Source organism: Lathyrus oleraceus, chromosome 6 (assembly GCF_024323335.1).
Source record: "Lathyrus oleraceus cultivar Zhongwan6 chromosome 6, CAAS_Psat_ZW6_1.0, whole genome shotgun sequence".
Taxonomy (NCBI): Eukaryota; Viridiplantae; Streptophyta; class Magnoliopsida; order Fabales; family Fabaceae; genus Lathyrus; species Lathyrus oleraceus.
This window is the reverse complement of record NC_066584.1, coordinates 398,841,647-398,913,735: the sequence shown is the minus strand read 5'-3', so window position 1 is coordinate 398,913,735 and position 72,089 is coordinate 398,841,647. Positions and strand designations below refer to the sequence as shown.

Sequence of the window (72,089 nt, the reverse complement as noted above, 5' to 3'; positions counted from 1 at the left end):
TTTAAGACTTGATAACTTCTTATCCATGATCCATGAGCTGTGATCATCAATCTATATACATAATAGTCTTAATGCTTTAATGTTATCCCACTTCACAATAAAGCTTGACTACAAATACTTTAAGAATATCGTCCTTATGTTTAATGGGATCTCATGATTAAGTCACACTTGATACATTGAATGGACTAGCTATTCTTGGGACTTTATTAAACAAACATAATAAAGAAAAATCCTTTTATTATTAATAAATAATTCGATACAAGTACCAAAAGTATTGGCCTCTAGGGCTTACACCAACATTTAGGTTCGTAAGAACATGTATTAGCCTTAATCGACAGTGTTAAATTTTGGATTTTTGGAGGTTCTGATTGAAAACTGCATTTGTTTGAAGCATCATGCATCATATATCTCGGAGTTAGGTTAGGAATTCAGTCTGGTGTTTAGGAATTTTGTTCGGTGTTTTAGGATTTTAGTAAATTAACTCTAAATCTGGTGATGGTACCACATGTATAGGAGTAGAGTTTATTCTTATATATGTCTCTTGATATTGTGTAAATGTGATTTATTGTTAATGATGTACTTGTATGTTAAATGACATCCTTGTTGTTATTATATTGTCACACGGTGAACTGACTTTAGTGTGTTTTTTAATCGCAATGTCGCGGTTAGCAAGAGTCGCCACCGACTTTTCTTTTATCCCATAAGGAAAGGAGGAAAAGAACAGGAAAGACCTTAATTTAGATTCTTAGGTTCGGGAGGTACATTATACAAAGGGAAGGTGTTAGCACCCTTTGCATCCATGGTTATCCATGGGCTCTTAATTGCTCAATCATTTATGTCTTTTTCTCGTTTAAAAAAAAGTGTTTGAAAAATGTGTAGAAAGTGTTTTGAAAAGGAGAATTTAACTTTGTAATGATTCTTGTATGAATGTATACAAAGTGGTTATCTCGTTTAGTTTTGAAAGTTGTTCAGAAAAATATAACTCGGCAATGATCCTAGTGCGGATGTATGTCAGGTGGTGATTTTCTAAAAAGATGTTTGGAAATGTGTGAGGTGTGAAAAGTATTTTAGGTTATGAATGAGCAATTAAGGGTTATACCTATCCGAGGTCTTTCCGGGCATTTCCTATCCTTATGAGGGTAAAACTGTCCTTACTATTGAGAAGTAAGTAGTTTTATCCTTTGGATGTGAAAGGGTCATCGTAGGGTCATCGATTGGTCATTGAAGGCAACAGTTGTGAGGATACCTTAGCATTCGAAGGGACTATCATCATTTAACCGTAGGCTACACCGAAGGGTCATCGAGGGACAAAGGCAACATTCGAGGGACTATGATGATTTAACCGAAAGGCCTTTGCTAAGTGTATCCCCATATTCGCGGGACATGACCATAATACCGTAATCGTGGGGTAACAAAGAGAGGTCCAAGATCACTTATTTAAAGACAAAGTTTTACAATTAATTATATAGTCGTAATTGATTAGGTAGTTAGGTCCACATTAAAGTCGATGAAATCAATACATTAAAATCAGCTAGATAATTTAGGATGTATCTCCACATTAAAATTAAGTAATTCAGAATCCATCTCCATAAGGGTATCCCACAAATAAGGTGGGATACCTAGCCGGCCGTTTCCTCGGGAATATGTAAGCCTTTTCACAATTCAGCACACGGGTTAGAGCATCGAGATAAAGTACAATTGAAAATTGCACCACAAAATAAACACAACAGTCATAAAGTCAGGCCAAATAGAGCAGAATTATAATGAAGCTTGATTAGACAAACATAAGGCAGAACAGAAAAGAAACAAAACAACCACTGTCTCGTTCGCTCCTGCTTCGCCTAGCGAAGGCTTAGCGAGTGCTCGCTACAAGCTCGCTTAGCGATGTGCTAGCGAGCGGCTGCTGGTTTTGAATTTGATAGCAGCATGGTCTCCGGAACCCTGAACTTTGTGGCATTGAATTACAGGAATAGCATGGACAAACATTCAGGATATTCAAGCATATTTAAATTCGCATGTGAAATCAAATTACATATCCGAAAATTTAATCATGATGCTTTATGTATGTGGAGATTATCGATTAAAAGCATAAAACATTAGAGATACGCAAACCTGTTTGCAACCGAGCTGCGATGTTGAAGGGACTGACCACTCTTGGTATCGGATGGAATTGGGCGGCGGTAGCTTCGGAGCGGAGGAGCGGAGGAGCGGCCTTCAGGGTTTCTTTACTCGGAACTCTCTAAGGTAGCTGTCATACCCCAATTTTGACCCTGAATCGCTGATTCAACACATTAATCATAGCTATTGCATGTCTACATAGCACGCCATGCATTCCATACCGCATAATGCCTAAAATATCAGTCGAAATAATTTTTTGGAAATTTACAGACAAAACCGATTGAATTAATCGAAGGATGTGCGTCAAATCAGCGAGCGAAAATTTTTAAAATCAAGCTTCTAGACATCAGTTCTATTAATCTACGTTTCGCGTAGTTTAATTTGGTTTGCTCGATTGATTTTTCAGCTAATTTTTCAGCCATTTTTGATCAGCTCAAGCCTGTTTAATCGGTCAAAATTTATTTCAAAATTAAAAGAAACGTTGTATTTTTCCAATAAGTTTATTTTACACTGATTATTTTGGCACATTCAGTTTAATTTTTCGAGCGATTTTGCACCTGATTTTTATTTAGGTTAAATCCATTTATTTTCATTATTGTGTCAAAAAAAAAAATCAAAAAAATTAAATAGGTATAATCATGCTCTCATTTTAATTTTATCATGTTTATATAAAAATGTGAAATTTATTTTATTTAAGTGATTTAAATTGATTTAAGATTCTAGAAGGATATTCTAGGCATTTTAATTTGGTTAACAATGTTGTGTTTCTTTGGTTCAATCATAGCCTTTAATTCAAGTTAATCAGTGATCCCAATTGAAAGACACATAGATCCCTATCCTCAATTATCCTCCTCAGCCAATAACCCTTTGACACATCACCAGAAAAAAAAACAACAAAAAAAATTAAAGAAACACATAATAAAAAAAGCAATAGATGCTTAGGAGACATAAAGGGGCAGTCTCAACGTCTCTTTGGACTCTCTCAGGAAGAGAGATCTTTTTCTGAAAAAGACAAAAAAAAGAAAATAAGAATAAAAGTGAAACAATCGTTCCTCTTCTCGGGAGACAGAAGACCTAGCCGCCACTCTCCCCAAAACTCTCACTCTCCTAAGCTTCCGCATTTCATCGTCTCCGCTCACAAACCCTCCACAATCTCACCTTCATTTTTTTTCCTCAGCTTCTTCAACCTTAAACCCACTACGCGACCTCCATCATCGCTTCCAAACATCACCTTCACAAAACCCCTAAACCGTAACCCTTACTCCGCCGTCAACCATCTTCGACCCTTAAATCACCCTCCATCCGCCTTCAAAATCGCGATCCACCTTCAACCTCAAAAACCCATCTGAAACCCATTCCGACCTCGCATCACCAACCTCGCCTCCTTACGCCGTCAGCCGCAAAGCCGGTCTCCAAACATCCGCCGAGTCATGGGGAACCGGTCATGCTGTCCCCCGTATTCCTCGTGTCGCTGGTGGTGGTACTCACCGTGCCAGTCAGGCTGCTTTCGGTAACATGTGTCGTGGTGGTCGCATGTTCGCTCCTACCAAGATCTGGCGCAAATGGCATCGAAAGGTCAATGTAAACCAGAAACGTTATGCTGTTGTCTCAGCCATCGTTGCATCCGCAGTGCCTTCCCTTGTTCTTGCTCGTGGCCACCGGATCGAGTCAGTCCCGGAGTTTCCTCTCGTCGTCGGTGATTCTGCTGAGGGAGTCGAAAAGACTAAGGAAGCGATCAAGCTTCTGAAACACATTGGAGATTTCCCTGACGCCGAGAAAGCAAAGAACAGACATGGAATCCGTCCAGGAAAAGTTATGCAAGGTTGTTGCTTGTTGCTGTTAAAGTACAAAGACCAGGCGTTCAAGCTTCTGGTATGTGTCTTGGTGCTTCTGTTGGAATGTTGTTTCTTCCGAGTTTGGTTAAGTTTTGAAGGTCCTCGATCTGTTTTTATGGCGGAAGCGTTTTTTAGGATTTGCTTGGTCTTTGCTTTAGTTTGGATATTGCTTCTGGTCCTAAAGCTTTGACTTCGGGAGTTGGGAAATTGCTTTTGCCGGTTAATAAGAAAATGGATAAGAAGGTTTCGGATGTAAATGTGGAAACATAACTTGAAAAATTATGGATAGGTCCTGAAAGTAAGGCAGCAGAAGAGAAAGATTTTTTTTTGACAGCCACCAAGTATCATAACAGAAGACAATATTCAGCTGCTTTTCGAAATACAGGAAAAGGTCGTTGAAACCTGATGATGTTTTGAAGTTTGGTTTGATCTATGCTGGTGCTCAGAAGAACGTAGGTCCCTCTGGTGTAACAGTTATGATTGCTCAAAATGAGTTGATTGGACATGCTCAAAGTTCTACCCCTGTGACGAATTGTCACAAACGCCATCCTCCGCCGTAATGCAACTTAAACAGCAACTCGGTCACTAACACCAACCAAATTGAAGTCTTCATTGTGAGTGCAACATTTTGACCACCCAAATAACCCCGACTTTTCTCTGGCGATAACTCGGCAATTTGGTAACCGTTTTTTTCAAAAACACCATTTTGTTCCAATTCCCTTTTATGCCATCTGTATATTTTGAATTTATGTGTGTGAACCTTAGGGGTTCTTATTAACACGTTACACTTTCAGTTACGGTAATGTTACAACTTGACTTCTGGTTTGGGAATTTTGTGTTTGCTATATTGAATACCAATTGTGTGTTCAAGTTCCTGATTGTTGTTTGAGTTCTTGAACTTCCGGTAGTGGTCATGGCTTTTAATTTGTGAAAACTTTATGCTGCATGTTTAAATTGTTGATGTTGATTATTTGCTGGTGGTTAGGATGATAGCTTCCAAATATCTAGTGAAAAATCGTGGTTGCTTGAAATGTATGGTCAATTGCTGCATAAGTTATCAAAGAGTCTTGCTAACAATTTGTGTTGTTTTCTTTTAGAAAGGATTAATGTGGTAGTAAGAAGAGCTACGAACAGGACCTCATTTTGATCATAAATCAAATATTTTTTTTTTATTTGTAAATTCAATTCATTTTAAAAATACTTATCAAAAATTTATTTATTTATTTATTTTTTTTTTATTTTTTTTTTCAATTCATTTAAAAAAAATACTTATCAAAAATTAAATTATTTTTTTTAATTCAACTCATTTAAAAAATACTTATCAAAAATTAAATTTATTTTTTTCAATTCAATTCATTTTAAAAAATACTTATCACAAATTAAATTATTTTTTTCAATTTTAATTTATTTTAAAAAATTCAATTCATTTTAAAACCATTTCAATTTCAATTTAAATCACGTCTAAATTCAATTCATTTTAAACCATTCCAATTTCAATTTAAATCTTGTCTCAATTTATTAAACTTTGATCAGGTATCAATTGACCTCTCTTAAACCAAATCCAATATTCAAAATCTTTTCTAAAACACGAAGAAAAAGGTTACCTGGATGGAATGTCCAGTCGTAATCCCGAATATTAGGCTCAAGCTGTAAGAGCTTGTAAGCCATAAATATTCGTCTTCTCTTTAACACTCTAATATTCAAATTATTTTCTAAACAAAGCGTGAAGAAAAAGATTACCTGGATGGAATGTCCAGTCGTAATCCCGAATATTAGGCTCAAGCTGTAAGAGCTTGCAAGCCATAAATATTCGTCTTCACTTCCACACTCTAATATTCAAAAATCATTTTCTAAATAAAAGTTGGAAGAAAAAGGTTACCTGGATGGAATGTCCAGTCGTAATCCCGAATATTAGGCACAAGCTGTAAGAGCTTGCAAGCCGTTAATATTCGTCTTCTCTCTAATATTCAAATCTTTTCCTTAATAAAGTTGGAAGAAAAAGATTACCTGGATGGAATGTCCAGTCGTAATCCCGAATATTAGGCTCAAGCTGTAAGAGCTTGCAAGCCATAAATATTCGTCTTCTCTTTAACAGTCCAATATTTCAAAACCTCTTCTTAATAAAGTTGGAAGAAAAAGATTACCTGGAGGGAATATCCAGTCGTAATCCCGAATATTAGGCTCAAGCTGTAAGAGCTTGCAAGCCATAAATATTCGTCTTCCCTCCAAAACCTTCATAAATATTCGAATCATTTTCTTAGCAATATTGGAAAGAAACAGACTGCCTGGGTGGAATGTCCAGACGTAGTCCCGAGTATTAGACCCAAGCTGTAAGAGCTTGTAGGTCACAAGTACTCGTCTTTCAAACTTCAAAATACCTAATTCCTAACTTAATACTTTTTCAATAAAGATGGAAGTGGAACATGGCGTATGCCGTGCACTCCTAATACTAGGATTCGAGATGTATATCTCGCTCATCCAAGTTCTCGCCATCACTCAAAATACATCCAACCAATCAAACTCTTTCTCGCCGCCGTGCGATTAATCAAAAACCCTTTTTTCATAAATGAAAGATATATTGTCTTAAGTGATATAAAACAATGTTTCGGCCACGATTGTTGAGTAGAGATAAATGACGCTTTTCCGAATGTAGATTTATAAATCCGTTCGATGTGTGGTGTGCGTCCACTCCTCATCTGTTTTGGGTAAAACAATGTTTATGTCGATTAATACAATATAGCTTTCGCTAAAATCGACCAACAAACAAACATTTTTCTACCCAGAACTACGTAAGCCTTGATTTCTCTTTTGAGATACGTAGGAGCAGGATTTGTAAATCTTGTCAGGCCCACTAATAAAAAACTTAGGTTTAGTCCTTCGTCAAAAATCCAAAAACATTCCTCCTATCTTCTATTCTTTCATTCCCACCTAATAACTTGAAAAGCCTATCATTTCAAACTAACATTAATGCACACAACTGACCTAATGGTTCCCGTTGAGTACAACGGACGTGAGGGGTGCTAATACCTTCCCCTTGCGTAATCGACTCCCGAACCCTGATTTGGTTGCGACGACCATAATCATTGTCGTTTTGTTTCTTGGGTTTTATCGATATTTCCCCTTTCCTTTTTAGGAATAAATAAAGTTCGGTGGCGACTCTGTTCAGTCCATCATTGCGAGCGTGCGATCGCGCTTCGCTTTGTAGTCGTATCCCCATTTTTTCGAGGTGCGACAGATGGCGACTCTGCTGGGGAAAACACCCAATCCCTAAGTGAGTCAAGCCTAGTTAGGACGTTTGTGTGCCTTTGTTTGTTTAATTTTATGGCTTTTCCCTTATTTATTGCTTTTAATATCTTTATTGTTATATTGATATATGTTGTATATTGGTTCTATTGTGATTGTTGGTACTTGGGTACTCTGATTGCAAACCATGTGGGAAAGACTTTTTACCCGAGTCTCGAGTAAAAACATAAGATAGGACGAGGTTGAGTAGTGCGGGTCCGCGAGATGTATTTCTCGTTGGGTCGGTACGAGAACCTCACTTAGAGTAGATTCTTGAGAGGATGTTGTCGCTCGGCAAGTAAGTTGCCGTAAGCTTCGATATTTTCTTTAGGATCCATGACTCTGGGAACCATTTGTAGAACCTTAGTTCTTTACCCCATTAGGAAAGATGGTTGCGTAGTGTGGGTCTGCGAGATGTATTTCTCGTTAGATCGATGCGAGAACCTCACTTAGAGTAGATTCTTTAGATGGAGTTGATGCCCGACAAGTAAGTTGCCGCAGGTAGCAAACAGTCTAATGGATCCATGACTCTAGGAACTTTTTCAAGAAAAAACCTTAGACCATACCTGGTGAGAACCTATTCTTGGAAAACAATCGGATTCGTCAGTACCTCAGACTTTTGAACCCATGTATGAAAAAAACAAATATGCATGGCTTGCATTGCATTCATTCGCATTCCATTGCATTTGCATCGCATCGTAATGCATGTCATTTTCCAGACAAAATACCAAAAAAAAACTCATCCATCTTTTGTCCGTGAAGCAAAGTGATTCTCGACACGCGTTTAGAATAAAGAACCATGTCTCAAGATATGATGGACGAGCTAAGGAAGAGTCAAGAAGTATTGAAGGAGGAACTTAATCTTTTGAAGAGCCAAATGAGATGGGTCTTAGAAACCCTGCAAGTCTTGTTGAGAAAAGAGGGTCACCCAATATACACTGCTGCAACAAAGAGAGCTACTACTCCGCATCCATCTGGTGTCACCAAGTCAAGGGAAATTCTATGTGGCAACTCCTCATTTACCAGTATATGGACCTCCCTCAAGACGTCATCAGCAACATCCTCTGGCTATTCCTCCTCAAAGTCACCAAAGCCAGGCTCAGAATAAAAATCAGAATCAGAGCAAGAGGAACAAGGATCACAATGACTCGATTCCGGTGCCATATAGCAAGCTCTACCCGCAACTGATCCAAAATGCTTTGGTGACACCTCGAGCTCTCACGCCTGTGTCACCATACCTACCATGGTACAATCCAAATGCAACGTGTGAATTCCATAAAGGGGCATTGGGACATGACCTAGATTCTTGCTGTGCGTTAAAATATTTGGTACGAGGACTGATTAATAAGAAGAGCTTAGTCTTTGAAGAAGATCACCCGAAGATCAAGTGTGAATACCATACTGGAACAATGGGGCACTCCATCGAGGAATGTATGAGTTTTAAGCTCAAGCTGCAAAGATTGATTGACATAAGGTCACCAACACTCAAGGAGGAAGTCTCAAGTACATATACCCTGATCTCTGGGCCAAGTAATGATAAAGGGAAAGGACCCTTGAAACCCCTCAAGGTTTTGTACCACAAGGAAGATGTCAGGGATGTGGCTAATGAGCTATCATTGTTTCCTGGTAAGAGCATTGAGATACCGTCTTGGATTTCCAATGTCACGACCCATACCAATGAAAGAAAAGGAGAAGTAAGTAGTGGATCCAAGAGGGTTGCGTTCGACGATGAGATTGAAAGAAAAGAATTTGAAGATCATCATGTCAAAAAGCTGGTTGATCCCAATCTTCAAGTTTGAAGAAATCAATTCCCTAAAGTTGGCAATCAGTTGGCTGTTTCAACACTTCTTTTGTAGTTTCTTTGCATGTTGGTTGTTATTGCTTTTAAGCATTGTTGTTTTCTTTGAATTGGAAAGATTAATGAAATGTTTATGCATCTTTTGAATTGATCCATTCGTATTCACTCGTTTTTCATTTATGTTAAAAAACAAAAATACTCCTCTCATTCACTTTTGTTTATCAAACTGTTGTGTTAACAAAGATTGGAGGGAGGATGATGAAAACGAAACACCTGAAATTGTTGTGGTATGCTTTTGAGTAAAACCTTGTCGATGATGTAAGGCATTGTTTCAAATCCCCAAACACTGGAGTGATAAGGAGTTAATCCCTAGACAACCACTTTGAGCCTAGAAGTTGGTGTTTATTTCGGATCTAAAACCCTTAATCTTAACCTGGGGCAGGGTAGTTATGTTCAGATAGTTTGATCGTGCATTCGATCTTTCAAAAATCGTCCATATATACATCCTCCAATTAGGTTCAACCACATGTTATCCTTCGCGCACATGTTGAAATGTCGAAGAAGTTGAGAAAAGCTAAAATTAGTGTTGGTTGATCCTTATCCACCAATAATGTGGCAGTCAATACCTTAAAAAAAAAAGATTGAAAAAGCTCGCTAAGTCAAATGCCACCAAAATGACTTGGGCAAAAGTTAGGGCATCCCGATGGACCAAAAGCTTCAAAGAAACGGTCCAGGCAAAATTAGGATTAAAGAAAATCAATCAAAAGAGGTCACCAAAATCCTCAACAAAAAAATAATAAGGTGACTGCCATTTCAAGAAAATTCGTCTTGAATCCTCATCACACCTTCGAACCCTCTTGGAAGTCGAATGCGTGTATTGAATTAACTGAACGTAGGAACTGGAGATCATCAAGAAGAAGGGGTGGGTAAAAATAAATTTTGAGCCTTATATCCTTTTGTTTCAAGAAACCGCGAACCAGACCACGTTATAACCCTTAAAAGACCTAATTGAGGCAGGGTTTATTTTGAAAGCATACTACAACAAGGTTGTGTTAACCTGACTCCAAACGATTTTTGTTAATCATTTGATGACACCAACTTGCGTACTGTGAATGACTTGATCAACGACTCGTTCACTGTATTTCACCCGTTCATATCAATAAATTTTGATTTCAAATTTTTGCATAAACACTGCATTAAAATTACCATTTTTGAATGCACAATCTTATTTGCGAGTCAACACTCAGCATCAAAGAAATTCAATACACAGTTGAGGAACTTGATGGAGTGAAAGAAGTCTAGTCAAGGGCAAATCACTTTGAGCATCAGTTAATTCGAGCTAATCACTCTAAGTGTCCTTAAGGCAAGAGTAATCTGCTTCAAGAATTAGACCGGGGCAAGCCACCTCAGAGCTCAGTAAGTCCAATCACTCCATGGTTCAGTTAGCCAAGAGTAATTTGCTTCAAGACTTAGTCCGGGGCAAGCCACCTCAGAGCTCAATGAGTCCAACTATCCAAAAGACAGACAATCAAGAGTCTACCATTCCAGCATTTGGTTAGTCAAGTTCGGACCGCTGCAAGTTTCAAACACTTGGGGCAAGCCATCTCGAGGTAGTCTCATGGCAATTTGTTTCCAAACTCACTTTCAAAGTGAACATCTCCAAAGTCCCAACAAACTGGGGCAAGATGAGCCACAGAGGGGTAGAACCTCTTTCTTCGTGCTTTCAAACTGCTCAAACAAATTCTGTCATACGTCAACAACTATTGAGTTTAAGACGAGTGCCCGAAAATTATGCTAGCACGATTCATTAATCCTACAAAAGCATCCGTGGTCTAAGCTGTGGCCATCAAACTGGGAAGAATCCTCCTTTGGCAACATCTATCATAAAATATTTGGTTGAGTTCTCGGTGTTGAGGAATCATGAGCTTCCATAAAAAGCCTTTACAAACACCCAGTCTGCCAAGTGTCAGCATTCTCATAGCATGATCATTCATATATCATGCATAAAAGAATACAAATCATGCATGGCCGAAATGTACTTCGTGCTCATTTTGCATTGACCCAGGTCTTGTTGTTGATCCTATATCCTTTGACCTTTGATTCCAGTTTGTATTTGTTGCCCTTAAACCAACATCCGGTTTTCGCAGTCATTTTCAAGTCCAATTGTTGTTGGCAAAATCCGTTAAAAGCTGGTTGTAGTCCATTGCTTACGGTCAGAGTCCAATTGTTGTTATTCCGGGGTCAGGTCATCCTTGAACCTACTCTGAAGATTCTTTGTTCAATCCTATTCAGGTCTTATATGAACCTGTTATTGAACCTTTTTATTCCGGGGTCCGGTCATGCTTGAACCTACTCTGAAGATTCTTTGTTCAATCCTATTCAGGTCTTATATGAACCTGTTATTGAACCTTTTTATTCCGGGGTCCGGTCATGCTTGAACCTACTCTGAAGATTCTTTGTTCAATCCTATTCAGGTCTTATATGAACCTGTCATTGAACCTTTTTATTCCGGGGTCCGGTCATGCTTGAACCTACTCTGAAGATTCTTTGTTCAATCCTATTCAGGTCTTATATGAACCTGTTATTGAACCTTTTTATTCCGGGGTCCGGTCATGCTTGAACCTACTCTGAAGATTCTTTGTTCAATCCTATTCAGGTCTTATATGAACCTGTTATTGAACCTTTTTATTCCGGGGTCCGGTCATGCTTGAACCTACTCTGAAGATTCTTTGTTCAATCCTATTCAGGTCATGTACGAACCTGTCATTGAACCTTTTTATTCCGGGGTCCGGTCATGCTTGAACCTACTCTGAAGATTCTTTGTTCAATCCTATTCAGGTCTTATATGAACCTGTCATTGAACCTTTTTATTCCGGGGTCCGGTCATGCTTGAACCTACTCTGAAGATTCTTTGTTCAATCCTATTCAGGTCATGTACGAACCTGTCATTGAACCTTTTTATTCCGGGGTCCGGTCATGCTTGAACCTACTCTGAAGATTCTTTGTTCAATCCTATTCAGGTCATGTACGAACCTGTCATTGAACCTTTTTATTCCGGGGTCCGGTCATGCTTGAACCTACTCTGAAGATTCTTTGTTCAATCCTATTCAGGTCTTATATGAACCTGTCATTGAACCTTTTTATTCCGGGGTCCGGTCATGCTTGAACCTACTCTGAAGATTCTTTGTTCAATCCTATTCAGGTCATGTACGAACCTGTCATTGAACCTTTTTATTCCGGGGGTCCGGTCATGCTTGAACCTACTCTGAAGATTCTTTGTTCAATCCTATTCAGGTCATGTACGAACCTGTCATTGAACCTTTTTATTCCGGGGTCCGGTCATGCTTGAACCTACTCTGAAGATTCTTTGTTCAATCCTATTCAGGTCTTATATGAACCTGTTATTGAACCTTTTTATTCCGGGGTCCGGTCATGCTTGAACCTACTCTGAAGATTCTTTGTTCAATCCTATTCAGGTCTTATATGAACCTGTTATTGAACCTTTTTATTCCGGGGTCAGGTCATCCTTGAACCTACTCTGAAGATTCTTTGTTCAATCCTATTCAGGTCTTATATGAACCTGTTATTGAACCTTTTTATTCCGGGGTCCGGTCATGCTTGAACCTACTCTGAAGATTCTTTGTTCAATCCTATTCAGGTCTTATATGAACCTGTTATTGAACCTTTTTATTCCGGGGTCCGGTCATGCTTGAACCTACTCTGAAGATTCTTTGTTCAATCCTATTCAGGTCTTATATGAACCTGTCATTGAACCTTTTTATTCCGGGGTCCGGTCATGCTTGAACCTACTCTGAAGATTCTTTGTTCAATCCTATTCAGGTCTTATATGAACCTGTTATTGAACCTTTTTATTCCGGGGTCCGGTCATGCTTGAACCTACTCTGAAGATTCTTTGTTCAATCCTATTCAGGTCTTATATGAACATGTTATTGAACCTTTTTATTCCGGGGTCCGGTCATGCTTGAACCTACTCTGAAGATTCTTTGTTCAATCCTATTCAGGTCTTATATGAACCTGTTATTGAACCTTTTTATTCCGGGGTCCGGTCATGCTTGAACCTACTCTGAAGATTCTTTGTTCAATCCTATTCAGGTCATGTACGAACCTGTCATTGAACCTTTTTATTCCGGGGTCCGGTCATGCTTGAACCTACTCTGAAGATTCTTTGTTCAATCCTATTCAGGTCATGTACGAACCTGTCATTGAACCTTTTTATTCCGGGGTCCGGTCATGCTTGAACCTACTCTGAAGATTCTTTGTTCAATCCTATTCAGGTCATGTACGAACCTGTCATTGAACCTTTTTATTCCGGGGTCCGGTCATGCTTGAACCTACTCTGAAGATTCTTTGTTCAATCCTATTCAGGTCTTATATGAACCTGTCATTGAACCTTTTTATTCCGGGGTCCGGTCATGCTTGAACCTACTCTGAAGATTCTTTGTTCAATCCTATTCAGGTCATGTACGAACCTGTCATTGAACCTTTTTATTCCGGGGTCCGGTCATGCTTGAACCTACTCTGAAGATTCTTTGTTCAATCCTATTCAGGTCATGTACGAACCTGTCATTGAACCTTTTTATTCCGGGGTCCGGTCATGCTTGAACCTACTCTGAAGATTCTTTGTTCAATCCTATTCAGGTCTTATATGAACCTGTCATTGAACCTTTTTATTCCGGGGTCCGGTCATGCTTGAACCTACTCTGAAGATTCTTTGTTCAATCCTATTCAGGTCTTATATGAACCTGTCATTGAACCTTTTTATTCCGGGGTCCGGTCATGCTTGAACCTACTCTGAAGATTCTTTGTTCAATCCTATTCAGGTCATGTACGAACCTGTCATTGAACCTTTTTATTCCGGGGTCCGGGCATACTTGAACCTATACTGAAGTTTTTTTCTCTGTTTGTTCAATACCATTCAGGTCATGTATGAACCTGTTGTTGAACCCTTATTCCGGTGTCAGGTCATACATGAACCTGTTCTGAAGAGTTTTCTCCTTGATTATTCCCCAGCGTTGTCAGGTCTTATATGAACCTGTCATAGCATCTTTTTCTTTATTTGGTTGTATTCTAAGTGCCGTTTATCAAATCTCACGTTGAATACTCCCCAGTGTGTGCCTGATTCTCCAAGCAGGACTGTTTCCCCAGCAAGTTGTTCCTTACCATTTGTCTGTCTTCCTGTGGACCATCAGCATTCCCCACAGTTTGGTCTGTCTAGTAGCGTCTCCTGTTAAGGGTCCACCATATCCCTAGCAGATAAAAAAGATTACAAAAAAAAGAATCATACATCCATGCATATCATATCATGTCATATCATATCATATCACATCATGTCATAGGGATTCAGGATCAAAATCCGGGTCTTCTTAGTATTTAACCATCTCCCACTATGATCATATGAAGAGTGTCCTGCTTCATACTCTCTAGTTGAAGATACTTAAATAGGGGCAACTGTCATACCCCAATTTTGACCCTGAATCGCTGATTCAACACATTAATCATAGCTATTGCATGTCTACATAGCACGCCATGCATTCCATACCGCATAATGCCTAAAATATCAGTCGAAATAATTTTTTGGAAATTTACAGACAAAACCGATTGAATTAATCGAAGGATGTGCGTCAAATCAGCGAGCGAAAATTTTTAAAATCAAGCTTCTAGACATCAGTTCTATTAATCTACGTTTCGCGTAGTTTAATTTGGTTTGCTCGATTGATTTTTCAGCTAATTTTTCAGCCATTTTTGATCAGCTCAAGCCTGTTTAATCGGTCAAAATTTATTTCAAAATTAAAAGAAACGTTGTATTTTTCCAATAAGTTTATTTTACACTGATTATTTTGGCACATTCAGTTTAATTTTTCGAGCGATTTTGCACCTGATTTTTATTTAGGTTAAATCCATTTATTTTCATTATTGTGTCAAAAAAAAAAATCAAAAAAATTAAATAGGTATAATCATGCTCTCATTTTAATTTTATCATGTTTATATAAAAATGTGAAATTTATTTTATTTAAGTGATTTAAATTGATTTAAGATTCTAGAAGGATATTCTAGGCATTTTAATTTGGTTAACAATGTTGTGTTTCTTTGGTTCAATCATAGCCTTTAATTCAAGTTAATCAGTGATCCCAATTGAAAGACACATAGATCCCTATCCTCAATTATCCTCCTCAGCCAATAACCCTTTGACACATCACCAGAAAAAAAAAACAACAAAAAAAATTAAAGAAACACATAATAAAAAAAGCAATAGATGCTTAGGAGACATAAAGGGGCAGTCTCAACGTCTCTTTGGACTCTCTCAGGAAGAGAGATCTTTTTCTGAAAAAGACAAAAAAAAGAAAATAAGAATAAAAGTGAAACAATCGTTCCTCTTCTCGGGAGACAGAAGACCTAGCCGCCACTCTCCCCAAAACTCTCACTCTCCTAAGCTTCCGCATTTCATCGTCTCCGCTCACAAACCCTCCACAATCTCACCTTCATTTTTTTTCCTCAGCTTCTTCAACCTTAAACCCACTACGCGACCTCCATCATCGCTTCCAAACATCACCTTCACAAAACCCCTAAACCGTAACCCTTACTCCGCCGTCAACCATCTTCGACCCTTAAATCACCCTCCATCCGCCTTCAAAATCGCGATCCACCTTCAACCTCAAAAACCCATCTGAAACCCATTCCGACCTCGCATCACCAACCTCGCCTCCTTACGCCGTCAGCCGCAAAGCCGGTCTCCAAACATCCGCCGAGTCATGGGGAACCGGTCATGCTGTCCCCCGTATTCCTCGTGTCGCTGGTGGTGGTACTCACCGTGCCAGTCAGGCTGCTTTCGGTAACATGTGTCGTGGTGGTCGCATGTTCGCTCCTACCAAGATCTGGCGCAAATGGCATCGAAAGGTCAATGTAAACCAGAAACGTTATGCTGTTGTCTCAGCCATCGTTGCATCCGCAGTGCCTTCCCTTGTTCTTGCTCGTGGCCACCGGATCGAGTCAGTCCCGGAGTTTCCTCTCGTCGTCGGTGATTCTGCTGAGGGAGTCGAAAAGACTAAGGAAGCGATCAAGCTTCTGAAACACATTGGAGATTTCCCTGACGCCGAGAAAGCAAAGAACAGACATGGAATCCGTCCAGGAAAAGTTATGCAAGGTTGTTGCTTGTTGCTGTTAAAGTACAAAGACCAGGCGTTCAAGCTTCTGGTATGTGTCTTGGTGCTTCTGTTGGAATGTTGTTTCTTCTTCCGAGTTTGGTTAAGTTTTGAAGGTCCTCGATCTGTTTTTATGGCGGAAGCGTTTTTTAGGATTTGCTTGGTCTTTGCTTTAGTTTGGATATTGCTTCTGGTCCTAAAGCTTTGACTTCGGGAGTTGGGAAATTGCTTTTGCCGGTTAATAAGAAAATGGATAAGAAGGTTTCGGATGTAAATGTGGAAACATAACTTGAAAAATTATGGATAGGTCCTGAAAGTAAGGCAGCAGAAGAGAAAGATTTTTTTTTGACAGCCACCAAGTATCATAACAGAAGACAATATTCAGCTGCTTTTCGAAATACAGGAAAAGGTCGTTGAAACCTGATGATGTTTTGAAGTTTGGTTTGATCTATGCTGGTGCTCAGAAGAACGTAGGTCCCTCTGGTGTAACAGTTATGATTGCTCAAAATGAGTTGATTGGACATGCTCAAAGTTCTACCCCTGTGACGAATTGTCACAAACGCCATCCTCCGCCGTAATGCAACTTAAACAGCAACTCGGTCACTAACACCAACCAAATTGAAGTCTTCATTGTGAGTGCAACATTTTGACCACCCAAATAACCCCGACTTTTCTCTGGCGATAACTCGGCAATTTGGTAACCGTTTTTTTCAAAAACACCATTTTGTTCCAATTCCCTTTTATGCCATCTGTATATTTTGAATTTATGTGTGTGAACCTTAGGGGTTCTTATTAACACGTTACACTTTCAGTTACGGTAATGTTACAACTTGACTTCTGGTTTGGGAATTTTGTGTTTGCTATATTGAATACCAATTGTGTGTTCAAGTTCCTGATTGTTGTTTGAGTTCTTGAACTTCCGGTAGTGGTCATGGCTTTTAATTTGTGAAAACTTTATGCTGCATGTTTAAATTGTTGATGTTGATTATTTGCTGGTGGTTAGGATGATAGCTTCCAAATATCTAGTGAAAAATCGTGGTTGCTTGAAATGTATGGTCAATTGCTGCATAAGTTATCAAAGAGTCTTGCTAACAATTTGTGTTGTTTTCTTTTAGAAAGGATTAATGTGGTAGTAAGAAGAGCTACGAACAGGACCTCATTTTGATCATAAATCAAATATTTTTTTTTTATTTGTAAATTCAATTCATTTTAAAAATACTTATCAAAAATTTATTTATTTATTTATTTTTTTTTAATTTTTTTTTTCAATTCATTTAAAAAAAATACTTATCAAAAATTAAATTATTTTTTTTAATTCAACTCATTTAAAAAATACTTATCAAAAATTAAATTTATTTTTTTCAATTCAATTCATTTTAAAAAATACTTATCACAAATTAAATTATTTTTTTCAATTTTAATTTATTTTAAAAAATTCAATTCATTTTAAAACCATTTCAATTTCAATTTAAATCACGTCTAAATTCAATTCATTTTAAACCATTCCAATTTCAATTTAAATCTTGTCTCAATTTATTAAACTTTGATCAGGTATCAATTGACCTCTCTTAAACCAAATCCAATATTCAAAATCTTTTCTAAAACACGAAGAAAAAGGTTACCTGGATGGAATGTCCAGTCGTAATCCCGAATATTAGGCTCAAGCTGTAAGAGCTTGTAAGCCATAAATATTCGTCTTCTCTTTAACACTCTAATATTCAAATTATTTTCTAAACAAAGCGTGAAGAAAAAGATTACCTGGATGGAATGTCCAGTCGTAATCCCGAATATTAGGCTCAAGCTGTAAGAGCTTGCAAGCCATAAATATTCGTCTTCACTTCCACACTCTAATATTCAAAAATCATTTTCTAAATAAAAGTTGGAAGAAAAAGGTTACCTGGATGGAATGTCCAGTCGTAATCCCGAATATTAGGCACAAGCTGTAAGAGCTTGCAAGCCGTTAATATTCGTCTTCTCTCTAATATTCAAATCTTTTCCTTAATAAAGTTGGAAGAAAAAGATTACCTGGATGGAATGTCCAGTCGTAATCCCGAATATTAGGCTCAAGCTGTAAGAGCTTGCAAGCCATAAATATTCGTCTTCTCTTTAACAGTCCAATATTTCAAAACCTCTTCTTAATAAAGTTGGAAGAAAAAGATTACCTGGAGGGAATATCCAGTCGTAATCCCGAATATTAGGCTCAAGCTGTAAGAGCTTGCAAGCCATAAATATTCGTCTTCCCTCCAAAACCTTCATAAATATTCGAATCATTTTCTTAGCAATATTGGAAAGAAACAGACTGCCTGGGTGGAATGTCCAGACGTAGTCCCGAGTATTAGACCCAAGCTGTAAGAGCTTGTAGGTCACAAGTACTCGTCTTTCAAACTTCAAAATACCTAATTCCTAACTTAATACTTTTTCAATAAAGATGGAAGTGGAACATGGCGTATGCCGTGCACTCCTAATACTAGGATTCGAGATGTATATCTCGCTCATCCAAGTTCTCGCCATCACTCAAAATACATCCAACCAATCAAACTCTTTCTCGCCGCCGTGCGATTAATCAAAACCCTTTTTTCATAAATGAAAGATATATTGTCTTAAGTGATATAAAACAATGTTTCGGCCACGATTGTTGAGTAGAGATAAATGACGCTTTTCCGAATGTAGATTTATAAATCCGTTCGATGTGTGGTGTGCGTCCACTCCTCATCTGTTTTGGGTAAAACAATGTTTATGTCGATTAATACAATATAGCTTTCGCTAAAATCGACCAACAAACAAACATTTTTCTACCCAGAACTACGTAAGCCTTGATTTCTCTTTTGAGATACGTAGGAGCAGGATTTGTAAATCTTGTCAGGCCCACTAATAAAAAACTTAGGTTTAGTCCTTCGTCAAAAATCCAAAAACATTCCTCCTATCTTCTATTCTTTCATTCCCACCTAATAACTTGAAAAGCCTATCATTTCAAACTAACATTAATGCACACAACTGACCTAATGGTTCCCGTTGAGTACAACGGACGTGAGGGGTGCTAATACCTTCCCCTTGCGTAATCGACTCCCGAACCCTGATTTGGTTGCGACGACCATAATCATTGTCGTTTTGTTTCTTGGGTTTTATCGATATTTCCCCTTTCCTTTTTAGGAATAAATAAAGTTCGGTGGCGACTCTGTTCAGTCCATCATTGCGAGCGTGCGATCGCGCTTCGCTTTGTAGTCGTATCCCCATTTTTTCGAGGTGCGACAGTAGCCTCCAGGGTTTCTGTGCCAGGGTTTCTGTCCGTCTTCGTCTGGTTTTCGTCCTCCCTTTTCTGACTGAAGCTTGGCTATTTATAATGCTCTTGTTGTGACCTAATGGGCTCAGAATGAAGCCCAAAATTTTCTGATATTCGCAAGCTTCGCTAGGCGAAGGAGTTGCTCGCCTAGCGAGCAAGCTAGTTTGGGCTTTTACTGGATCTGGTGCTTCGCTGGGGCGAGTGTCATAACGAGGGGTTCGCTAGGCGAAGGAATTGCTCGCCTAGCGAGCGAGCTAGTTTGGGCCTTTTTCTGGAGTGGGTCCGTTGTGAGCTGGCCTTTTGTTCCTTTAAGGTCAGTGCCTTGCAGAATAAGTCGGAGTGCTTCGAGAAATGTTTTGCAAGATTAATGGGCAAATTTTGGGGTATGACAGCTGCCCCTGTTCAATATTCTTGAACCGAGAGAGTGAGGATGGCAAGTATGCCATTCGTGGTCTGGAGGTGGAAGATTATTGAACACTAGAATGCCCCAAAAATTTGCACTTGTCAACTAGTCTTGATGGAGATGGGCTTAAAGATGCCATCCAGGAAGTTTGATGATGAGAGTTTCAGATTGCGTCGTACGTTAGACGATATCTGAAGACATGGGTGTCATACCGGGTCGTACGCTAGACCGTATAGTGAGTCCTCCATTATGTTGTCGACTTCGTTGGGGAGTCAGAGTGTGTTATACGCTGCTGGGGATAAGGGATCAGAATGGATCATACGCTAGACCGTATCCGAATGGCAGAGTGAGTTGTTCATTAGGCGGATGACTTCACTGGGGATGAAAGATTAGAATGGATCGTACGCTAGATCGTATCTGAGTTGCAAGATGAGCCGTCCATTAGGCTGTATCTGAGGATGAAAGGGTCAGAATGGATCGTACGCTAGATCGTGTCTGAGTAGCAGAATGAGTTGTCCATCAGGCCGGTGACTCCGCTGGGGGATGAAATACCAGACTGGATCGTACGCTAGACTGTATCCGAGCTGCAGAATGGGCCGTCCATTAGGCAGTATCTGAGAGGGGTAGTCGTATGCTAGGCTACACGGCAGAATGTACCGTATACTAGGTAGCATCTGAGGAGCTGAAGGTCTAACTGGGTCGTACATTAGACCGTATTTGAGCAGAATGAAGGTCAGAAGGGATCGTACGTTAGATCGCATCTGAATTGAAGGAGTCATATGTTGAGCTGAATCAGAATGAACCGTACGCTAGGCTATATCTGATAGTATTTGTAGATGCTGTATTTGCAATAAATGGCCGGGATGGGCTTAAAGATACCATCCTTAGGAGGATAATTAACCTGAAAAATAAAGTCAGCTTCATGCCATGTCACGATGCATGAGATGCTTTACGCCTGTGAACATGGTATGCATGTGCATGCTATGAAACGGTGTAATGTATATGATGCGGAATGAAATAAATGTGAACATTGTACGCAGGTATGTGAAATGATGTAATGAATGCACTATGCGTCTGAAATGTTCTTCCAGGGGACTCTACTGGGGAAATAAATCTAGTCTGTCGGTCGGAGATATTTGTATTGATGACCCTGTCTCAGCTGGGGTATTTGATTTCTGTCTGATGGTAGAAACATTCGACAGAGCCTGGCTGGGGATAGAAGAGATGACCAATTCGTCTAGTGATGCCCATTTCTTCTGGGAATAACTGGCTTAGCCGGGGAATAGAATTGGCAACAGATCCATTGGAAAGCCTGGTTAGACCTTCTCCTCGATCCTGAAGTCTTATAGTGATTGCTATTTCTATTTTATGCATGCAATTGTTTGTAAATATTGATCATATTCAGATGCATAAATCAATTCGAATTAAATCAATGGACGTTTACGCAAACAAAACAGAAAAGTAAAACGAAATTATCCTCTTGGAAACAAAATTATATTGATTTGAAAGAGGGCCTATAAACAGGCGATTTGTGTACAAGGAGACAGAAATCCTAGTAAGAGGAAATTGTTAGGCAAACAAAGAGAAAGCTATGCAAAAAAAGTCCTATTGATATTAATTCCACTACTGTCATCATGTCTTCAAGCATCTTATCTCCTGCTGTCGGATAGAAGTGATTGGCTTGTTCAGTCCCTTGAACTTGGTGGAAGCTGACAGAGAACGGGGCATAGTCATACGCTTTAATCCCTAATTTTGCCTGGACCGCCCTTTCAGGTTTTCAGTCCACCAGGATACCCTTTTTTGCCCAAGCCGCCTTTTCAGGTTTTCGACTTGCCGGGTGTACATTTTTATATGTTTATCCCTAACTTTTGCCCGAACCTTTTCGGTTCGCCGGGATGCCCTTACTTTTGCCTAGGTACGTCGACCTAGCGGGTCTCTTTTATGCGTAGTATTTTTTAACTATGTCTGCGTTCACAGGATGCGGGAAGTCTTCGCCATCCATTGTAGCAAGCATCATGGCTCCACCAGAGAATACTTTCTTAACTACAAATGGCCCTTCGTATGTGGGAGTCCATTTGCCCCTGGGATCACCTTGTGGTAGAATGATACGCTTGATCACCAAGTTGCCAATTTGATACACCTGTCTCTTGACCTTTTTGTTAAATGCCTGGGTCATGCGCTTCTGATATATCTGCCCATGACAAACAGCCGCAAGTCTCTTCTCATCAATCAAATTTATCTGATCGAGTCGAGTCTGAATCCATTCATCCTCGTCTAAACCTGCCTCTTTCATGATTCTTAGAGAGGGAATCTGAACTTCCACCGGTAAGACGGCTTCCATTCCGTAGACTAAAGAGAAAGGAGTCGCCCCTGTCGAAGTGCGTACTGAAGTGCGATAACCATGAAGAGCAAATGGTAACATCTCATGCCAGTCTTTGTACGTTACTGTCATCTTTTGTATGATCTTCTTGATATTCTTATTAGCAGCCTCCACGGCGCCGTTCATCTTTGGCCGGTACGGAGAAGAGTTATGGTGTTTTATTTTGAACTGCGTGCAGAGTTCAGTAATCATCTTGTTGTTCAAATTAGTGCCATTATCAGTGATAACTCTTTCGGGGATGCCATATCGACAAATGAGACTATTCTTGATGAACCGTGCCACCACATTCTTGGTGACAGAAGCAAATGAGGCTGCCTCTACCCACTTTGTAAAGTAATCAATAGCAACAAGGATGAAACGATGTCCATTAGAAGCAGTAGGTTTAATCTCTCCGATCATATCAATGCCCCACATTGCAAAGGGCCAAGGGGCTGTCAACACGTTTAAAGGCGCAGGAGGCACATGTACTTTATCCGCATAGATCTGGCACTTGTGACAAGTTCTGGAGTGATGGTGGCAATCAGCTTCCATGGTAGACCAATAATACCCTGATATCAAAATCTTCTTGGCCATTGTATGTCCACTAGAGTGAGTCCCAAAAATACCGTCATGCATGTCTTCCATAATCTTTTCTGCTTCCTTTTTATCCATACAACGAAGCAAAGTCGAATCATGATTACGCTTGTATAATATTCCATTACTCAAAAGGAATTTAGCGGAGAACTTCCTCAGGAATTTTCTGTCATTGATGGACGCCCCTTCAGGGTATTCCTGAGCTTCTAAATATCTTTTTACTTCGTGGAACCAAGGTTTCTCTTCTACTTCAGCAGCGTTAAGTTCGTAACAATATGCTGGTTCATCTAATCGTTCAATGGTGATCCTGGGAGCTTCATTGTCCCATCTGACTCTGAACATAGATGACATGGTGGCCAAGGCGTCGGCCAACTGATTCTCCTCTCGTGGAATATGTTCGAATGTAATCTCTTCAAAGTATGGGATTAATGTCAACACCCGCTCTCGATAAGGGATGAGATTCAGATGTTTAGTGTCCCATTCTCCTTTGATATGACTGATTACTAATGCTGAGTCTCCGTACACACTCAAAAACTTGATTCTCAGGTCTATAGCAGCTCTGAGTCCCAAAATACATGCCTCATACTCGGCCATATTGTTGGTACAATCGAAACATAGTCTAGCAGTGAAAGGCGTATGGCAACCCTTGGGAGAAATAATTACAACCCCAACACCATTACCCAATGCATTAGAAGATCCATCAAAAACCATAGTCCATCGGGATCCCGGTTCGGGTCCTTCATCCGGTCCAGGTTCTTCATAATCAGTAACAAGCATGACATCCTCATCTGGGAACTCAAAATTCATAGGTTGGTAATCATCCACTGCTTGATGAGCCAAATGATCAGCTAGCACGCTTCCTTTGATTGCTTTCTGGGTAGTATACTGGATATCATACTCTGTTAAAATCATCTGCCATCTTGCTATTCTTCCGGAGAGGGCAGGTTTCTCAAATATGTATTTGATGGGATCCATCTTAGAAATCAACAAAGTGGTATGATTCAACATATACTGTCTTAGTCGGCGAGCAGCCCAGGCCAAAGCACAGCAAGTTCTCTCGAGCAGTGAGTATCTTGTTTCACAGTCGGTAAACTTTTTGCTAAGGTAGTATATGGCATGCTCTTTTCGACCAGACTCGTCATGTTGCCCCAACACACACCCCATTGAATTTTCTAACACGGTTAAATACATAATTAGAGGTCTTCCTTCAACTGGTGGTATCAGGATCGGAGGCTCCTGGAGATACTTCTTGATTTTGTCAAAAGCTTCTTGACATTCGTCATTCCATATCATCTTTTGATTCTTCATCAGTAGTTTGAAGATGGGTTTGCAGGTAGCAGTTAAATGGGAGATAAACCAGGCGATGTAATTCAAACGTCCCAAGAAACCTCTGACTTCCTTATCTGTACGGGGCACTGGCATTTCTTGGATAGCTCTCGCCTTAGCTGGGTCAACCTCAATTCCTTTACCACTGACAATAAATCCCAAGAGTTTACCAGATCTTACTCCAAAGGTGCATTTGTTCGGGTTCAGTCTCAGCTTGTATTTCTTCAACCTCTCAAACAATTTGTACAAATGATCGAGATGTTCTTCTTCAGTATGAGATATGGCTATCATGTCATCCACATATACTTCTATTTCGTGATGAATCATATCATGGAACAAAACTACCATAGCACGCTGGTATGTTGCTCCTGCATTCTTCAAACCGAATGGCATTACTTTGTAACAGAAAGTGCCCCATTGCGTCACAAACGTAGTTTTCTCCATGTCTTCAGGTGCCATTTTAATCTGGTTATAACCCGAGAATCCATCCATGAAGGAGAATACTTTGTGTTGAGCGGTGTTATCTACCAGAACGTCGATGTGCGGGAGTGGAAAGTCATCTTTGGGACTTGCTTTATTCAAATCTCTGTAATCTACACACATTCGCACCTTGCCATCCTTCTTTGGCACTGGTACCACATTAGCAACCCATTGAGGATAAGAAGTAACAGCCAGAAAACCTGCGTCAAATTGTTTTATAACCTCGGCTTTGATCTTCTCAGACATTTCAGGACGCATGCGGCGAACCTTTTGCTTAACAGGACGACAATCTTCCTTCGTTGGCAAACGATGCACTACTATATCAGTATCCAATCCTGGCATGTCTTCATAAGACCAAGCGAAAATCTCTACATAGTCATGTAACATCTGAATCAATCTTTCTTTAATACTGTTTTCCAAGCCTGCTCCTATTTTGACTTCTCTCTTGTCCACTTCAGTACCCAGGTTTACAATTTCGATTGACTCTTCATGCGGCTGTATAGTCCTTTCTTCTTGCAGTAACAGTCTGGCAAGTTCTCCAGGTACTTCACAATCTTCCTCACTTCCATCCTCGGCTTGGTAGATCGGATTTTCAAAGTCATAATGGACAGTAGTAGAACTATTATCAACAGGATCCAGAGTGGGTATGGATCTGCAATTCGTTACGTGAGTGTGTGTAAGAAAACATAGCTTTTTCGGAAGATGACAGGAAAGATAAAGAGCGCAATATTTGAATGCAAAAAGTCCATTGATTTATTGAATATGAATATGCTTATGAAAATGACAAAACCCTTAACAAATTAGCTATTGTGCCTCGGGCATAGACACAATGCTTTAAGAAGTTCAATTGTAAAAAACTAAAAAATTTGCAACACTAAAATAGACAGTAACAATTACTCCTGACTAAAGGAAATCGGGATAGTGTCTTCAGCCTTCCAATTATTGAGTTCGTCACCAACTGTTGGGAAAATCCAGCTATCCAGGTCGCCATCGCTATCAGCATCTTCTACAGCATTAACCTGATCTTTGACCATCCTTTCAAAGTTAAATCCCAGACCAGACTTGTCAGACTTGTATGGTACGTTGATCAGTTGACCCCAACCAGTACGACCACCGTTTTCAACCACGGCTTGAGCGTCCTTCAGAGAAATCATGGCAGGAGGAGCATGAATAACCTTAGGCACAAGGGGAGCCGGCTTAAGGATAGGACTGGGCGGAGGGACCACTTCAAATGACTGAGAAGGAGTCTCGACGAACTCGCCATCCATCTCGACGTATCTGAAGGCCTGCACACTACTGACAATATACTCTTCTTCTCCACACACAGTGACGATTTTACCCTCTATTGGATACTTCAGCTTTTGATGGAGAGATGAAGCTACAACACTTGCCCCATGGATCCAAGGTCGTCCCAGCAAGCATGAATAGGCAGGACGGATGTTCATCACGTGAAAGGTAGTGTCGAAGACTTGAGGTCCTATATTGATAGGGAGAACCACTTCACCATGGACAATACTCTTCGCACCGTCGTACGCACGCACCACAGTATCACTAGGTTTCAATTCGATGCTCTTACAGTCAAGCTTATCGAGTACAGCTTTCGGTAGCACATTCAAAGAAGAGCCATTATCGATCAACACATGAGCCAGGGTGATCCCCTTACACTCAATAGAGACGTGCAGAGCTTTATTGTGATTCTTTCTTGCTGGTGTCAGATCAGCATCGGAAAAGCCTAAGCCATTGTCAATAGTCAGGTTGGCAACATAGTTTTCGAACTGATCGACAGATGTCTCCTGAGGTACATGGGCAGTCTTCAAGAGTTTTATCAATGCTTTGGCATGAGATTCAGAAGATAACAGCAAGGATAACATCGAAATTTTAGACGGAGTATGCCCCAACTGTTCTACCACATCAAAATCACTCTTACGGATGATTTTCAGCATTTCCTCCATTTCCTGCTTGGCAACATTTTCAGCAGTAACTTCGACCGGTGTCTTTGACTGAGGAGGGTTGACTGGTTCCTCGCCTCGAGTTTCAGGGGCGGGAGGTGAGATTTCTGGAGAGAAGATCCTTCCACTTTGAGTAACTTTACTAGTCCCAACAATGTCATTAGGATTAGCAGAATTACCAACTTGCTTTATGCCACGAATGTAAACATCACCTCCGTAATTCCACGGAATGGCTTTGCTGGAGGAATACGGTACTGGGCCAGGTGCAGTAATGATTAGAGGAGCTACCTTGGGCTCAGCAGTAATCTTCACAGGTGCTCTGGTAGCGGTAATCTTCACTGGAACTTTGGACCTAGCAATCACAGATACTTCTTCAATAGGGTTCTCCGCCTTGGGAATCTTTTCAAAGAGAATTGTACGATCATCTATCAACCGTTGAATACCAATTCTCAACTTCAAGCAATCCTTGGGTCGGGATAGACAGAGATCGCAATTTGCCGTACAACCTGGAAATAAACCAGCTTGCAACAACTTCTTCTTGATGGCCAGGAGAAGAGATGCTAAGTTAGCCACATTAGAAACGTGAGAGTAGTCATCCACAGCATTAACAACCTTGTCATGATTAGGCATAGGTGCAGTGATGACATTAGGAGTCTCCGGAGGCTCAAATTCAATTTCTCCAACTTCGATCATATCCTGAACCTTATTCTTCAATGACCAGCAATCGTTTGTATCATGCCCGGGGCTATCGGAGTGATATGCACACCTGGCATTGGGATTATAACGAGAAGAAGTAGTGTTGGGTTTCATAGGAGGATCTCTGAGGGTGATCAGATTTGCCTTTAGCATTCCCTGCAGTGCCTGTGCCAAGGTCATATTGATCCTGGTAAACTGCCTTCTTGGCTTGTCTTGTTTGGGCTGGAAGTTTTGAGATGGCGGTGCTGCAATCGTAACCGCTCCAATGGTATGGTCACGATTTTTCTTGTTATGACCCTTTTGACCGTACACAGCATTTGATTCATTCCTCCCCTGCTAGGACCTTTTGGTGCTTGCAGAGGTAGCCGCCTGTATCTTTCCACTTCGGATGCCGCTTTCAACACGCTCACCTGTCAATATAAGTTCAGTAAAACCTGATGAAGAACTTCCCAGTAGATGGCTGTAGAATGGGCCAGTCAGTGTGCCCATGAACATGTCCACTAATTCTCGATCAGTCATAGGGGGTTTGACTCTGCCAGCCAAATCTCTCCATTTCTGAGCATATTCCTTGAAGCTTTCTTTGGATCCCATAGTCATATTCTGCAATTGTAGCCGAGTAGGCGCTAGTTCAGAGTTATACTGGTACTGTTTATAGAAAGCTGTTGCTAAATCAGTCCAGGTGCGGATGTCAGAGCTCTCGAGCTGATAATACCATTCCAACTGTGTGCCAGACAGACTCTCTTGGAAGAAATGGATCCATAGCTTCCTATCAGCGGTATATGGCTGAACCTTTCTCACATAAGCTCTCAGATGCATCTGAGGACAAGACGCACCATCGTACTTAGTGAAAGTGGGGATCTTGAATTTGCGAGGAATGGTCACATCGGAGACCAGACCAAAACTTTCGAAATCCAGACCGGGCGCCTTCTGACCCTCCATGGCTAGCATACGTTCTTCCAGCAACTTGTACTTATCATCTCTTGGAGAGTACTGTTCACTTTCATAATCTTCATCGTCATCCTCAGGGTTGGGGAAATCAACATTCTCCTCCTCTGAATCGTTCTCCGTCTCCTCTTCTGGACCATTCGGAATTCCAAACTTGACTCCCGCGGCCTGTCTTTTAAGCCTTCTTCCCGGGTTAATGTAACTCACAGCTTTCTTGTCTTTCTTCCTTTCGAGCAAAAGAGCCTTCAATTCCTCCTGCCCTTTGGATAAGCTCAGCATCATCTCCTGGAATTGAGCATTCTGAGCCTGGAGATCTTTGACAGTTTGTTCGAGGTCCATTTTTCTGTTCAGAGGGAAGACCGTAAGAACATTGATCTTTTAGAATACCTGTTATGCAATGTTATGTTATGCTATGCCATGTATGAAATGTTTTCAAGGACTTTTGGAATTTAACTTTGCGTAAACCACCAAAAAGAGAGGAACTTTTTATTAATAATTTCTTTAATCAATGTTCATTACAAAAAGGAAAAATAAAAATACAATGAAAGCTCAAGTCTCCCAGGGACGGCTACTTTTTGGGCGAAGATATGTATTGAGTCTTCGTTCCTCATTAAGCTGGCTGGTGAGCTCTAACACTTTCTTCCTTTCTGCAACAAACTGAGTCTCAAAAGTATCCCTTTCCTCTCTCAATTGGATCCAGGATCTCTTTAATTCTTCAACATCGGTAGGCATATCAAGATAAGGAATGATCTGAGGAGTACCTCCTTCAACTTCTGGTTCAACAATCAGCGGTCCGACTGCAAGGTACGGCATGATAAGTTCACGAGCTCTTGCGCGTACCCATCTGAGATAAGGTTCCATAGGAATAGAGTTTTTCTGTCCTAAAGTGCCTCTTTTCACCATACCCCAAGCTCGTACAAATCTTTGACGAAGGCCTTGGGAATCGCTGTCATAGTCAAACACAATGCCTTGGATGATTATTTCATGTGGACCATCTCTTCGAGCATAACCAAACTGACGTAGGGCTAAGGCCGGGTTACAAGTGATACCTCCTCTTATTCCTAGGAGTGGCACATTGGGGAACTCGCCACAACGGTCAATGATGGTAACGTTTTCCTTGAACTGAGGACGCCAACAGATGTCTGAATAGGAGAGCGACATTATCCTTTGAGACCATTTCAAATTCTGCTCGTTCTTCAAGACTGATTGAGGAAGGTGCGAAATAAACCACCTAGACAACAACGGTATGCAGCACATGAGAGTCCCTTGCCTTTTCATAGTATGAGTGTGGAGGGAATGCAAAATGTCTCCAAGCACGGTAGGCACAGGGTTATGAGTGAGAAATATCTTAATAACATTCATGTCTATGAATTGGTCTGGATTAGGAAATAACACCAAACCATAGATAAGCAATGCTAGGACATCTTCGAAAGCATGGACATCCATAACGTTTAAGAATTCTCGGGCCTTATTTATCAGAAATTTGGCAAGTAAACCCTTAACTCCACTTCTTGTTACCCAATTGGTTTCAATGTCGGACTTTGCCATGTGTAAAGCTGCGGCAACTTCTTCAGACTTCGGAATCCTTTCTAAACCACTGAAAGGTGTTTGATCAAGGATAGGTATCCCAAGCAGCCTGGAAAATTCTTCTAATGTGGGTACCAACTGATAATCTGGGAAGGTGAAGCAATGATGTTTAGGATCGAAGAACTGGAATAGAACTCTCATCATATCTTCTTTGAAACCAGTAGTAACCAAATTGAGGAGGGAACCATGCTTCTTAATGAACTGAGCATGATCGGGAAGTTCTGACACTAAATCCTTGAGTTGAGGAGAGATTGCCACAAGATTAATCCGGATAGTCTTCCTGGGAGCCATAGCCTTACAAAACAGAGCCAAGTTAAATCCCTAAGTCCTTGAAATGGTTAGTACAATGCCATATGTTATGATGTTATGATGTTATGATGTTATGATGTTATGATGTTAAATAAATAACAAGCACAAACAAGTCACACAACAATCATTCCTAAGTTTTAAGGCTTGCATGAATTCCATAGGTAAGTACCCTCCCCACTGAAGTTTGGTTGGTTCAACCTGTCCTAGAATAGTAACCGGGTTCTAGAAGGATCTCCAATCATTGACCTTCCTTTAAGTCCACTTCAGTGCAACACCAAGTGGTTGACCGAAGTTTCCCCAAAGTCCAATCTCAAAGAGTGTAGTATCGAGTCTCAACCAACCTCAGTCGGAACCGAAGCCAGTTATCTCACTACTTTCTAATGGCTAGGATGAGTCAATTAGGGTTCTAAAGGTCTGGTCAATGCTTTGATGACACCACGCGAATGCCAAATTTTTCCTCAAGTAAACATGAGGAACATCAGGACATCCAAAGCGTCGCATTAACCGTAGCCATCATTTTAACCATTCCAGTATACGCCGGATAGTCGCGATGATCTATTGCTACTTACCTAAGGTACACTAGATCCGGGTGTAGGATCTTTCACTCAAAAATACCCTTAAAAGAAGGAACAATTTGAAAACATAAATGATTTTTTAAGGTGACCTCTCTTTGTCATCACCAGCAGAGTCGCCAGTTCTGTCACACGGTGAACTGACTTTAGTGTGTTTTTTAATCGCAATGTCGCGGTTAGCAAGAGTCGCCACCGACTTTTTTTTTATCCCATAAGGAAAGGCGGAAAAGAACAGGAAAGACCTTAATTTAGATTCTTAGGTTCGGGAGGTACATTATACAAAGGGAAGGTGTTAACACCCTTTGCATCCATGGTTATCCATGGGCTCTTAATTACTCAATCATTTATGTCTTTTTCTCGTTTAAAAAAAAGTGTTTGAAAAATGTGTAGAAAGTGTTTTGAAAAGGAGAGTTTAACTTTGTAATGATTCTTGTATGAATGTATACAAAGTGGTTATCTCGTTTAGTTTTGAAAGTTGTTCAGAAAAATATAACTCGGCAATGATCCTAGTGCGGATGTATGCCAGGTGGTGATTTTCTAAAAAGATGTTTGGAAATGTGTGAGGTGTGAAAAGTATTTTAGGTTATGAATGAGCAATTAAGGGTTATACCTATCCGAGGTCTTTCCGGGCATTTCCTATCCTTATGAGGGTAAAACTGTCCTTACTATTGAGAAGTAAGTAGTTTTATCCTTTGGATGTGAAAGGATCATCGTAGGGTCATCGATTGGTCATTGAAGGCAACAGTTGTGAGGATACCTTAGCATTCGAAGGGACTATCATCATTTAACCGTAGGCTACACCGAAGGGTCATCGAGGGACAAAGGCAACATTCGAGGGACTATGATGATTTAACCGAAAGGCCTTTGCTAAGTGTATCCCCATATTCGCGGGACATGACCATAATACCGTAATCGTGGGGTAACAAAGAGAGGTCCAAGATCACTTATTTAAAGACAAAGTTTTACAATTAATTATATAGTCGTAATTGATTAGGTAGTTAGGTCCACATTAAAGTCGATGAAATCAATACATTAAAATCAGCTAGATAATTTAGGATGTATCTCCACATTAAAATTAAGTAATTCAGAATCCATCTCCATAAGGGTATCCCACAAATAAGGTGGGATACCTAGCCGGCCGTTTCCTCGGGAATATGTAAGCCTTTTCACAATTCAGCACACGGGTTAGAGCATCGAGATAAAGTACAATTGAAAATTGCACCACAAAATAAACACAACAGTCATAAAGTCAGGCCAAATAGAGCAGAATTATAATGAAGCTTGATTAGACAAACATAAGGCAGAACAGAAAAGAAACAAAACAGCCACTGTCTCGTTCGCTCCTGCTTCGCCTAGCGAAGGCTTAGCGAGTGCTCGCTACAAGCTCGCTTAGCGATGTGCTAGCGAGCGGCTGCTGGTTTTGAATTTGATAGCAGCATGGTCTCCGGAACCCTGAACTTTGTGGCATTGAATTACAGGAATAGCATGGACAAACATTCAGGATATTCAAGCATATTTAAATTCGCATGTGAAATCAAATTACATATCCGAAAATTTAATCATGATGCTTTATGTATGTGGAGATTATCGATTAAAAGCATAAAACATTAGAGATACGCAAACCTGTTTGCAACCGAGCTGCGATGTTGAAGGGACTGACCACTCTCGGTATCGGATGGAATTGGGCGGCGGTAGCTTCGGAGCGGAGGAGCGGAGGAGCGGCCTTCAGGGTTTCTTTACTCGGAACTCTCTAAGGTAGCCTCCAGGGTTTCTGTGCCAGGGTTTCTGTCCGTCTTCGTCTGGTTTTCGTCCTCCCTTTTCTGACTGAAGCTTGGCTATTTATAATGCTCTTGTTGTGACCTAATGGGCTCAGAATGAAGCCCAGAATTTTCTGATATTCGCAAGCTTCGCTAGGCGAAGGAGTTGCTCGCCTAGCGAGCAAGCTAGTTTGGGCTTTTACTGGATCTGGTGCTTCGCTGGGGCGAGTGTCATAACGAGGGGTTCGCTAGGCGAAGGAATTGCTCGCCTAGCGAGCGAGCTAGTTTGGGCCTTTTTCTGGAGTGGGTCCGTTGTGAGCTGGCCTTTTGTTCCTTTAAGGTCAGTGCCTTGCAGAATAAGTCGGAGTGCTTCGAGAAATGTTTTGCAAGATTAATGGGCAAATTTTGGGGTATGACATATATCATTTAATTTTATATAATGTATTCTCACCCTTTTTGTTTCTATATTCCTCTATGTGAATCTTTGTGCATGTGGTTCTAAGGTCGAGACTGAGGAGTGATTGTTGCTGGTTGTTTATGGAAGATGGTGCAAATGGGCACTTTGATTGCTTTCTTTGATTTTAGGTTTCTATGAACCTTAAGTCGGTCGGCTATCAATTTATTTTGGAATAATAGCTTTGATATTGTAACATCGGGGTTGATTTTGTTTTGCTATATTCTCTACTTTGTCTTAACCCAAATAATCGTCCCTTATTGATATGTTTTGAATTTCAATTTCAATTTCTATTTTGAAGTAAAAAGTGGACTATTATGTTGGTGTGACACCATTGTCTTAATTTTCTTATATTTCACAATGTTTTTATAAAGAAAAAAAACTTATCATTGGTTGGGTGTTACATAGTTGGTATCAGAGTAGGTCAATTCATCTGGCCTTAGGTTGTAAGAGTTTACTATACCCTGGTGTGTGATATGTGCGTTAACATTTTCGGTACTTTATTCCCTTAACCCCTATTTTCTTTACTATTTATAACTAGTTAACTTTTTATGGCTGGTTGGGCATGAATAAATGGCTGGTAGAAATTATTGCGCAATTGTTGATGTCGTCGAGGCAATGGCTCAAGCTAATCAAGCCTTGTAAAATAATCAGAATGGAGGGGCTGATGAGTTTCACGGGTTGGGAAAATTCCAAAAGAATGACCTACGTACATTCAAAGGAATATATGATCCTGAAGGTGCCCATATTTGGATTCAAGAAATTGAGAAATTTTTCAGGGTTATGGCATGCACCAATTCTCACAAGATGTTGTTTGGACCTTATATGTTATCTGAGGAAGCTAAGTACTGATGGGAGAATACCCGTCAAAGATTAGAGGTTGCTGGTACTTATATTAATTGAGATAATTTTAAGAAAGAGTTTTTGGACAAGTAGTTTCCAGGAGATGTTCGTAACCTTAAGGAGATTGAATTCTTGGAGCTGAAGTAGGGTAAACTGTTTGTGGCTGACTATGCATCCAAGTTTGAAGAGATGTACCAGGTTTTGTCCTTAATATAATGGTGTGGATGTTGAAGGTTCCAAATGTGTGAAATTTTAAAGCGGGTTGCACCTTGAGATTAAGTCGTTTGTTGGATATCAAGAGATTCTCTATTTCTCGGTGTTGGCCAACAAATAAAGGATTTATCATGAAGATAATAGATAAAGATCTACTCACTATAAGAGTGTGAATAAGAATAAATTTTTTAATCATAATCATGGCAAGCCTTATGTAATAAGAAGTGCCAAAGAAAATAAAAAAGTCGCAACCAGGAATGGGAATAGTGGGGGAGGTGTTTCTACTCTTCTAAGGTGTGGAAAATATGAAAGTTAGGTCATCTTGTATCTGAGTGCAAGGATGCAACTCAAACATGTTTTAATTGTAGAGAGCATGGTCACACAAGCACCTATTATCAAAAACTAAAGAAAGAACTAAGTAGCGGTCAGCGTGCTCAAGCCAATGGGAAAGCTTTTGCTCTTAGTGGCGTTGAAGCCTCTGAATCAGATAAACTTATTCAAGGTACACGTTTTATAATGGTATTCCCTTAAATTTTATCATCGATGGGTGCAACGCATTCGTTCATATCACATGATTGTGTAAACATGTTAAATCTAGAAGTGTCCCCTATTAAATCAAATATGGTTATTGATACACTTGCATGTGGTTTTGTAGCCAAGTTGTTAGTCTATCTAAATTGTTCCATGTCCATTTATGGTAGACATTTTGGAGTTACTTAGTTTGATTATCCCTAATTTAACTAGACGTTATTTTGGGAATGAAGTTGTTATCGTTCAACCTCGTTCACATAAATTGTTTTAATAAGATCGTGTTGTTTCCTGAGTCGGAAAGGAGTAAGGATTCGAGATTTATATCTGCTAACTAAGTAGATATATCCTTGAAATAGGATGTTCAAGTTCTCATAGTTCTAGCTTCCTTGAAAGTAGAGAGCGAATCTTCTATCTCTAATCTTCTAGTTGTGCGTGAATTCCCTAATGTCTCCCCCAATGATATTGATGATTTGTCGTCGGGCATAAAGTCTAATTTGCGATAGATTTATTACCTAGTACTAGACCTATATCAATGGCACCGTATAAAATGTATGCAGCGGAATTGAGCGAGCTTAATAAGCGGCTAAAGAAGATATTAGAAAAGAAATTTGCCAGGCCTAATGTATCACCTTGGGGAGTGCCAATGTTGTTCGTTAAAAAGAAATATGGGAGCATGAGATTATGTGTAGATTATCGGTAGTTAAATAAGTTAACTATTAAGAATTGGCATCCTCTTCCAAGGATTGATGATCTTATGGATCAGTTGGTGGGAGCTAGCGTTTTCATAAAGATCTATCTTAGGTCAGGATACCATCAAATTTGGGTGAAGTCGGAAGATATTTTTAAGACTACGTTCAGAACCCGTTATGAACATTATGAGTGTTCGTTTATATCTTTAGGTGTGTCTAATATACCAAGAGTATTCATGGAGTATATGAATAGGAATTTTCACCCTTATTTGGATCAGTTTGTCGTGGTGTTTATAAATGATATTCTGGTACATTCCAAGTTAAATGAAGAGTATGCAGAGCATCTGAGAGCTGTGTTACAGACCTTAAAGGTCAAGAAGTTGAATGTTAAGTTGTCCAAGTGTGAATTTTGGTTAAAAGAGATAAGTTTCCTTTGATATGAAATCTCTAATGGTGGAATATTAGTGGATTCGTCTAAAGTAGATGCATTGTTGCAGTGTGAGACGCCTAAGTTGGTGACCTAGATCAAGAGTTTTCTAGGTTTGGCTGGTTATTATATGAGGTTCATAGAAGGTCTATCAAATTTAGATTTGGCTTTAACTCAATTGACCTAGAAGGGTCAAGCTTATGTATGGGATGTTCAGGGTAAAGAAAGTTTCCAAGAGCTCAAGAAGAGATTGACATCAGCGCTAGTCTTGATTCTACCAAATCCAAGTGAAATGTTTGCGGTATATTATGATGCATCTAAATTGGGATTAGGTGGTGTGATTATGCAGAACAGTCAAGTTATAGCTTATGCTTATAGATAACTCAAGAATCATGAAAGAGATTATCCTACCCATGATTTGGAGTTAGTGGCAATAATTTTTGTGCTTAAAGTTTGGAGGCATTATCTTTATGGGTCGAGATTTAAGGTTTTTCAGTGATCATAAGAGTATTAAGTATTCGTTTAACCAGAAGGAATTGAATATGAGGCAGAGAAGGTGGCTGAAATTTTTGAAGGATTATGACTTTGAGTTGAATTATTACCCGGGTAAAACTAATGTAGTAGCGAATGTGTTAAGTATAAAGTAATCGCATATATAAGCGTTAATGGTCAAAGAGATGGATATAATTGAGCAATTTAGAGATCTAAGTTTGGTGCGTGAGCTAACGCCAAAAATTGTGAAGTTGGGTATGTTGAAATTAACTAGCAATGTACTAGAAGAAATCAAGGAGGGTCAAAATTTGGATTTGCACTTAATAGACCTATTGGTGCTAATCAATCAAGGAAAAAAAGTGGACTTCAAAGTGGGTGACAATGGGATTATGAAGTTTCAGGACTGGGTTTGCGTGCCAGATATACTTGAACTTAAAAAGAGGATTTTGGAAGAAGGTCATATGAGTGGTTTGAATATTCATCTAGGAGCCACGAAGATGTATCAATACCTTAAGATAATATTTTGGTGGCCATGTATGAAGAAGGATGTGGTAGAATTTGTGTACTCTTGCTTGATTTGTCAAAAATCAAAGCTAAAACACCAGAAACCATTTTGATTGATGCAAACTTTGAGTACTTCTGAGTGGAAGTCGGATAGTATCTCCATGGATTATGTAGTGGGTTTTCCTAGAACCTCTAGAGGAGTTGATTCGATTTGGGTTATAGTGGATAGATAGACTAAGTCAACCCATTTTGTTCCGATAAGATCACTTGCCCATTGCAAAAGCTAGTAGAGATTTATATAAGTGATATAGTGATATTACATGGAATTCCCTCTAGGATAGTTTTGGATAGAGATTTGAGGTTCACATCGAGATTTTGGGAAAGTTTGTAAGAAGACATGGGAACCAAGCTAAGATTTAGTTCTGCTTCATTCACAAATAGACGGTAAAACGGAAAGAACTATCTAGTCCTTGGAAGTTATGTTCAGAGCTTGTTTTCTAAAGCAAGGAGGTAGTTCGAATAGTTACTTTCCACTGATTGAGTCCACCTATAATAATAGTTTCCTTTCTAGTATCAGAATGGCACATTTTAAAGCCTTATATAGTAAAAGGTGTAGAACACTCTTATTTTTGTATGAATTCGGTGAAAACATTGTGCTAGAACCTAAAATAGTGCAACAGACTACCGAAAAGGTTAAGATGATTCAAGAAAAGATGAGGGTGTAGTAAAGCACGTAGAAGAGTTATCATGATAAGCAAAGAAAAGCCCTACAATTTTAGGAAGGAGGTCATGTGTTCTTGAGAGTCACTCCGATGACTAAGGTTGGTTGGGTATTGAAGTCTCGAAAGCTCACTCCTCGTTTTATTGGTCCTTATCAAATTCTTAAAAGAGTCAGCAAAGGTTACTACCATGTTGCATTACCCCCATCTCTCTCAAACCTCCATAGTGTCTTCCATGTCTCTCAACTTCGTAAGTATCTTCCTGACCCATCTCATGTGATTCAATTAGATCATGTGCAAATAAGAGATAACCTAACTTATAAAGCATCACCCTTGCAAATTGAAGATCGAGAGGTAAAAAACTTAAGAGGAAAGGAAATTCATTTGGTTAAGGTTATGTGGAGAAGACTCGTTGAGGGTAGCATGACTTGGGAGCTAGAGATCCATATGAAGGAGCCTTATCCAGATTTGTTCATCTCGGGTAAAAAAATTCCAAAACAAAAATTCAATAAGTGTGGAATAACTGTAACACCCCAAATAATTTATTTAGATTTTATTCCTTAAATTCGATTTTTGGTGCGTTTAATGATTTGATATTATTATGTTCTCATTTAGGAAAATATAATATAAATGTTGAATTTATTAGTAAGGAATTATTAAAAATAATCGAAATATGAATGGTTAGAATTATCTCAGAAATTAAGGGTTAGTGGAAAATTAATAAGAATAAAGAGGGAGTTGGAAAATCATAGGTTTGTGGGAAGTCAAGGGATGAAAAAGCTGGAAAAAATCAAGGGAGTTAAATAGAATTATAAATAAATAAGGACTAATTGTTTGAAAAAGGGGAGAGAATGAGAAACGGGAAAAATCCTGCGTATTTTTTTATATATAGAAAAAGAAAGGAGGCAAATCCTAGAAGAAAGTTGTGCAAGGAGAGGGTTCTCTCATCACCAATAACTCAAGAAATTTTTGCATAATCGAGGTAAGGGGGAGATTATTCTATAATCGGTATTTTGTCAATAAGATAACAGGGTTTCCCTTAACCCATGTTAGGTCTATGTTGACTAATGATGAATATGAGATTCCAAGGTTTTAAGCAAAACTTTCCATGTTTGTGATAACTATGTGTGATACTTGTAGTTTAATCTCATGCCATGATATGTAAGTTTTTGTAATCCTGATATGTTGATATTGTGTCGAGGTTATATTGATGATATGATGTTATTGATAATTGATTCTATCAAAGAAATGGATGTTAAACCAATGGTATAAGGTGTTTAACTATAATAGTATATGTTTAAAATTGAATTGGGTTAGGTTTAGGTTGAAGAAATTGGGCTTACGAATGAAATTCATGTGAAAAACAAGTGAAATTGGACTTTGGATGCAATGGTAATTGGTTACTAGCAGTTTGTAACCGGTTACCCGTGAGAAAAATGAGTTTCTATGCTATTTGTTGTGCTTGTAACCAGTTACACATATGTGGTAACCGGTTACCACTGATTGTGTAAGAAAATACAGAATTGGAAATCACATAACTTGAGTTTCGCGACTCCGATTGAGGCGCAATTTGAAGTGTTGAAAAACTAACAAATTGATCTATCTTATGGTAATGTCTCATGAGGTTTTAAATGTGTGAATTATATTATAAAATATTAATTGTGTAGGTGGCATAATATTGGAGACGTAAGTCTAGTGTTTCAATGAATACGTGTAACCTAAGTTGTGAATGTTGTAAGGTATGAGTTACTGCCTTGATAAAGGGTCATGTGAAACAAGTTTTCAAATTTTATGAATTTAGTTCAATATCGTGATAATAGTTATACAGTTAAGTTAGTAAAGTTAGGATGTAAGTCCAACGTTGATGTGATACAAAGGTGTAATGTGATTGATCATGTTAATACCATGAGATTCGATATGAACCGGTGTTGATTATGTTTAGGTTTGACAGAGCCGGTGTTTTAGCCTAATTGACAATGTTATTAGGTTTGCAAGAACCAGTGTTAGCCTTAACCAGCGGTGTTAAATTTTGGGGTTTTTGAGGTTCAAATGGAAGATTGCATTTGTTTGAAGTATCATGCATCATATATTTAGGAGTTAGGTTGGGACTTTGGTCCGGTGTTAGGACTTCGGTCCGGTGTTTTAGATTTTCCATTACTACGAAAAACACATATGACAACGGTTGGAAAAAACATATAATGACGGTTAAACGTCATTTGTTAGGTAGTGTGTGGTTGTAAGTGTGTTATTTGCAACCACTGTCTATTGCCCATTGTAGTAAACTAGAAAGTGTGTTACCTATAACCACAATTGCATTAAACAACTGTTGTGAAATTATTCATAGGTCATGAGTTCGATACCCATCAATGCCATTTTTGGAATTTATTATTCTGGATAGTGCTCTACCTATAACAACGGTTGTATTAAACAACCGTTGTGAAATTATTTGTTTTTTTAAATATATATTTTCTTATTTTACAGAACTCCCAATTTTTTAACCCGAACTTTTCTTAATCGTATCAGACTAGAAACATCAATACACCCATTTGTGAATCGTATCAGACCAAAATTTGTATTACATCAAGGACAAAATTGCATTAAGAGCCAAAGATTGTATATTACATCAAAATCAAAATGACACAAAACAACTTACAATTTCACATCTTTACATCAAATAATAGTATCTTGGTGTCTCGTCTCTTGATGTCTTGACTTTAAATACCTATAATTTCAAATAATAATACTTGTTAGTAAATAACCTTAGAAATTATAACTTACAATAAATTATGAATAAATATTAAAAAATATTTACTTGTTAATTTTCTCATATGCCTTCTTGATGATCGTTACAAATAGCATGCACATCACCTCTATCAACTTCTTCATATGAAGTAGGCACTTGTGTTGCGTAAGAAGGAGTGAAAGGAGTATCAAAATTTTCATCAGTATGAGGAATGTATTTTCCTTGGAGAATAATTGACCATCTTCTCGATAAGTTTGAAGGGTATGTCACATAAAAAAAACTGTTTTGCTTTAGTAGCCGTGATTAATGGTTCGGTTATATAAGTTGTCTTACCAAGGCCAACCCGTGTGAATCCTAACTCATCAATTTATACACCATTATTATTGAGAATCCACTTGCATTTAAATAAAGGAACTTTGGAAATAACATAATCAATCTCCAAAATTTCCTCAATGACACCATAGAACGCTTTAGATGCCAATATAGAATTTTTATCTTTTGAACTAGATAAATACATGGATTCGACCTCAACCATAAATCTATTGTCTTGCATTGTACTATGATCATCTTTTGCTTTTTTATAAAAGGAAAAAGTATAAATGTCGTATGCAATCCAAGTAATCACATTAAATTTTGGCAGGTATGATAACCATTTAATTATCTTGAATGCACTATCATCATTTGAAATCTTTTCATTAAACCGACTTATGAATTTCTTGTTATGCTCTGTCAACAACCACTTGTCACTCATTCAAGAATATTTTTTCTTCATAACTCTTTTTGTGAGTAGCTATGCAAGGTTGACCTTCATTAAGATTACTCAATATATAGAAATGTGCTTCAAGAACTACATCCTGAGCCATTAACTTAACATTTAAAACTTGAGTACCTCTACCTTTATATCTATTAGCATGATGAGACTATAGAATTCATATAGACTTTTTTTTCCGACAAATAGTTTGAACAAAATTCAACAGCTTCTTCTGTGATGTACCTTTCAACGATCAAAGCTTTCAGTCGGTGATGACTCTTTGTATATCCCTTAAATATGTTCATGTATCGCTCTATTCGATACATCCACCTTAAATAAACTGGAATAAAAAAATTTATTTTCCTTACTAGATGAACAAGTAAGTGAACCATATTGTCAAAAAATGATGGAGGAAAATACATCTCCAATTGACACAAGATTATTGTAGCCTCCTCTTCTAATTCATCTAATTTTTTGAAATCAAGAACTTTATTACATATAGCATTTAATAATAAGCACAATCTAGTTATAGTTACTCTTACAATTTTTGGAAGGATGTCATGGATAAACACTAGTAGAAGTTGTTACATCAAGACATGACAATCATGAAACTTTAAGCCAATTAACTTGAGATCTTTCATGATACAAGTTTCTTGATGTTTGATGAGTAACCTTGGGGAGCTTTAATACCATTCAAAAACTCGAAAAACTTTTCTATTCCTTTTTATATATAGTGTGGTAATCCCAAGTCTAAGGTTTCTTGGGTCAAAGCCAAAATCTAGAAACAACTAATCAATTTTCTTCCATTGCAAAAAATGAGCTACATGTCGAATGTTTCCATCATATTTTCTTCCATTTGCATGCCATGTAATATTCTTTGCATCATTTGCATTAGTAAAAAGTCTCTTGAACCTTGAAATTATTGACAAGTACCATAACACTCTAGTAGGAGGGTGCTTCATGCTAACATTATCATTGTCATCACCATTGTTGTTCTTCAACTTGTAGTGCGGCCCACCACATTGCGAACATTGATCCAAATTTTCATACTTTTTCATGTATAATATGCAACCATTAGGATATGCAAGTATTTTGATATACTCCAAACCCATTGGACATAATATCTTTTTGGCCTCATAACAATGATTCAGCAAATTGTTATCTTCTGATAGCATTTGTTTCAACAAAGCAAGCAAATTAGTGAATAGGAAAACCAAAACCTAAAGTATATTCATAGCCACATTTCTTTCTTCATTTGCAATAGAATTATAAGAAGAAAACAAAAACAAAAACATAGCCTCATAACAACAAAAACATCACAGTGCAAGAACATGACACATGACAACATCACACAACCTTATAACAACAAAAACATCATAAAATATGAATAAAAACAAAACACACAGTAATCCAATTGCAAAAAAAAAAAATTCACACAATATAAAGGAAAACCTCACCACAATGCGAGAGAGATACCAAGAAATGAACAATGAGCAATGAATAATGAACAACAGACACAAAAAGATAATGTACTGTACTTCAAAGATGAGGAAGAGACCAAGAAATGATTTATGTTGAAGATTGGACGTTCCAAGAAATGAAGGAAGATGAATATTTCATTATCGTTGTCGTGTGGTTCACCAGAGCATGTTTTCGCATCTCGAAAAAATACGATCCTTCGCGAAGGTGTTCACGCGCTTATGGAAAAAATGATGATTCGAACAGATTCATCACTGAACTTTATTTATTCTAAAAGAGGAAATGGAAAATATCGATAAACCCTTTAAAAGAGAAGATGATTGTGGCAACCAAATTCGGGTTTAGGAGTCGATTACACAAGGGGAATGTATTATCACCCTCACGTCCGTTGTACATAACGGGAATCTTTTAGTTAAATTTGCGATTGAATATTAGCTTACATTAATTATTTTCTTTGAATGATAAAGAGTGCAAAAGGAAAATAAAATGGGTCGCAAAAATGTTTTTATTAGGGTGCTTGACAAGATTGCGGGTTTTGCTCCTACGCATCCTCAGGTATAATGAGGAATTCAAAGTGATGTAGTTCTGGAAAAGACAAAAGATATTTTTGGTGTTTTTGTTATAGTACTTGACGTACGACATTGAATCTCGCTCCTATGTATCTTTAGGTGCGATGGAAAACTCAAAGCTATATAGTTCTTGGTAGTAAATGAGTATTGGTTGATTGATTTTAATGAATGAATGTTTAGCTCACATTCTAGTGGTTTAAACATTTAGCTTGTATGCTCACGCATGAGAGACTTAAGTGTTTGTTTGTTTCGCGGTAGAATGGACTAAACAATGTTCTTTTAAGAAAAGGTTTATAATCGCACGTGGGTGAGAAAAAGACAGGTTTGATGTGATTTACACTCACTAGAAAAGACTTTGGTTTGATGATGATGATGGTGTGACGAAGGATGATAAATCAAACATATTTATCTTAATCGAGTGAGAAGTGATCCAAGAGAGATTCATGAAAGCTGATGACAACAAGAAATTGCACATCATAGAGTAATTGAGGAAGATTTCCTATCCGAAAACCACAAATTTGAAGCCATATTCGGCACCGGTTAAAACGAATGATGCCCCTAAAAAGGTCAAACCGATCGAGAGTGACAATTCTACGAGATGGTCTACTTCTTACTTTGAACATGTTGAGACACATTTTTCATATTCCCCAACTCCTAAATCTAAAAAAATTATTTTCAAGGGTGCTCGCATTAGCAAACCATTCTCCCACCATGGTTACCAAAAACCATCCACATTGAAGATATGCTGCTTTTTATGCACAAATACATTGAACGTATTGTAGATGTTAAATGTGATGGAAACTGTGGTTTTAGAGCTCTTTTAGGTTTGCTTTGTAAAGGAGAGGAGATCCACCTATTTGTCTGCCATCAGCTTATACAAGAACTGATAACACATAAGGAATCATACACATCGTTATATGAGAGAAAAAATACGATGTACTTTTTAATGCTCTTGTTCCTTGTGTTAGTGGTTTGACACCGTTTGAAAAATAGACGTGCTTCCCTGAAATGGGACATCTTATAGCAAGTGCTTATTATAGGGTGTTTATTGATTTGACACGATATGATTTCTCAGAAATATTTTTTTCACTTCGGAGTAGACCACCTCAAAATCCATCTATATGCATCATGTATATTAGGTGGCTTTCAAAAACACAACATTTTGTTCAAGCTTCTTTGAAACTGGGGTGTCCTATACCAAAGACATCATCGAAGTGGATGACACATTTCACAAAAGAGGCTGAAACTTGGCCAAATCATTTTGTGGAAAGGATAAAAGAGTTTACCAAGTTGAGCGACATTGAAAGAGAATCAAATAAGGAAAGGTCAAAGAAGGAACCACCAATAGATATAGATTTAGATGATGACACATGTTTTGATACATTTAGTTTTTATCTAACAATGTAACTCATTTTGTATGTAATATTGTCAATAATGTAATCTCGATACAATTTAAGACATGTATATTCTATATAAATGTTATAGAATTTAGGGGATAATTTTTAGACACTTTTTCTGTCTCAAAATTTGGCCATGCATATATATTGATTTTGTTTGAACACTGCTATATGGGGTGATTTCAGATATGCAACTCCGGGCACATCTCATTTTAATTGTAAAAATAACTAAACAAGGGATTTTACGGATGTGCATCTCCGTAAAAACCCTTATTTTATGAAAAAATAGAGCGTGTCTGGATATGCATATATGAAATATGCTCTAATGATAGAATATTGTTTTTAAGATCCAAATTGATCTAAAACTTGTATAAATATGAGATGTATCATCCCACGTTCTTAAAAAAAAAACACAACACACCAAAATGAATACATTTTCCCATCTTGCCTTTGTGTATTTCAATGGTGCAAAATCTTCGCTTCAATATAGGGTCTCCGGGAATACACCTCTCGTCGATCTAAAATCTAAAATGGATACTCTCCCGTGATATCCAGAAAATCCAAGAATTATCAAACTCGAGTATCGTTCGCACTTTTTTTTAGTTAAGGTGCTCTTGTGAGCCAACACATTTTTGTATTTTATACACTTTTCATTCCTTTCACAATCCAAGACTATAGATGCATATTATATGGTCAAGAATTGGAGATCTTTATCAAGATATGATGATACACATTTTCAACTAAAACAAAAATCATGAATAATCTATATTTCCAACACTTCAAACCTGAGCAAAACTTTTTATAACATGGTAACAACAAATAACAGTAACAGAATGAAAAAGCCACAAAACAAGCGAAAAACTCAACTCAAAATTGGGATAATCAAAACAGATAGAATATTGAAAAGGGTAGAGATACTAGCAAACAAATTTCATCTTCTACGCAAAACTTCATCCACTCAAACTCTTAACAATCTCCGCGAGCGCTGAGTACGTTCCAACCGACGAACACACAACGCCTATTATAATTATCGAAACGCAAAGTCCTGACTGTAAACATACAAAATGAAAGTTGAGTCAACTATAGTTCATCATAACTATACAAGTAGTTTTTAGAATTAGTTCGAGCTATACATGTAATCGCGTGACTTTGCCTCGCAAGATTCTTAGGTAACAAACACATGGTAGTATCAAACTCTGTCAACAAGGTTGATATTAATCAGTAAAATGATAAGATCAATAACTCTATGAGCAATAACAGAAAAAATTAAGAAATCTTACTACAATCATTGTAAGTAAAGATCCAATCAACGACATTACCAAACCTGCAACAGATCATCAGATGCGTCATATTGATAACATATTACAACTATGTCACATTACAGTTCGAATGATTGATTAAGACTTACCGAAAAAGGGAACTGAGAGACCAATAACAAGGGTGGAAAACACAAGGCCGGTTCTGATGAAAATGGAAAACAGGTAAGACTTGGAATGGTTTGATGGTATCAACTCTTCAAGACTCATCGCCACCGGAGACATAGTCAATGCATACGTATCGATGCTAGTTAAGGAAAATGATATTTCATCATCTGCTATGTAAGAATACTCTATCAAGAGAATGAAAAAGAAACGAAATGTATTCACGCGGTGCAGATAAAGGATATTTGGTAAATGGATTAACCACCTGCAGAATAAAGGTAGCAGAAAATAATGTTAGATATATACGGTTTATAAGACAACTAAATGGTTCAGTTCCTAAAGATGTAATTTCTGAAGTATATTCGACCGAGAAAATATCTGCAATAGAATGTAGAATTGTATATTACCGTAGTCCAGACAGCAATCTTGGTTGCAACCAAATCTTGTGGCAGGTTAAGAGTGAATTGAGAGAGTGTATCTTCTCCGAACATTCTGTATCCCATAACAGCGCCTCCAGCATACAGTAAGCTACAAACTCCGAAACTACGATAAAAAATCATACATTGTATTAGATAGATTCAAAACGAGAATTATAAACCATGGCTAAAGATGATCTTTGGTTTACCATGCTACTAGTACTGCAGGGAATTGGTTTGGATTTGCCATGGATGTGTAAATGTTTGGGAACACAGCATGTCCAGAATAACAGTAGCCGTAAAGACCGATAGCAACAGGTAGAGTTGCAAGATTGAGCGTTGTCCCCGAGCGTTGAAAGCCAACGTCTTCAACACCGACCCATAACAAGCACAGAACTACTAAAACGGATGCGATAACTCCACCGGCTATCACAGATAGGAAAATAAGTGGTTATAATAAGGTTGAATATTAACCAAAAATTAAGTGATTATTTGTGCAAAATAAGTGTTACCTGAAATGTAACTAAGAATGCTAAGGTCGCGGAGCCAAACGGTAGGAAGAACAGCCAAGGTGGCAATCACAGCAAAGAGTGTTCTCGGATTCAACTCGATTAAACCTAAATTTAAGTATGCATTTGGAAACAACGAAGCCAAGTTGTCGCCTTCCAAAATTATATACTCAATGCAACAGCCCTGCGTGACAACATAGTTTTTACGAACAAAACTTATGATCCAAGGTATGAGAAAAATTCGTAGATTCCAAATTTTACAAGCTCGAAATTTAAGACTGAAACATAGAAAAAGGTATCATGGATCACGTCTATCTCGTACTAATTGAGCGAAGGAAGATGTACTTACATATAATTCGATGTACAATACTATCTGCAACCACAAAAAAAGGAGAAATCATAGGAAATTGACATTAGACACCACTGCAACCACCAAAGACGAAAGCATAAAGATGAGTATAAAGATCGACTTACTGAAATGGCAATACGTCCGGCAGTACCAAAAGCAGCTTGGCCAATGTCAGGATATGTCTCAAGACCAGGTTCACTGTCCAAGCAAGAACGCAGGAGCAATCCGGTATAAAAGGAAAGAATTCCGAAAATGAACAAGATGGAAAGTCCTACCCATCCACCTTCTTTAGCAGCATAAGGGGTTGAAAGGATCCCTACTCCACAAAGAACATTTATGCCTGCAATTTAGTCCAAAATCCATAAATGGGCATATTGTGAAATCAACATATCTCAAATTGAACAAAATCTGTACTAAAAGAGCAAGAGCTAGCACGGCTCGATAAATTCGTTACCATTAAGCACAGCCTGTCCGAAAGAGCAATGGCCAGAAGGAACTTCATGAGAAACCTTAGAGTCTTTCTTAAGACTAGACGACCTTCTAGCAGAAGGCGGAAGCAAGGTGTGAGAGCTCCGTCTTTGTTGTGGCTCATCTTCTATCTGCTGTTGTATCAGAGGCTTTGCAGCGGAAGGAAGTGATTCTGGAGTGTGCCTCCTTGTTAGAGATGTAGAAAGGAAGGAACTGCTTAATCTTGAAACTGATGAAGTTCCCAGAAATCCAATATTGGGCGACGGTACACTACTGTATAGATCAATTGATTGCCTGCAATATCAATATCAAGAACACAACATAAGTATTCATTTTAAGCACTTGAAGTCCCCGAAATCGGCCACCATAAAACAGTATCGAAAGGTGCTGATACTGATACCATAATTCTCTGTTTTATGTTAAAGAACAAATTTTGGTTAATTCACAAATTCACACCACTACGACTGCAATCAGTGTCACAACATCTGTATCGACCGAAATCGCGAAAGTCTCTACGAGACCGCGACCATTATTTAAAACCTGCTTGAATTGAAACAACTAGTATTATTAACCTGTAACTCTGTGGCCATGAAGGGTTATAAGAACTTGGTTTCCTCTGTGGCGGATTTTCATTCGAGTAATTAGACGAATCAGAAACATTTCCATCGTTAAAATCCTTATCATCTTCTTCTTCACTTTCAATAATAAAACTGTTGTCTGAAACTACTGAGTTATTCATCATCTTCACCAACTATTCACCTTCACACAAAAAAAATCCAAAATTACAACAAAAAAAACACAAAATCTGGATCTGGATTAATTGGTTTATTCAAAATACAAACTGCATAGTTTGAATTTCAAAAGCTAACTCAGAGGTCAGAATAACCTATGACAGAATCTAATCACTTTCACTACAAAACTTTTAAAGAAAAGAACAAAAAACACAACAAAAAAACAACCAAAAAGAACATTAATCAAGAATCAGGAATTTGACAACATGAACGACAGTTATTGTTTTTTTATTTTTTTTTTAAAAACAAAAGAAAGTGAAAACCTATGAAAAAGGAGTGACAGAAAAAAGAACAAGTAAAGTAGGTACACGTACTTTACTTTCTCTCTCTCACAAGACAAACACACTCTACTAGAGACACTGATGTCTCTTATACAGCTTCAAGCTTTTCTACTCTCTCTCTCTAATTTACTTTCTCTGTGAAGATTCACGAAAAACATAACAGAAGGAACTGTTTTAGCAGTTAAATTATTACAATCATGTTATTCGTTGCAGGTGCCTAACATAATCATGGCCGTACATTTATATTGATATAGATTATGAGATAGCCATTGCTATTGCATGTTGCTGGCATGGACCCCCTATAGTTTTGTTTCTACTCATAGGTGGAGATGAGAATTAAACTTATTTAAATTTATCAAACATCACTAGTTAAGCATTTAGTTGTGTTTGTATCTGTGAGTTTGAGTTTTCTTAATGGGACATTGATATTTTAGTTTGTAAAGATGAGGTGAATGATGAAATAAGAATTCAATATTTTTTTTTGACTTTTTTTTCAATGTTAAAAGAAAACATGAATACATGATTACAATATGAAATAATTACAAATAATTGTAAAGTGATTTACTATAATGAAGAGAATATCTTGTGATCAATTATTTGCTGAAAAGGAGAAGCTGATTGAGTAGATTTATAGTGTAAAAATTGAGTGAGTTTGTACATAAAGTATTCTCTTTACTGTATTTAGTTACATATAGAGGATAATTTAGGATATTCCCTTTTATAAAATGGACATGGACAATTTATTTCTAATCAATGGAGACACACAAAAATTAAATTAGTGAATTATTATTTTATTAAGAGTTGGTTAAAGAAAGTTGATGTAATTAGTATAAAATATGGACTAATACCTAACATATTTTTGCTTTTTTTGTGTACTAAATACCTAATATGGACTAAATACCTAAAATTAAATACCTAAAATGAAATCAGGTTACTATTTATTATAGAGATTAATTGTTATGCATTATTAGTGTAAAAAATTTTACACTATCAATACATCACAATCATCCGTTTGGATTATTTTACATGCGATTATAGAAAAAGTCAAATTTCTCTAAAAAAAAAATCAATGATTATGATTAACTGACAGTGTAAAATATCAATTAAACTGTCAATACATCACAATCATCCGTTTGGATTATTTTACATGCGATTATCTTTAAACTGTCAATACATCACAATCATCCGTTAGGATTATTTTACATGCGATTATCTTTACACTGTCAGTAAATTTCAATTAAATTCATTATTATATTATTATTATTCTTAAATAAAGACTCTTTTTAAAATTTAATTTAAATTACTTTTCATTTGCATTAATCATTTTTTAATTATATTGATTCTTTCTTTTACCATCAATAATAAATATTACTTTTTTAGTCATTGTTTTATATATTAGGTTTATATTTAAGGTCAAATAAATTAATTATTTAATAAATTTAAAAATATAATATTTATGTATAATAGGATTGCAGTTATGTAGTAAAAAAAATGTATGACCTATCTGGAGTGGTTGTCGGTTTTAGGTTGTTGGTAGTTGGTTTTTAAAGTTAATTTTAAAACTAAAATTTAAGTTAAAATTTAATTTATTATGTATATTTATGTTTTTAACCATATTTTTCATAAAACTATTTCAAATATGCAATTTTCAACTTAAAAGCTTTATCAAACATTATTTATACTTCTATTTCTTGAGTTTTACATTTTATAAAATAATATATTTAACTGTGTTAATTTTAGTAATAAAATAAATGTTATTTAGTAAAACACTCTTATTAATAAAATCGTTAAAAAAGATAAAATACAATAAATAATACTACTTTTAATTTTTTTTTATAAAATAAAGTTTTTTAGATTATTAAGTAATAATATATATATATATATATATATATATATATATTAATATATATATATATATATATATAATATATATATTATATATAATATATTATATATATATATATATATATATATATATATGTGATACTTTGGTTGTTTATTGAGTTTAAAAGTAAATTATTTCTTGTCAAAATGATAGGAAACGATAAAATATTCATAAAAATAATAATATATATTAGATTAATATTTTTAAGTGACAAATTATTTAAAACAAAAAATGCTGTAAAATAAACATTTATAATAAAATAAAGGGAATGCTTTTTTTTAAGTTTGTAAAGAATGGTCTACAAATTATTTATATCAAAAATAATTTTAGATAATTAAAACAAATAGATCTACAATTTCATTTGAGAGAGTATAAATTATTAATAATTTTAATATTAATAGTAATATCGGTATAATTCTTTGATCCAGAAGTCAATATTATTATTATTATTATTATTATTATTATTATTATTATTATTATTATTATTTATATTTATTTAAATAAGTTATTAATATTTATAAATTAAAAACTTTAAAAAAATAATATATTAGTCAAATTTCATAAATTTGAAAAATAAAATACCATATTAGCATCTCATATATAAACAAGTAGAAGTATTTTTTTTGTCAGATTCATTAAATAACTATCATATCATATATAAGACATTTTAATAAATTTGAAGAAAATATATTTATTTATATTTAAGAGATCATAGTTGTCTTACACAATTTAGAACTTAGTTCAAATTTTAATAAATGAATTCTTAATAAAACAAAACACAATTTTTGAAAGAAAAAAAATATCTTTTATTTTAATTATAAATAACATTTAAATATGAGTTTAAAATACTTCGATAAAAAATTGTGTATGAGCTATTCTATTTATGAAAAACTCTATATTAGTAAAGATTTTTTTTAATAGTCTCTACAATATTACAATATTAATAATGAGATGTTTTAATTAATAAATAACTAAAAATTAAAATTAAAAAATATAATGATACCACTTGTCAATTATAACAATCTGGTAATTCATAAGAATAGAAATACGTAAACATTTAAATATCTGTATTTCAAAAGTATTCTTATGATTATGAGATGCTCAAAAACATTGAGACAATAGTTTAAGAAATTTATTACACTTGTACTAATATTTGTAATAATATTCTTTAACTATAAAATATATATTAGGCTTATAATATTGGTCCCCTTATTTTATAAGATCGATGGATGTTAGGTATTCTGATACTTTTGAATTTAATTTGGTACTGATATTCTTAATTAGTAGAAGACCAATGCATCTGCACGGGTAAAATCATTTATTTATTAAATTATACATTTGAATTGAAATGCTAAAATTATTTTGTACCATGCAAAATATGTTATAAATAAACAAAATCCTCTGTATAGATGTTGCCCTCTATTTATTATAATCCAGGAATAGAATACTAAACAAAGGATAATGCGAAATCCTCTACATTTTTTAAGAAATGTCAACCCTGTTTCACTTTTTTCATTTGTTTGAGAATCTTGAGATGTCATGGCTTTATCGCTGGCCATAATTAAATTGTTATCAAGTTTCCATCAATCTTCACCGTCTTATCAAATGGTTATGTAAAATGAGAACAAAGGATAATTTCTAATATCAAATTTTCTTAACCATCTAATCGCATACTGAGACATCTCCTACCATCTCACAAAATAAAGAGCCACCAACAACCTTGTCTATCATGTAATAGTGTTAAGAGTCACAAATTACCTTTTTCCATTTCCAGTATCAAAACACAAAAACCATTAGAACTTATATATACTGATGTATAGGGTCCACCCCACATCAAGTCTTTAGATGGTTTCTCCTATTATTTACTTCTTGTTGATCACTTCACCAAATATGTATGGCTCTATCCATTAAGAAATAAATTTGATGTCTCTAATGTATTTCCCACATTCAAAAATCTTGCTGAAAACTACTTCAAAGAAAAAATCATTTCATTGCACTCTGATAATGGAGGAGAATTCATCAAACTAAAATCATTTCTCCACACACATGGCATATCTCATTTCACCACATCACCACATACACCTGAACTCAATGCTCCAGCTGAAAGGAGACACAGACATGTAGTTGAAACTGGAAGAGCCTTACTACATATGTCAAATCTACCTCCCGAATACTGGTCCTTTGCGTTCAAGACAGCAGTGTACCTAATCAATAGGTTACCAACTCCTATCCTCAACATGAAATCACCATATCAAGTCTTACACAAGAAAAGCCCAACAACATCACATCTTCATTCCTTTGGATGCCTTTGTTTTCCTTGGCTGCGACCTTATGTCTCAAATAAACTTCAACCCTGATCTCAACCTTGCATATTCTTAGGATATGCAGAATCCCAATACAGTTATTTATGTCTTGACCCAACAAATCACAAAATATACACCTCTAGGCATGTCAAATTTTTTGACCACATTTTTCCATACAACCAACTTGTCAAATCTACACCACCACCATCTCTAAGCATACCCAACATACCACAATCCCCTCATATCATCATACCTATCCTTCAACAACCACCACTTGAGTCACCCGCTATGCCCCATGAAGAAGCGGATCTCTTGGTTTCAAATACAATGTCAGGTAATGATACTCATCCACCTACTCTTGTTACTACACCTCTTGTCACTCCTAATACCTCTACAGCCCCTACTACTGAAACAAACCAAATAATCACAAGGTCGAAAAATAATATATTCAAGCCAAAAAGGATGTATACTGCATCAAAACACCCTCTACCTGAGAATTTGGAACCTTCAAACATCCGTGAGGCAATGAAACATGCCCATTGGCGTCAGGCAATTGCTGATAAATTTGAAGCCTTAATAAGAAATGGCACATTCTCACTTGTACCACCTAAGGCAGGGCAAAACATTGTTGGATGTAGATGGTTATTTCGTATCAAGAGAAATAGTGATGGTTCCATTGCTCGCTACAAGGCACGTCTTGTTGCCAAGGGTTTCACACAATGTCCTGGCATTGACTTCAAGGAGACATTCGCACCAGTTGTTCGCCCACAAACAATTAAGATTATTCTTACCTTAGCAATCTCTCATCAGTGGTCAATGCACCAACTAGATGTGAACAATGCATTCTTACAAGGAGCTCTTACAGAAGAGGTCTTCATGGACCAACCGCCAGGTATGAAAGATGCAACACATCCCAACTATGTTTGTAAACTTCACAAGGCCATCTATGGCCTACGGCAAGCACCAAGAGCATGGCATGATTCTCTGAAGGAGTTTATTATTGCATATGGATTTCAAACAAGCAAAAGTGATCCATCCTTGTTCATTTATCACTCGGGTGATACCAAGGCTTACTTTTTAGTCTATGTAGATGACTTGCTGCTCACTGGTAACAACTCTACATTCCTTCAAAGCTTCATCAAGGCACTATCTCAACGATTTTCGTTGAAAAATATGGGACAACCTCACTACTTTTTGGGTATTAAAATCATACCAACAAGCTCTGGAATTTTTCTTTCTCAACACCGGTACATTCGTGACCTCTTACAAAAGTTTGACATGGAGGGGGCGAAACCATCTCCCACACCACTTTCCTCCACAGCAGTGCTACAACTTCACGATGGTACATCATCCACCGATGCCACGGAGTTTCGTAGAATTATAGGAGGACTTCAGTATCTTAATCTTACTCGTCCAGACTTATCATAGTGCATCAATAAATTGTCCCAATTTATGCATAAACCAACTTCCCTTCACCTACAACACTTAAAACGCATCCTTCGATACATCAAACTAACCATTAATCATGGTCTCATGCTACACAAAACTGCTGCAAACAACTTGTTAGCATACTCTGATGCAGATTGGGGTGGGAACAATGATGATCGCACATCTACCTCAGCTTATATCATTTTCTTCGGAGGCAACCCAATTTCGTGGCTCTCAAGAAAACAAAGAACTGTAGCACGGTCATCTACTGAGGCTGAATATCGTGCAGTTGCTACCGCTACCACTGAGATCATGTGGCTCCAAAACTTACTGCATGAACTAAGAATACCCATACATGACCCTCCACGACTATTGTGTGACAATGTGGGTGCCACATACCTTTGTTCCAATCCTGTACTTCACTCAAGAATGAAACATATATCATTAGATTATCATTTTGTCAGAGAACAGGTTCAAACCAATAAGCTCATCGTAACACATGTGTCTACCAAGGATCAACTGGCAGATTTACTCACTAAACCACTTCCCACAACCAAGTTCACTGAACTCATGTCCAAGATAAAGGTCGTTGATGGAACCTTCATCTTGAGGGGGCGTAATGGACCAATGAAAGAAATAATTTGAATTGGTCATCAAATAATTAAATGAGAGTTATTGGTTATTATTAGCATTTGATCCTGTCAAGTAGTTAACAAATAGTAGCTATAGTTTAGGCATCACTCTAGCTAATTCTATTTAATTATCATCATGTATTATAGCTTTATATACTGATGCAAATCTCTGTAAAATATCATTCTCATATAAGTGAAAAATATACTCTTATAAAATATATGTTTCAACTTTGAAGCTTCATGTAAGTAAGTTGTACCAAAAATTTATGTAGTCATCAATTGGAGAAATAACTATTGATTTTACAGTTCAAGAATATGTGAATATATCAAACGCTGAAATATATATGAATAGATTTTTAGTAGAATATATTGAAGTAGAATTTGAAGCTAGTGCTAACACAATATAATTGTAACATAATACATTGAAGCAAAATGTATTGAAGCAAAAATTGAAGATAGTGTTAACACAATATAATTGTAGCATCCATACACTATTGAAGCCGAATGTTAGTCTAATATAATATTGAAGAAGAATGTGATGCAAACACAATATAATTGTATCATTCATAAACTATTTAAAGATAAAAAAATGAATAGCAAATTCTAATAACAAAGTGAACGGAATAAACTATAATTGTTAATATATAAGTAAAGTAGAATAAGAAATGGAATTTCCCCTATTGGATTGATAATAAGGTTGTTTAAGATAAAGGAAAATAAACCAAAAGAGTTGTAAAATATATGAATTTCTACACAATATTATGAAAAACCTCTTTGAAGACAACATTTGTTGTTTTAGATAAAGGATTTTTGTATTTGTCATGAATCAATATTTTGAGTCCAGCTTTTCTCTTGACTCTTGACATTGCTACATATAGTTGTCCGTGACTGAATACATCATTTGGAAAATATAAACCAACATAATCTAATGATTGGTCTTGAGACTTGTTAATGGTCATTGAGAAAGAAACAACAATGGGAAATTGTCTTCGAATAAGTTTGAATGGCCAAGGAGATTGAGAAGGAGACAAAAACATTCTTGGTATGTAAATAGTATTTCCAATGTGTGTACCTGATATAATTTTGGCATCAATGACGTGCTTTTGTAGTCTAGTAACCGCCAATCTTGTTCCATTGCATATGCCTTCAAATTGATCCAGATTCCGTATCAACATGATGCATGATCCAATTCTTAATTTCACGGAATGATTTGGCAAGCCTGATGTTTTCAAACAGTTAAAAAATTCAGGAGTTAGATGTTCAAAACCATCACTATCATTTGCTTCTGATTTGTCAATGGAGTCACTACTCAAAACCTCCTTAGTGTCACCTATATAGTTGAGTATTTTGATTAAGATTTAAAGGGAAAAATAAGACAATAGAATGGGACAAAAGTAGATAAATAATTTTACCTGAAAGAAGATTTGTGACGTAATCATTGATTTCATCAAATATTTCAATAGTTTAAGCCAAAATAGCTCGACTCTGTAGGTAGGTAGTATCAGTAAAATTTTGAAGGAGATTTGGATAAGTACTTGAAACAATTTTGTCGATTGGGTCCAAATAATCATTTAGTAGGAACTCTGGTGGAATCGGAATTTGAGCATATCCATTATTTGGTTCAAATGTTTTTCCATCACCAACTTGTAAAATCCATTCAGAAAACTTACGAATGTCTTCAACATCGTTTGAAAGTGACTCAATTCCCAAACACATATTTTTGGTTAGTGTCAAAATTTTGCAATGGTCCCAAATGTATGAAGCATTTATTGTACAATGTACAATGTCAGACCTAGTACCTCTTGGAACCACGGGTAGAATTTGTCGGAATTCACCACCAAATATAACAACTTTGGCTCCAAAAATTCTACCGCAAGGCACATCATCAATACCCATGATATCTTTTAAAGACTTGTCAAGAGATTCAAAGCAAAATTTGTTTGCCATGGGTGCCTCATCCCAAATGATTAGTTTTGTTATTTGCAACAACCCAGCAAGGTCCGATTTTTCTCTCGATGTTACAAATAGAAGATTATAGGCATGGGATAGGTATTTTGAATCTAGAATGTGTTGTTCGTCCTCCTGGTAAAATTAGACTTGCAATTCCACTTGAAGCCACATTCAAAACAATGTCGCGGTTTGAACGTAAAGCTGCTGATAGTGTGTTCCACATGAAAGTCCCAGTACCACCAAAACCATATAAAAAAAACACACCTCATTTTTGTTCAGCAACTGCAACCATGATCTCCTTAAGAATGTTGTGTTATTCATCTAATATCACAGGAAATTCAGAAAAAAGAAAATAATAAGTAAAAATAAAGAATCGATTTAGATGGAATTATAAAAATAGTTAAGGAACAAGTAGAAAAAGAATTAATGCTTTTAGTAACAACAATTTTTATGATGTGCCATGCGAGTAATTCAAGAATCAATAACATAATTTCATATTGTTGTTCATGCGACAAATTCACATTAAAGGCGGATAATCTAATAATGTTTTAGAATTAAAGTAGACATATTCAATTTAGTTTTAAATGTAGGTCTATATGAGAAATTATGAATTCAAATTGAAATAAAAGAATAATTATTTGATTTTCAGAATACCTGTTAGCTTTTGAAACAAATCTTGGTATAATAGTTTCTAAGCGGCAACATCATATTGTCGTTCATCATAAATCAATATGTTGCCAAGGAATTCCAGTACATAACGCTCTGAATATGACATAGGTTTAAAGTCTTTCAAGCTCCTTTTGTTTTTTTGTAGTTGTGTAACGATTTCCATCAAAGTAAGTTGTTGGAGTTCTTCAGGAGACAATGATAAATCTATAGTAAATAAATGATGAGATGAAATATATTTGTAAATAAATTAAGAAACAAATGACAAAGCTATGTGTGTAGATGAATATAAGTTTAGCATTACCTGGGTTGTTAGACAAAATTCTTTGGTAAAATAAAATCCCATCTGATAAGTATATCCAAGTGTTACGTCATACATGATCTGGTTGGTTCATTGAAGCTGATAACAACATGATAACAAACAATTTTCGAAGAAATACACCAGAACCCCAATTGTAAGCTTCTTTTATTGCCTCAATGAACTCTCTGACGTCTTGTAGAAACCCCATATCAAAACATGCTTCTCTGAAAGTTGCATGTTTATACACTTCAACAATTTTGAGATGATCATAACTTGTAGGTCCTTGCTTAACTGTCAACAACATCCGCATATAGTATAACTCCCCAGTTGTTGGAGGTACCCAAACTAGGCGACCAATTGTGTAACCTCTTTTCCTTGGTCTCCAACATATCTTTTTCTTGACATAAACAAACTTGGACACAAATTATCCATATGTCAATAGTTTAGCTTCATCACATACTTGGTTTTCCATAAACCAAGCTTTAAACATGGATTTAGTTACACTCTCCTTTAAAAGGACATTTCCAATTTGTTCAAAGTCTTTGTACTAGACTGAGTTCTCTCCTTCCAAGTGAAAAAATAATCTTTCAACCGCAGGTTTCCTTCTATGGATAGAATATGAAAAAAAATTCTCTAACATGCTTCACTTGGTGAAACATATCTACAATCAAGGTATTGTTTTATTTCATTATTATTCCCTTCACGACCACATGCACTTGGAACAATAACGGATGATATTCTATCTGAACCATTGTTGATGTATTTGAAAAGATATTTAATAGAGGTACTTTGGTTGCACCATTCCATGTTGATGTGTGTTTCATATTTAATTAGAAAATATGGGTTATGGGGCACGACATGACCTGAATGAAGCATGATACCATTCTTCTCAATTGTAAAACCGTTATCCCTTCTTCGGTAAACCTGAATTCGATGGTGTACATGTCTGCATAAAAAAGGAAAGAATATATTTAAACCAATGAAAAAAATGAATACGGGCTAAAAAGAAGTTTATGTAAAGAGATGTAGTTTGAAAGAATAGCAAGAGCAGAGCATACATGCCAAGACTTTTCCTAAAACACCTTTCTTAGTCACATCAGCCAAAAGATTATCAAAATTCATTTTAAAAACTCTAGCAATGATATCAGGTCTATCTGGTGGCTTCAAGTTGAGAGGAAGTAAAGCTCATTGAGTTTCAGGCCGATTTGGATTGCATGTGAAAGTAATGAAAAGGTCCGGGAAGCCGACTTTACTACAAATTGCCATGCCAACATAGTATAATTGATCCATAAATCTCCTACTACCAACATAAGATGAAGGTAATATAAATGTTTTTCCTGTGCTTGACCCAGGTGTATTACTTTGGTCTCCTTCTTCATTAAGACTTCGATACTTTGAGACTCTTAGCTTGGATTGATTGTTACGAAGCCATTTCAATCTTTCACCCTCTAGCATGGTGTACCCGTCAACCAAAAATTGTTGAAACAATCTCCTAGACGACAATAGAGTTTTTCCTTTTTTGCCTCTTATTTGGATTCGAAAAGCCAACCACTCTCGAATAGTAAGTATGTTTCTTGAATTATTTTTGAAGATATAAAGATCACGGTGAACGAAATTTGATCTATAACCATCTTCTCCATATGGAAATATAAAAGGATATTGGTAAGCCAAATAGCTCTCATGAAATTCATCAATAAGTTTTGATGTTCCCCCTTGTCTCTGCACAATAATGTCTCTTTCTTTAGCCGTGTCAACATCACCAACTATTAATGCAGCAACCTCAAAAATAGTTGGTTGGTTGTACACTCTTCCATCTGTAGCTCTGTTTGCAATAAGTATTAGTTTCAAGTTACGCACATTCCCTTGATTAAGTCTCCCTCTCTTACCATGCGGAAACTCTTAGCATGTGTGTTAAGAGTGTACAACATATCTGATAGATTTTTTACAATTATAAGATCAATGTTTTTTTGTTCCTAAGAATCAAAGGAAAATTTTATTATGTATGTAAAAAAACTATATATTAGAATTGAATGCTATGAATTTATATACAAACCATAGTCCATCAATTCGATTAACAACTTCATTTTCTGTATCAAAAATGTAGAGTTGTGCAAATTTTGGTGCTTGGCCTTCAGATGGTAATAAACTACCAATGCGGTGGCAAGTTTGACCTTGGATTTATATTGTAGGTCGACCTCTCCCATTATTGAATTTGTTGTCTAATTTAGCATCGGGTGACATGAACACAAACATCATGTTGTATGTTCATAGATTAGATTGGAAATTCTTACTATCTTTGGAATTATGATCGAATAGTAAATAAGATAATAGGGTTGGAGGATGTTTCAAGAAAGATAGTTCAACTTTGCCATTCCCACAACATAATTGGTACTTAGGATTTGCTGCATGTTTATGTTTTTCCATTCTCTCTTGATACCACATCAATGCCTTACAATGTCTACATTCAATCATGTCATCACCTAAATCATAATAATATGGACCCAAAAAAAAAACTCAGTGATTATATAACAATATATTAAATCATAAGAAATACTGATAATAAAGTTGGAGTACCTATATTGTAACATGGGTTAGCCTCTGATGTCGAATATGGTGGAGAGACGTCATCATTAGCAAAACTTGAGTCATCTTATGAGTTTTGGTCTGATGTAATAGCTAATAATGTTAATACATATCATATTTAGTATTATTGTGCAATAAAACATGTAAGATATAATGAAAACATGTATTCTAAAGGTTGAAAAAAACTTATAGTACTTGAAATTCAATGGGTGAAGATATGGTCTATTTGGAAAAATAACCTACAAAAATCATAGAGGAATATGGTCTCTTTGGATGTCGTTGAATTTCATTTGGTACGTTAGGTTCATAAACACATTTTTGGCAGTTTAAGAACTTTGAGTCGACTCATGCCTTGGAACGGCCGACTCATTCATGCATATCCCATTTTGTGTAACTCTCGGGTCCGAACAGGTCGAGTCATAGGTATACTCAATCCTCTGAAAACAAAATGAGTCAACTCCTCCATCTGTTGCATTGACTCATTACCTGTTTCATTTTGAACCATGTTGTCACTGGTCCGAATCGGTCGAGTCTTAGGTCGACTAAATTCCGAGAAAACAAAATGAGTCGACTCATCCCCTTGTTGCGTCAACTCATTACCTGTTTCATTTTGAACCATGTTGCCACGAGTCTGAACAGGTCGAGTCATAGGTCGACTCAATCCTGGGAAAACAAAATGAGTAGACTCATCCACCTGTTGCATCGACTCATTACCTGTTTCATTTTGAACCATGTTGCCACAGGTCTGAACAGGTCGAGTCATAAGTCGATTTAATCTTGGGAAAATAAAATGAGTCGAATCATCCACCTGTTGCATCGACTTTTTACCTATTTCATTTTAAACCATGTTTCCATGGGTCTGAACAGGTCGAGTCATAAGTCGACTCAATCCTGGGAAAAAAATGAGTCGACCCATCCACCTGTTGTGTCGACTCATTACCCGTTTCATTTTGAACCATGTTGCCACAGGTCTGAATAGGCCGAGTCATAGGTCGACTCAATCCTGGGACAAGGTGGATGAGTCGACTCATCCACCTATTGCGTTGACTCATTACATGTTTCATTTTGAACCATTTTGGTAAAGAGTCTGAATAGGTCGAGTCATAGGCCGACTCAATCCTGGGAAAATAAGATAAGTCGTCTCATCCACCTGTTGCGTCGACTCATTACCTGTTTAATTTTGAATCATGTTGCCACGGGTATGTATAGGTCGAGTTATAGGTCGACTCAATCCTGGGAAAACAAAATGAGTCGACGCATCCACCTTTTGCGTTGACTCATTGCCTGTTTCAATTTGAACCATGTTGTCGGGTCTGAACAGGTCGAGTCAAAGGTCGACACAATCCTGGGAAAACAAAATGAGTAGACTCATCCACCTGTTGCGTCGACTCATTACCTATTTCATTTTGAACCATGTTGTCACGAGTCTGAACAGGTCGAGTCATAGGTCGACTTAACTCTAGAAAAACCTATTTGAGTAGTTTCATCCCCTAATACACTGAATATACGAAATAAGCAATTATTTGACATACCTAAGAACGGATTGTAGTCAGAGCCATCACTGGACTCACTATCGAAATCCAAGTTTACAGTCGGAGTAAATATCAGGCGAGGTGGAGGGATTGTGGTTGTATTAATTGTAGAAATTCCGACACGGAATGGGGATAGAACATTGAAAGAGCTCTGAGATTAAAAAATAAATGGTTAGTATGAAAAAAAAACGTAATCTCAACCAAGGTGTGCGCTAATATGGAAGCCAAGCGTTTGATCATACTATGTAAAAGATGTATCCTGATGTGTAGTTGCTGGTTCGGGAGGAATATATATACATTGGTTGATTCTTGTAAGGTTGTAAGCTTTATCCGACACTCCAAGACCCTTATTAGGGCAGCCCCTTGTATGTTTCAGTTGCATTGGTGCACCCATTTTAGTTTGCACCAAATCATTCATGTATGAAAACATGAAAATAGTAATAAAGAAAACCATTAAGCAAAATAAGTAGAGTAAAATGTAACAACTCTTACGCAAGTGTTAAGGCTGAGTGTGTCTGAATTGGTGGAAGCGTTCTTGGATTCACATTTTCAATCCCTGTATGCGTGGCAACCGTGTCAAATTTTACGACAAGGTTTGAACTCATGTTATGAAGGTTAATACGTCTCGATGGAGTATGGATACGATGTGTTGATACACTGGGTAGGGTTTGTTGCAATACATAATCTATGCATTATCCATCGGAAACAATTATGTCGAGTAGTTGTTGGCTAGAAGTCGCTACTGTAATATCTTCAAGGGGAAATCATGTTGTGGATGGTGTATTGAAGTTTGAAGTCATGTCATGTTTACAGTGCTTAGACTTTTAATGTTTTAGTATGCAAAATCTGCGCAAGCGTGCCGTTTTAGCTGAAAAATTACTCCAACTAATAGGATCATCAATGACGGCATGTGTTGTAGTTTTCCTCCTGGAATTAAGAAAATAAATTGTCAAAGGATTCAGAAGTATAATAAGTCAAAAGCATGATAAAAATATTGGAAGGATGAGTCAAGGGAGCAAGAACATGAATACGCAATTGAAAAACATCAGTCTAGTGTTGAATATCTACATTTACCATTCACAATAACAATGTCGCAACTTTAGGTGATAGAACCAGCAAATTGAACCAGCAAATTGAACCACAATCACAAAATGACATACAAATAAAAATGAAAAATGGATTTTCCATATAAATGAAATTATAATTTGAAGTAATATTGTTTAACCTCCCTACATTGGACAATGACATAGAACCACAAAAACCATAAACACAATAATTGTTCAAAACAACAATCAAAAGTAATCATACAGCAAAACTCGGTGTCTAAGAAGACAACCATCTGTATAGGTAATAAAATGACTAAAAATGGCACGGGAACATAATCGAAGTCAGAACTCGGGTATTCAGAGCAACAGAAAAATGTAATGCATAATGTTTATATTTCTGCCTACCTGACTTGTATGTGATTGTAAGCATTGGGTTCCATATTTTAATCGTAGCTCCAAAACCTTTGAAAACAATGCACAAACAACATGAGACAATTGTCCAACAGGCATGTAAAACCAAGAAGCCCTGAGCATGTTGATATAGTGAGTTCTGATAACACACTCTCTCTCTCTCTCTCTCTCTCTATATATATATATATATATATATATATATATATATATATATATATATATGTGTGTGTGTTTGTGTGTGTGAGATTAATCCTATATTAAATCTTGTGTTTGGTTTGGAGAAAATCCAATTTAAAACTCCAAGTTCGTTTTAAAGAAAATTTATGAGCATTACATGTGAAAAACTGACTCATACTACTCCATATAAATTTATAAGAAAAAAACTAATATTTCACACTTATTAAAAAAAGTTTGAATTTTTGTGTTTTTTGAAATATGTTTATGGAAAGATGTAAACGTAACTTTGTTTGATTGTTGTTTATGAAAAAATGAAATTGAAACCAAATTAAATGTAATTTATATTTAATTTTACCTTAGAAAAGATAAAAAAAATTTAGAATAAAATGGTTAAATAAAATAATGTATACTTTTTGCTTATAATTTGGAATAAGAAAAATGAATATTTTTTTCTTATAAATTGATATGGAGGGCAGGGACGGAGCAAGAGATTTCGAACAACGGAGACAATATATTAATATATAAAATTATTTTTATTTATTTTTAAAGCATAAATATATATTATATTTATGTTTTAATAAAATTTATCTCTAAAAAAATATTTAATAATTTTCTAAATTTTTTATTTTAGTAATTTTCTAAAAAAATTTATCAAAAAAAATATATCTATTATATATATATATATATTAATATATATATATATATTTTATATATATATATATATATATATATAATATATATATATATAAATATAATTTTATATATATATATATATATATATATATAATATATATATATAGGTTTAGAGAAAAATTATTTTAGAATTATAAAAAAAAATACAATTCGACTATATTTTAGTCTGATATATTTTGATTTAATTATTGATATTGAAAATAAAAATTCACATTAATTTCGAACAGTATCCTAAAAAAATATTTATATATTTTATGATTTTCACCTAATTTTTAATAATATATTCATAACAATAATATTATTTCAATTGATTTAAGATTTTAATTAAATATATTGTTTTGATTAATTATATTATATATATATTATATATATATATATATATATATATATATATATATATATATATATATATTATATTATATATATATATAATATATATATATAATAATATATATAGGTTTAGAGAAAAATTATTTTAGAATTATAAAAAAAAATACAATTCGACTATATTTTAGTCTGATATATTTTGATTTAATTATTGATATTGAAAATAAAATTCATATTAATTTCGAACAGTATCCTAAAAAATATTTATATATTTTATGATTTTCACCTAATTTTTAATAATATATTCATAACAATAATATTATTTCAATTGATTTAAGATTTTAATTAAATATATTGTTTTGATTAATTTTATATATATATTATATATATATAATATATATATTATATATATATATATATATATATATATCTATATATATATATATATATAATATATATATTGGTATTAAGATTTTGTTTTTTTCTAAAACATAGTGGGGGCATATGCCCCCATGGTAACACATGTCCCTCCGTCCGTGATGGAGGGTGTATGGTGGAACTTTCAAGAAGTAATTCTTGGGAAGATGATTTAGGTTAAGTGGTTAGGTCAATCTCTATAAATTTTTGAAACATTATTCTTATCTTTTATCTCTATTTATTTTAATTGCTTGTTTATTTCTATTGCGTTCAAATTTATTTTTAAATTTGATTTTATTCTTTTGCTTACTCATTTCAAAATTATTTTAAACAATTACTTTTATAAAATATTTTTTAATTGAACATTTAATTTCAGCGCAACACGGTTTACCCTTCTCTTCTCTTGTGTTTAAAATCATTTATTCATCAGAAAGAACTATCTGAAAGAAGATAAGAACAACCATATGAAAGAACATAAAAGGATAATTAACCACACAACGTACTCCTAAAAATGAAGTCACAAGAGTGAATCTTATTCTCCAAAAAGTTAAAATTGAAGCATGAGCATGAACCATTTATAATTCAAATCAATAATTGAAGATTATTCTTTGTCGATAAAAAATGATTTTACTACATATTTTTTAACTAAAAATAAAATAAAATTTTATGAATAACTTTTTTATTAAAAATATTAAATTATTTTTGAAAGAAAAAAGAATAATAAAATATAAAATATAAAAATAAAAATAAAAATAAAAAATTTAGTATGATGGTAAAATTACTTATAATTTAGACATATAATTTAAGAGAGCGATATTTTTTTTTATAAATAAAGAGAATATGACATTAAAATAGAGAGACAAAGATTGCTCATCCTTTTAATAAAGAAAAAAAAAGAATGACCGACATCACCCAAATAAGAAAAGAGAAAAAAACTAATAATACTATATTTTTGGTTGGTTGAATAATCATTATTAAAATTGAAAAAAAAATCAAGTTGTAGAATCCAAAAGATATTACTAGTAACCTATAATTTAAAAATCAGTCAGACATTTGACGACACGCATTGAATGGTTTGAGATAACGTTGATAAATACAGATAGATAGCATATTTGTCAGATAATCTCATTAATCATTTTCAAGTGTTGAATGAATCACGTTATCGATTCTCCACTTCCTCTGAAACACGTGTATTCCTGGTGTGCACCTGTATGCATGTATAATGTACTTAGATGCGAGGGCCATTATTGCATATACTCACATGCCATTGTCAAATATGGATCCCATGACTTAATGTTTTGTTTTGCTGCAATCACATACTTTTATTTTTCTGGGCAATAATTATATAGTATCATCCCATAATATACTGTTTTGAGATTATTAGTAGAAAACTTTACTTGTTTGTCCTAAGATGTTGGAGTAACTTTTAAATGGTTTGGTAGTTATGCTTTATGTCGAGTCTCAAAGTCGTGCAGTGATGCCTTATTTTCAATAATATGTGTAAACTATAAACCTCCATATTTTAAAATTGATACACTACATATGTCCGACATGAATCCGGAATGTGTCCGATATGTCTCGATAAGACATATCGAGAAAATATCAAACTATTAATTTCTTTTATATATTTGTTAAAATTACAATACATAACAGCACTTATAGATTATTGTAAAATGTTTTAAAATATTCTATAGGAATGAGAAGTAGGTCCATAAGGGTGAGAAGTTATGTATATATGATTTTTTATGTGATAATGAGATCGTACCCATCTATTATTATTATTATTATAATTATTATTATTATTATTATTATTATTAATAATTAATTAATTAAATACATTATTATTATTATTGAATTCCAATAATAAGATGACATCTTGCAAGTGAGTAAGTGAACATTCAATGTGTAGGAAGGGTTGTAATATTTAATAGAAAGAGATACAATATTTGGTGAAAGAGTGTGAATTTGAATATTTGTAATACTTAGTAAAGACCTGCAACATTTAGTGGGAAGAATTTCAATACTTGGTGAAAGAGTATGTTTCATCAAAGATTGCAACCTTGTGAAACAACATCATTTAATCTATAAATAGATTGTTTTGAATTCAAAAAGAAAACATCATTTGAAGTCTCCTCTTCAATGTTAAACTCCAGATTTTTTTCTTCCTTACATTTGAGTTTTCAGCTATCTTGTGCAAACTTGAAATAGGTAGAATTATCCAGAGTATTTCTACGTGTAGAGACTCTAAGATAAATTAAAGAGTGTTTGAAATACTATTAGGAAAGTGTTCTTATGCACGATTCTAGCCTTGATCCATTTAGCTTAGAGTTTATTTTTAAAAATCTAATAGTATGTCAAATAATGACAATTTAGCCTTGATCCTAACCTAAGCTCTGTGAGTAAATTTTTAAGCCATGCAAATTCCTTTGAGATTGCTACCATAACACAATATTCAATTTTAGCATTAGATAGTGCAACAATATTTTGGTTCTTGCTTCTCCATGGGATCATATTACCTTCAATAAGAATACAATATCTAGACGTGGATCTCCTATCTAACGATGATCTGACCTAGTCTGCATCTGAATAACAAATGATTTTAGCATCAACTTTATCTTCATATAATAGTCCTATTCATGGTGCATTCCTTTATATATCTAAGAACTCGAATGACTGCATCCTAATGACTATCATAAGAAGAGTTCAGAAAATGACTCACAATGCTCACCACAAATATAATATCTGGTCTGGTGACTGTAAGATAGTTGAGTCTACCCATAAGTTGTAGATATCTTCCCGGGTCTTTTAATGACTTCCCCTGACCCCGAAGAAGCTTGATGTTGAGATCCATAGAAGTATCAATAGGACAACAATTAAGCATATCAGTTTCGTTGAGGATGTCTTATGTATACTTGTGTTGGTTGATTGCAATGCCTGATGAGGATTAGGCAACTTCAATGCCTAAGAAATACTTGAGTGAACCTAAGTCTTTGGTATGATTTTTTTGTTGAAAAGATGAGTTTTGAGACACTGGATACCATCTGTAATGTCTCTAGTGATAACATTATCATCAACATAGACCATAAGAAAGATGTGTCGGTGGAGGAATAGAAGAATAAAATAGAGCGATATGTTTCACATCTAATCATACCAAATTGTATTAAGGAAGGACTAAAATGACCAAACCAAGCACGTGTTTACTGTGGAAATTGGTAAACAATCGCTGGTCCTCCCTAGGCCTTGAGACTAAGGGTTACTTGCAGGATCGACCAGTTGATCCTAGGACATGTGCTAGTGCAAGTGTGGCTTATTCAATTCGACGGAACAACTTTGTGAGAAACGGCTCCTGACGAAGTATTAAACAAGCGCAGGTTTTTCCACACGAACGGTTTAAACGATGCTATAGCCTATGGGTGACTCGTGATCGACAACGCTACAACATTCAAAAGGTGTACACGACGAACACGCTTTTGGTGAACTCTATTATCGTAATAGAATCAGTATCGACAGCGTAGACGACAACGTAAAATGATAACTCGAAAGTAAATGAAATTAAAATAAAATGTTCAACGGGAACAATTGAAAAGTAAGGAAGTTGCATTGAAATAAATATGGTGATTCACGTAGATAGCACTCTTAAAAACTCTTGCTTCCTCGCGCTGGGAATGAGAAGTTTCTTACAAGTGATTTTTAGTACAAAGTGAACACCTCGAGCCCCTCGTGGGATATCTTATTTATACTAAACAAAAGAAAACTGCCTACAGGCTAAAAGCTCCTAAAAACTAGCAGACGTCGTGCCATACGATCTGCTAACCGCTCTATCCAAGTTTTGCAAATTGCTCCATATCCTGGCGCTTTTATTCTTCTTGTAACTGCTAGTCACTCTCCAATTTCAAATTTCTCCCGCCCAGATATTTAGGGCGACACTGTCTTCTATGTGTTTGGCACGATCCAAAATTCTTTAAGTCCCAAGCTTCATTTTAGTCGACGGAATGGCCTGTCGACCAAACGTGCTTCTTCTGTCGGCTTCATCCCTTGATGACTTACGTTTTTCTCAACTCTTGCTTATCTCAGGCACATCTCCACCCTTTGATGGGGTACAAACCCCAAATTCACAAGACCCTTTCACCAATTACGCCTTCAACATGCCTTAGAGATTTCTCGTGGTAACAAAATGCCCCCCAGAGATGCCATTTTTGAATGTCGATGTTGGTGAGATGATGGCATCTTTGAGATGTCGACTTGCCCCTTACTGCTTCCAATTCTACTTAGTGGGACACCTGTTTGCCCCACGCTGATGACGTCATATAATCATGACGAACATTTCCTTTTTCCCCTCGAGACGCACAAAATCACGTCCCCATCACTTCATGTCTTTATGACTGAAGCGTGTTTACTATCACAACTGCATTCTCTCCTCCACATGTCTGCAGACGTGGGAACATGGGCATACATGTCGAAAATGGAAGATCAAACGTTCACTCTTCTTTTCTCAGGGTTTAACCCCTATAAAACCCTTGTTCTTTCTTCTTCTTCCTTTTTTCGCCCTTTTGCTTTAGCACACAATCATCTCCTGCACTCTGTTCAAAAACTCTTCTTCTCCAAAAAACTTCCATTTCTTCCATGGCTAGCTCTGTAACAACCCAATTTTAGTAATTATTTATTATATTATTATTACTATATTTTATTTTATTTATTTGGAGTGTTAATTAATAAATTGGTTGTTAGGTAGTATAATAATCGATTATATTAACTAATTTGATGTGTTAATTAATTATTTAGTTGATAGGAGATATCATGAATAATTGAATTAATTAACTTGGTGGATATATGGTGTTAGTTTAATTTATTTGAATTAAATAGAGATATTTAAATATCAGGTCTTATTGGACCTATTAATTAAATTAGAAGTATAATGACTTAAGCCCAAATAGAATACTAATATAAATAGTAAGAGGTGAGGAGAGTGAGAATTATGATTCATTTGATCATTGAAGGCAATAGAGAAGGAGGAGAGGAAAAGTAAAGAGAAGAGCTAGGGTTTCCAGAAAATTGAAGAGGTAAGGGGGGAATCCTTATTAAATGGGTTAGTATGATTGGGTCAATGGGTAGATGTATGTTTAGGTTAAAATCCCTAATTTTGTATGGTTGTTTGGAATTGTTAGGTTTTGATGAGTATGCTCGATTGTGGTGATTGATTATGTTAAAACTGCAACTTAACGTTATATATTTAGAGTATTGTATGAGTTATAATTTTCTGAACGTGTGGCCTTTTACGGAATCGAAATCGGAGGTCCGGAAGTCCTCCAACGATGAAAACCGCAGAAAATTCTGCATGCTGTCCGTCACAATCGCGACCCTTTTTTATGTTTTATTGTCGAAATCGTTTTGGTCATAACTTTTGATCCGTAAGTCTAAATTGAGTGTCGTTTGAAGCATTGGATAGCTGAAACAGAAGTCTATAACTTTGTTTCAGGAATAAAATAATTTTGGAGATTATTTCATGGATGTTTTGGGGGTTGAAGAAGATAAAAATTATGTTGGAAAATTTAGAAAACAACAACTTTTTATTAACGCCTTCATGCACGGTTTTATTCATAACTTTCAACTCGTGAATCATTTTGGGTTGGGGTTTAAAGCATTAGAAAGGTGACTCTAATAGATATTATTTGAATGATATATTGTTATGAATGTGTATATGTACCATTGGTGGATTGTGAATGATATATTGTTATGAATGTGTATATGTACCATTGGTGGATTGTGAATGATATATTGTTATGAATGTGTGTATGTACCATTGGTGGATTGTGAATGATACATTGTTATGAATGTGTATATGTACCATTGGTGGATTGTGAATGATATATTGTTATGAATGTGTATATGTACCATTGGTGGATTGTGAATGATGTATTGTTATGAATGTGTGTATGTACCATTGGCGGATTGTGAATGATACATTGTTATGAATGTGTATATGTACCATTGGTGGATTGTGAATGATATATTGTTATGAATGTGTATATGTACCATTGGTGGATTGTGAATGATATATTATTATGAATGTGTTTATGTACCATTGATGGATTGTGAATGATATATTGTTATGAATGTGTGTATGTACCATTGGTGGATTGTGAATGATATATTGTTATGAATGTGTATATGTACCATTGGTGGATAATTCATAGAGTTGAATTATGGTGATATGTGGAATATTAATATGGTAGAGATAATCTTAATTGCATATGTATTGGTATTTGTACATTCATTCATGGAATGCATGGTCGACTTCATAGTGGAAGCGGTGAAACTGTGGGTTCACATGGTAGCACACATTGATCCTTAATTGGAAATAGGCGTGGTAGATAGACGTTGATCCTTAATTGGAAATAGGCGTAGCAGACGTTGATCCTTAATTGGAAATAGACGTGGTGGCTTGGATTCTAGATGTTGAATCGGAAAGCGGTGGAACGTTGGGTCCATATAGACGTTGATCCTTAATTGGAAATAGGCGTAGTAGACGTTGATCCTTAATTGGAAATAGACGTGGTGGCTTGGATTCTGGATGTTGAATCAGAAAGCGGTGGAACGTTGGGTCCATATAGACGTTGATCCTTAATTGGAAATAGGCGTAGCAGACGTTGATCCTTAATTGGAAATAGACGTGGTGGCTTGGATTCTAGATATTGAATCGGAAAGCGGTGAAACGTTGGGTTCACATTATGGTACCACATGCATAGAGTCACATGTCTTGCATTGAGTCACATTAGAGTTATGTGATAATTGAGTGTATGCATTATTGTGACTGTGATGTGTGTATGAGATATGGTAATTGAATTTGATGATGTTTGGATACATAACTTGACAACATATGTGATTATGTGATAATTGTAGTTATGTGTATAATTGAGAATATAATATTGGATTTTAATATTGTACTCTTTGAGTTTGATGGATGTTTGAAACATGTGAAGTAGATGTTGATGAATATTATTTACATGGTTATATGAAGTGTGATGAATTCCTTTAATTGTTGATTTAATCATTGTGCTTGATTATACTTCTTCATAATGATTTGAATTCTCACCCTTTCTGTTTTAATGTTACCTTTACATGGGTATCGCGCAGATACTCAGGAGTAGTAACGCTGAAGTAAGTGGACGGTAACTCGCTCGAGATTAGCTGGAGAGTTCCCGTATTTTAGTCAATGCTCTGGTCATGTAACACTGGGTAGAT

The 72,089-nt window shown here is 36.1% G+C and overlaps 2 protein-coding genes across 3 annotated transcripts; one reads left to right on the top strand and one right to left on the bottom strand.

Annotated features, from left to right (window-relative positions):
* The first annotated feature begins 37,415 nt into the window (after nt 1-37,415).
* LOC127095842 (uncharacterized) lies at nt 37,416-37,886 on the top strand. The gene has a single exon (XM_051034473.1). The coding sequence runs from the start codon at nt 37,416-37,418 to the stop codon at nt 37,884-37,886; it is 471 nt and encodes a 156-aa protein (XP_050890430.1).
* A 7,116-nt stretch (nt 37,887-45,002) lies between these two features.
* LOC127092046 (amino acid transporter AVT1C) lies at nt 45,003-48,894 on the bottom strand. Of its 2 annotated transcripts, none has more exons than XM_051030824.1 (13): nt 48,735-48,894; nt 47,997-48,183; nt 47,411-47,718; nt 47,082-47,296; nt 46,957-46,980; nt 46,611-46,791; nt 46,308-46,524; nt 46,090-46,225; nt 45,928-45,947; nt 45,670-45,815; nt 45,542-45,585; nt 45,395-45,457; nt 45,003-45,310 (listed from the first exon to the last, which is right to left on the bottom strand). In XM_051030824.1, exons 2-13 carry the CDS (start codon nt 48,164-48,166, stop codon nt 45,212-45,214), a joined length of 1,623 nt encoding a protein of 540 aa, XP_050886781.1. In that variant the 5' UTR covers nt 48,167-48,183; nt 48,735-48,894; the 3' UTR covers nt 45,003-45,211. The 2 variants fall into 2 exon arrangements, with proteins under 2 accessions (XP_050886781.1, XP_050886780.1); XM_051030823.1 differs by having other exon boundaries at nt 48,530-48,768.
* Nucleotides 48,895-72,089: the final 23,195 nt, after the last annotated feature.

Bases quoted from the DNA above. Each gene is read 5' to 3' on its own strand.
- LOC127095842 (XM_051034473.1), top strand. From the start codon at position 37,416: ATGACTAAGGTTGGTTGGGTATTGAAGTCTCGAAAGCTCACTCCTCGT.
- LOC127092046 (XM_051030824.1), bottom strand. From the start codon at position 48,166: ATGATGAATAACTCAGTAGTTTCAGACAACAGTTTTATTATTGAAAGT. The intron at 46,792-46,956 runs GTAAGTACATCT...GTTGTCACGCAG, and splicing joins TATTGTACATCGAATTATAT to GGCTGTTGCATTGAGTATAT. The intron at 45,311-45,394 runs GTATAGCTCGAA...GTATGTTTACAG, and splicing joins GCAAAGTCACGCGATTACAT to TCAGGACTTTGCGTTTCGAT.